The sequence below is a fragment of the Magallana gigas genome, chromosome 3 (assembly GCF_963853765.1).
Source record: "Magallana gigas chromosome 3, xbMagGiga1.1, whole genome shotgun sequence".
Classification (NCBI taxonomy): Eukaryota; Metazoa; Mollusca; class Bivalvia; order Ostreida; family Ostreidae; genus Magallana; species Magallana gigas.
The window spans coordinates 18820841-18875620 of record NC_088855.1 but is presented as its reverse complement, the minus strand read 5'-3'; the positions used below and the strand labels follow the sequence as shown (position 1 = coordinate 18875620).

General features: G+C 33.0%; 3 protein-coding genes and 1 non-coding gene across 4 annotated transcripts; 2 read left to right on the top strand and 2 right to left on the bottom strand.

Moving 5' to 3' along the window:
- Positions 1-7518: 7518 nt before the first annotated feature.
- LOC117692558 (ras-related protein Rap1) lies at positions 7519-9156 on the bottom strand. The gene is made up of 4 exons (XM_034480831.2): positions 8663-9156; positions 8461-8549; positions 8082-8265; positions 7519-7864 (listed from the first exon to the last, which is right to left on the bottom strand). Exons 1-4 carry the CDS (start codon positions 9096-9098, stop codon positions 7587-7589), a joined length of 987 nt encoding a protein of 328 aa, XP_034336722.1. The 5' UTR covers positions 9099-9156; the 3' UTR covers positions 7519-7586.
- Positions 9157-21652: 12496 nt separating this feature from the next.
- On the bottom strand, positions 21653-23182 carry LOC105346681 (uncharacterized). Its single transcript, XM_011455381.4, has 4 exons — positions 22710-23182; positions 22497-22585; positions 22197-22380; positions 21653-22018 (listed from the first exon to the last, which is right to left on the bottom strand). The coding sequence occupies exons 1-4, from the start codon at positions 23149-23151 to the stop codon at positions 21765-21767; spliced, it is 969 nt and encodes a 322-aa protein (XP_011453683.3). The 5' UTR covers positions 23152-23182; the 3' UTR covers positions 21653-21764.
- Positions 23183-27715: 4533 nt separating this feature from the next.
- On the top strand, positions 27716-30540 carry LOC117692557 (uncharacterized). Its single transcript, XR_010711911.1, has 3 exons — positions 27716-29322; positions 29410-29587; positions 29837-30540. It is a non-coding gene; the product is annotated as an uncharacterized protein (transcript).
- Positions 30541-39649: 9109 nt separating this feature from the next.
- LOC105346683 (uncharacterized) lies at positions 39650-40810 on the top strand. The gene is made up of 3 exons (XM_066078796.1): positions 39650-39886; positions 40206-40451; positions 40557-40810. The coding sequence occupies exons 1-3, from the start codon at positions 39653-39655 to the stop codon at positions 40797-40799; spliced, it is 723 nt and encodes a 240-aa protein (XP_065934868.1). The 5' UTR covers positions 39650-39652; the 3' UTR covers positions 40800-40810.
- The last annotated feature ends 13970 nt before the right edge of the window (positions 40811-54780 follow it).

Genomic DNA, 54780 nt, shown 5'->3' with positions numbered 1-54780 from the left:
AGTTAGATTTAATCCAGTGGTCTTGAGTGGTTTTGAATGGTAACATCTTATGTACATTGTAAGATGAAGACGTTTGTTTAAATATAAAAGAATTATATCAGTAATAATTAAACTGTAGTTATATGTATTCTTCATAGAAATGGGATTAGAAAATACCTGCAGACGTCCATTTACATGTATGCAGTGATAGACAGGAAATAAATATCACAACTGTGTTACAGGCCAAATGCAGGCACGTAGCATCGTTTTTGAAAGTGTGGGGGGGGGGGGGAAGGCCAGGCTCATCCAAAAAATCTTGACACAAAAAGAGAAGAGAAAATGTTACTTTCCAGAATCCTGATAATCCTAAACCGTGGGGGGTTGGCGCGGGAGGGGGGGGGGGGTGGGGAGTACACTTTTAACTTCAATTTCACTGTTTATTTTCTTATTTTCAATTCATTTTTTACATGGTCCCATAAAACAGGGAGGGGGGGGGGGGGGCAACTCCTTGTTAAATCAATTTTTTGTATGTAAATTTAAGAAAAATCTTTGCTGCGCAAAATTATTGCCCCCCCCCCCTCCCCGATGCTACGTGCTTGAAATGTTGTAGTAATTTTATAGTAAAATGTAAGAATTGGGAGAATAGTGGAAATACGAATAGAACAAAAAAGGTCATGCATTAGAGAGGTTAAAATTTCACCAAGCAAAAGTTGTTTATGCACTTAAGTGCTTCATAATAAATAAAAGGAAAGCGGTACGTAAGATGGTTCAGAAATACGATTCCACGTACAAGTTCACAGTAATAACCTTGTTACCCCATGCATACGTGATTGAAAGCAAATAGCGAATTCTGAATGGAGTTATTCTCCGGAAAGCAATAACACTAACATTATTGTTTCGGAAATGACTATTTTTCCCAGATAAATTGCTCTTCGCCATTATCTCTTTCTTATATTCAAATACATTTCAACATCTAGACATTAAAGATGTAAATATCTTCTATTGTTCTAAAAGGGTTATTCTTGCTGCACACATTAGGATTTAAGTAGAGTTGATGAACACAGATTTTTCGCACTATGGAGGAAATGATTGACATGGTTTTATAATTCGTACTGCGAAATTATGCGTATTGATACCTGGAACCCTTTCCAGAACGACCACATATATAATTCACATCTGTTGACATAAAAACTAAGCACTGCTCTGTAATTCAAACTTGTTCACGCAAACCAAACAGCCAACACTAAATATTTATAAAAGCCATTAAACGCAAAATGTTGCATAAAAACAGCTTAAAATATTCATATTACATAATGCATGGAATATTACATAGATGCCATGAAACATTCAAGAATCCCCACCCCTCCCTTTTTACTCACAAATATCAGTCGGTTTGATTTGCTGCATTACCTCGTATTAGGAGACGCTGACAGTGAGGCTTACTAGATCGTATAAAAATCTGCTGTATTTGATATCGAGAAGCTGCAAAAGCATAACCCTCTCCAAGTTAACTACAAATATTTAATTGTACTGAAATGTTCGGATTGAATTTAATTTTAATTTGCTAAAAAAAATCATTTTCGTAATTGTGATTGAGGTTTAAAATTCATTGCGCTCATCCTAACCATGCAGTTGGTCTGCATGCAAGATGCCCGGCATTTTTATTATTTAGTGATGATTAGTTCCTATATGACCACTAAAACCCTATACCGTGACTCTAGAACCCCTGACGTTAAATGAAAAGCCAGAGAAAGAGGTATGGCTAGAGACGTAAATAACAGAGATTGGCAACTGATCGAAATCTCGCAGTCCCTATTGTAAAGTGTTCCCAGTTTAAACCAGTATGTATCTCTAATAAACAATTATATCAAAATATAAACAGCTGAAACTTATCACCAAAACATTCAAAATATTATATTTTCATGAGTTTATGTCATATAAATAATATTTGAAAAGGAGTTTTAGGTGGCAGTTGGCAACCCGTCGTTTGAGATTTCGCCGATGTTTTATAGCTGGCAAATATATTTTCTATTAATCTTATTTTTCAATTTTTTGTTAAAAAAATGTCTAAAACCTATGCACACTTTTCAATGAAACAATATACTTTTGGTTTAAAATCATTATCTCAGTTTACTAAAATGTAGTTCTCAAAGTAAGGTTGGTCCCTTACCATTTTTCAACAACTAAACACGCTAATGGCGGAGTAGCCAATCTCTGTTATTTATGTCTCTGGTATGACCAAGAGGCATTTAAATTTCTAATATTAAAACATAATTGCTAAAAAAAGACATCAATTTTTTCATCATGATTCTTTCCTAAAATTAAGAGTCCCAGTAGCGCGTTTTACAAAAGTCATAAATATTTTCATTCACAAGGAATTGTCTTTGGCAAACAGAATATACATAACACCTTTCATTTGATTGAATTTTGATTTCAATAATGATATTTTACTGGCATCAGTTTGAATTAATTAACATTTATTAACTGGTCGTAAGTCGTAAATTCTTTAATTTTGTTAAACATGCCCAATTTCTCTAAAAGTGAAATTATACATTCTAATCTAATTCAGCAAAACATAACAAATGTTTCTGAACATGGGTTTTAGAATTTTCCCTTTAGCCCATGATATATTAAAAGAAATCTCGGAGCTGAAATATAAAACAAATTGAGATCATAAATACATAAGAAAAGCTTTTCATTATGATTTAAAACTATATTGAGTAATTTCCTTTCACGGAAAGTTTCCGTGCATGTAATTTTATGCTTTGTTTTGCTGCAACAAATTAAATTTTGGAAAATGTCACGTCGATATCAGTATTGGTACATGTCTACCAATAATAATTAAGGTGCATACTCTAACCATTTGCTACGCAAAAAAACTTCCTGTTTACTAATTGATTTGTGATTTTGCAATTAACAACGCCTTGCAACATTTCCTTCGTTCATTAACACTAAATGAAATTCAACAGCCAATTGGTAATTTTATTATCTCCTGGAGATATTCTTTTTCATGTTGGAAAATATAATTATGAAACCATTAAGAGCAACGAAAGGTTTTTGAACCAATAAAAAGTATATATAGACCAAAACAACAAAACGTAGGTCGTTGCTAATTGACTACACTGTTGATAGCCAGTATAGTGCAGTACAGTTCATGAATTACTGTGGTTTCATCAATTTTCGTTTAATATCAATTTTCGTGGATTTCGTTTTTAAGTTTATCCATGAAATTAAATGTCCATTGAAGTGAAATTTCTACTAACAATTTGTATTTGTAGGGTCATTGGCCACGAATTTACGTATCCTTGAAACTGTGATTTTCACTTTATCCACAAATATTGATACCTTTGAATATTAATGAAACCACAGTAAATATGATATGCATTGTGTTGATTTGTATGTAGCCTTTGAGAAGTCGTGATTTTCCACTTATTTTTGTTCAGAGTAGTTAACAACACGTATATATATTTTATTCCCCTACCGCTGAAACCGGGAGGTGGGGTAATTTACATGTAGCATTATAAGCAGTTTATCAGTTATAATATCCCTTCTTGTAATACTTTTTTCTAACTTCCTGTGCAACTTTACATATAATGTTGCCCCACAGATAAAGTTCGAATATTTTTCAATGAACAGGACTTTTATTTACATTATCAATTTTTAAATGTGATTTTTTAATGATCGAATTAGATCGGGTTATATTAATGTTTCAAAATGTGAACGTGAGAAGAGAAGACGGAATTTTTTGAAGCTGCAGAACTGTTACTGTAGTTCTACAGGATATTCCGGTCTACGGACCGTAGAGCCACAATTCTACGATTGATGGACCGTAGAGCTACAGTTCTACGATTGACGGACCGTAGAGCTACAGTTCTACGATTGACGGACCGTAAAGCTACAGTTCTACGATTGACGGACCGAAGAGCTACATTGTACAGTTCTACGATTGATGGACCGTAGAGCTACAGTTCTACAATTGACGGACCGAAGAGCTACAGTTCTACAATTGATGGACCGAAGAGCTACAGTTCTATAATTGATGGACTGTAGAACTACAGTTCCTTCCGTACAAAAAACTGTTCATTTACTGCGCACAAAAAGTTGCACAAGGTTTTGGAGTTGGACGAACCTAAAACGTTTTCTTAACACAATAACCGACCTCGGAAAGTAAAGTACAAGCATATTTGACTATATCCTTATACAAAGTTCTTTTAACAAGTATGGCCATCGCTGAATACCTGAAGTGTATTCTTAGTGATATTTTAATAAAATAAACTTGAATTCACAGCGTAGACGATTTCGGACATAAACTAAATAAAAAACCTGAAATATACACTTAATCTTGGAAAAGAACACAAAACGATTCCTTTTTCTATTCCCAATCTAACGTACGATCCATCAAGACATCTTTTTTAACATGAATATGATTAGTCCAATAAAGATCAAACATTGAAATTCCATCACGGAAGAAGTTTCTGGAATGGTCCTTGATTTTCTTTCCTTGACACGTATAAGACATCAACATGGTTTCCAATTAATTTCAGGCAGATGGGTTTGATAAATTCCCTGTTTCATTAAGGCATTCATTTCATTCAGTTCATCTACTGTAAACTGAGCAAAGTAAACAGGTGCAATATGCACTGCTGTCATCAACGCTCCTCGACTCATATTTTGTCGAGCGTTTTAAATACAAAATATTGTTCTTTACTTCAAATGATTTTACTTTCCTCACGAAGTTTTCATGGTCTGTTATTTTACGCCTTCAGAATACCCCCGAAATTTATATGTTTATAGACGCCATTTCTTTGGGAGTTTTTCAATGACAATGTGACAATTTAAATGAACGAAACTTCAGCAATTTATTTATTGTGGTGATCCATAAAATGCCAAGGACATTCGCGGATCTACAGAGTTTTATCGGGGGGGGGGGGGGTGTCTGAGGGATATTTCAGTTTGTCGGGGAGGGGGAAGGTCCGAGGTATATTTTCGGTTACTACATAGTAATCAGTCTGTCCGTCCGTCCTTCCATTCGTCCGAGATCGCTTGTCTGGAACATATCTTCTCTCCTCTTTGCCCAATCTGGCGCATACTAGTACTTGACCCACAGAATGCCTTTGTGTGAAGGGAGTGCAATGACTTTAAACGGTGTTTCTAGATCTAAGGTTAAGTTCATAGCAGAATTATATATAAAATCCATGTCCAGGGCTGATCTTTTCTCCCTTTGGTCCAATCTGGCTCATAATTTTCTACAGAGTGGTCAAAGGATGTGCAGTGACCTTAAAGTCATATCGGACCACGCAAAAAAACCCTTTTTTCAAAGCACATTTACTTTTTACTAAGCCTAATTTAGCTTTAACTTCGCATAAATAGAGCTTTTGGTGTGTAGTGACCTTGAACCAATTTTCAAGGTCAGATGTGAAGGTCATACCAGAATTATATGAAAAACCCTTGTCCGGAGCATATCTTCTCTCCCTTTGCTCCAACCTGGCTCAAACCCACATGGTGCATTTGATCATATAATATGCAGTGACCTTGAATGATCTTTTAGGTCAAATGTCAAGGTCATAATGGATCACACAAAAATCCTTTTTCAGAGCATATACATACCATCCATGTAACCCTCTTTTTTCATACTTTACTTTAACAAAGGTTTTGGTTAATGGTGTGCAGTGACATAAAACCAATTCAATGTAAAGGTCATAACGGATCTCTTTATAATCAGTTTTAGACCATTGATTATTTCCCATTTGTTTCATCTTACTCCGATTGAACAAAACTGCCTTTATGTAATAGGCAATGAGAATGGATTAGAAGATTAAGTTATAGAACAAGGTAAAAGTAAAATTCTCTGAATTTCTTTTCATCCGATTGTCTATTATTTAAGCGGGGCCATTTGACATGGTCACCATTAAAATGTTGTCGAGTTAAACTATGTATTTAAGAAATTTGAAATAGTTCCAGGGGAGGGGAGATCTAGACATCCACTACCCGGACCTCTCTCCAGATCCGCGCATGATGAAGGTTAGTGGTAGGTTTTTCGAAAAGAGCATGGAAAGATGTATCTCCTGCTGTATCAAAGGGACGTTCCAGATTTTAAAAAAATATTACAGTAAATTCGGATAATTTAATGTGTATGTGAAGGTTGTATCGTGATATAATCCGTATTAAAGAACTTAATTCATCAATCACATCATACTGCTGATCTGATCTCGATCTCGGGTGATATCAGTCCGCGCTCTTTTGACTTGACACCTGTATCCGTCATATGCATAATGCACAACTAGGTAAGTTAATAGAAAGAAACGTATAAACGATGAACCTCTCCCTTTAGTCTTTTTTCAAGACCTTTCAGTTAACTTACCATTTCTACTCAGTAACCAGTCCAGCCTTTCAGTTACCATTGCCATTAAGTCACAATTCTTGATATTTTAGTTACCATTGCCATTTAGTTACCATTCCAGGCCTTTCAGTTATCATTTCTATTCAGTCACCACTCCAGGACTTTCGGTTACCGTTGCCATTAAGTCACCATTCTTGATCTTTCATTTACCTTTTCCATTAAGTCACCATTCCAGACCTTTTAGTTACCATTGCCATTAAGTCACCATTCCAGGCCTTTCAGTTACCATAGCCACTGAGTAACCATTCTTGATCTTTTATTTACCATTGCCATTAAATTACCGTTTTAGACTTTTCATTTACCAATGCCATTAACCACCATTCCAAGCCGTTCAGTTACCATTGCCATTAAGTCACCATTCTTGATCATTCTTGATCTTGCATTTACCATTGCCATTAAGTCACCATTTTAGACATTTCAGTTACCATTGCCATTTCACCATTCCAGACTTTTACTCACTATCGGTATTTAGTCACCTTCCTAGAGCATTGAATGCACATTGGTACAACAGGTATGTCATTAAATCACCTTTCAGTTAACATTAAATTGACTACATGACAGACGTTCATCTTTAAAGTTTGAGATATATCTTATTTTGAATTAATGTGTCTGGCTCACGGTAACTATTTTAGTGTGTTAACAGCATTGCATAACGTGCTAACTCATTCAATATATTGATATTCTGTATGCATTTGCCAATAAGTCACTGCATTAAGTCTACAAACAAGTCTACAAACAACATTTAATGTCAGCTATGTTTAATAGTCAATTAACAATGTGTTATTGAAAGAAAATAGTGTTTTCTCAGGTTACTTTCCGGTCACTGCGAATTTGTTACAAGATTCCTCGTCCCAGTTTCTTTGAGCACTGTTCCATCAACCAATATCTTTTTTACATACTTTTTTACATTTTTACCTAACACATTTTGATTTACTATAAATGCGCTTTTGTAACGAACGCATGAAAATCTACGGTAATATAAGTTGTTGTTGTTTCAAAAAACTAAAATAAAAAGTAAAGAATCCAAATCATGTCTCTGTGAAATAATTTAATTAAACACGGTAAAAATTTTATTATGTCGTACAAGCAAAACACACCATTTTATAAATGAAAGCATGCTTTATTTCCATGAATATATAAAAATAAATAAGCAAGTTAAGTAAGTACAATAGGATGATACAAAAAAAAATACGCAATACAAATGATATCATGACTCGGGAAACAATTTCAATTTCTTTTTTAAGAAGAATTTTCGTAATCTTGAAAATAGTGAAAACCTCGATTTTTTACGCAAATTCTCTTCTTCCTGTTTCCCCGACTGATCGTATTTAATAGGAGGTTTCTGCAAAGTTTTCATACTGTTTGTCTTATAACCACTCTGCAGCTGATCCGTAATATCCACCAGTACCTTATCCACATTCAATTGCAAAGGCACCGACACTTCACCGTAATAACAGTTGTTGTTCTTTGCCAACTCCAATCCGACTAAAATGAAAAATTGATAAAAATGAAAATAAATATCGGTAGTATTTAACTGCATTTCTTCAAGGTATTTAAATTTTCTGTATTCAAGTTCATTTTAACTGATATCATGATATCATGTATCATAATGTATTATTTTTTAAAGAACTTTGTATGACTTTGATCGTTTTATACATAAACATAAAATAAATATTATTGATTGGCTTTGTAAGTTTGTCACCTTGAGAAGAAACTTCCCGAAATCTTATGAGATCTGTTTTGTTGGCAACTATGTAGATGGGCTTGGTGTCGCCAACCTCTTTCCTAATCTGCTCTACTCTGTTTGCGATATAATGAAACGATCTTTTATCTGTGACAGAGAACATCATTACAAAGGCGTCGTAAGGGTGATTCCATCCATGATTCTAAAAGAGAAGACAGCTTTATCTGACTTTTTAACAACTAAGCTAACCAACCTGACCAAACAATTCGTTACTTGATTCAATGTTTCTATTCACAATTGAAAGTCATGAAACAAATGAAAAGAACCTGATCATATATATAGCTACAATTTTTTTCCCTGAATTTGATTATTCAATTTTGAAATATATTCAGCATACCTGAATGTACATATCGGCTTCAACAAAATCAAGGATGGATTCTTGACCGTCTAGTACTACAGGAACCGTGATACAAGACGAATCTGGACCTGCAAGGCAAATGAATGTAATTGATTATAGTACTACTGAGTATTTAAAATGCCATTAATTTTGTGAGTGAATTGCAAGTAAGGAGAAAGTTTAAAAAAAGAAAATGGTTTACCTTCAGGACATGTTCCCAGGAACTCGGAGGTTCTTATTTGTTTCAGGAAAAAAGATTTCCCTACTCCTGGGATGCCAAACAATACAATTTTGAACCGTTGCCGTTCAGCTGGATTTTCTTCAAAGCAATCTTCGCTTGTGTACGACAATGTAGATATTGCAGACATCCTTCTTTCTTTTCCTTCGGTATCCATATTTGAAAAAGAACTTGATGAAGAGTTTCGAAGAAAGTCTCCACGATTCTTGATCCCCCGTTTTGTTTTGGTGAAATTTCGAACTCGTTCGGTTGAATGTTTTTCAGAAAATGTCTGAAACCGTTTAAGTTCCCTTGGGTATAATGTTCGATCAAATTTTCCAAAGTCGGAAAAAGAATTGATTTGTTGACGAAAACTTCCGTCGTAAGAATTGGCATTTGGTCTTTTGATTGTTTCTTCCATGTCTGTATTTTAAACGAATGTGATAACAAGAACGTCTTCGTGTCTTATATACAGCGTTTGTCCTAAGCCTGTTAATAATTGGCTAGATTATTAACACTTCGAGAGCATATCAAATACAAAGCATTTAATGGAAGTTTCTAAAATATGCAAGCATTTAATATACCTTCATAATATACCTTAATATGCATTTCCAAAGTTGTTTGGCTTTTTGAAATTGACAAATGAAATAAACAAATAACCTGAAAGTGATTATGATAGAATTGAAATGAATACAACTAATGATGGAACATTCGAATTAAATTGTTAAATATTCTGACTTTAAAAAAACGTCATTTCATATTTTTGACAGATCTTGTAAAAGCTGTCAATAAAAATTACATGTAAGCTCCTATCGCTTAATAGTTTTTTAAACTAACCCCCTAAAGAGAAGAAAAAACCCAGACTTTTTAAAACCTAAAACAGTTTTGACGTTATATCGATACCTCACCCCCGCAAAAAAAGTTAAAAAGATCTATAGATACTTGCTATATTTATGTACAGAACATATAGCAAAGTACATTGAAGCGTTTAATAGGAGTTAACACCAGAAAAGTTTCTACGTAATGTTTTGACTGACCTTTGTCCACTCAGATCGTAGCTGGGTGGAGTCAAGACATTGCCGCTCGTTACTTGAATGAGAGAGAGAGAGAGAGAGAGAGAGAGAGAAAGTGAATTGAGTAAATTATAAGTGATGCCGGTGAAGAAATAATCATAAGACAGTTATAAACTTGCCAACAAATTAATTTAGGTCTGTATATAAAAATTACATGTATATCTTATATTGGTCTAACTTTAAAGCGTTTTAAAGAACGATTGGGAAAATTTCTTTGGCCGCGCGCCATCGACAACATGTACATGTATAAGAATGACGTAGCTAACCAACTAAATTTCCTAGTATTCCATAGTCGTCCGAGAATACGGGCATTAAATATTTTGAAATGCGAACGAATGATCACTAATGAATTTAGATGTAGTGAAAAGGAAATTTTAGGCAACGCAGGCGCGGATGCTAAGTGGAAAAATAAAACAATGGCGGACAAATTCGCACTAAGGTAAAGAATTTTTCACACTGAGTAACCATGAAGAAAGTTTTTATACAAAGTAAATTTACAACCTATGTTTAATTCAAAGAAGATTCGGCAAACTTTGACTATGATTATAATACTAACTGTAACACTTGTAATAAAAACAGTTCTTCAATATTACAAATTGACAGTACTATCTGGTTAAAGAATTTCAAAACACTTCAAAAGTTTCATTTTATAAGATATACTAGACCTTGATTTGTCAGTTTATAACTACTGTTGATAGATAGTTCGTTGTTCACCGGTTAAAGAATTTCAAAACACTTCAAAAGTTTCATAAATTTATAAGATATACTAGACCTTGATTTGTCACTTTATAACTACTGTTGGTAGATAGTTCGCTCATCTGGGTCATCTATAATTTACACCATTAACCAGTAATACTCTCTCTCTCTCTCTCTCTCTCTCTCTCTCTCTCTCTCTCTCTCTCTCTCTCTCTCTCATTAAGTCACGAGCGGTAATGTCTCAACTCCGCCTTCTACGATCTGATTGGACAGAGGTCAGTCAATTTAAAAACATTACGTAACAACATTTCTGTAGTAAATGCCTATTAAACGCTTCTATGTACTTCGCTGTAACCGTGCCTTTAAAATTTTATAGCTAGAGAAAAAAAAATGCTATGGCTAAAAATTGAAACCAAATTCAGTCATAACTTTACATATCTAAATACTTGCTGAACAATTTGAAAGGAACAAGATATAAATACGAGACCACGGAAAGGGATTAAAAATTATTTGTAACTTTAAAAAAAAAATATTTTGTGATACATTTCCCGCAGAGAAAATGTTTAACGAAGAACAAGTACATGTATTCTGATCTATACTAAGATTTCTTCGTATTATATTCGTACAGAGGTGCGAGATTGGCGGATTGTTTTTATCTTTTTATACTTGAAAAGGCGAATAAAACAGGAATTTTGAACAAAACCTTGTAGATGTGACCTTTTTTTGTTCCCGTTACCGAAAAATAATAAATGTAAAGCCTGGTATTTCAATGTACAAGGTTTTTTTTATCAATAGCTGTCTAGCTTCATGTTAGAAATATTTTTAAATAATTGTTTATAATAACATTTACTGATTTAATCACAAACACGAATCGGATCAATGAAAACTCGAGTAATTAAAAAAAACCCATAAAGAATTCGCTGTGAGCAAAACTTAATTTTGTTAACTAATGTCACTAAAATTTGTCGTTTGTAAGAAAGAAAGGTTTTGGGTGTCATAACAGTATTTCACTGAAGGTTCACGTCAAACCATGGCTGAGGCATAATACTTTCCGAATTTCCCTTTGAATTTGGGGCGTTTCCGCACGCAACAGGAGCTGATTTCTTTATGAGATGAAAAACAATGTGTAAGAGGTCTATTATCCCAGTTTTGTAATAATGCGAGGTCATTTGAAATTTTGATGCTTGTTGTTTCCGGAGGGGGAAGGGGGTGTAAAGGCCCGGGCTTGATTTTCAAGCACATGTGTCTCACGCCTTGCTGGATGCACGTGTGTAATTTGCTAGAAAATTGTAAATGAAGCGTTGTTTAAAAAGATGCCAAGAAGACTTTTTCCAGAAGTTTGTTTTGAATTTTTAATCTGTATCTTAAATTGTGCAATTTTGATAAAAATATATAGTAAAATTTAATACAGTAACTGTAGTACAACCTGCAAATGGCTTTTCGGACACACCGGAAGCTCGAAGATGCCTAAATGCTGAACCGAGACTGATGGACGAGAAATATTTAATGAGTAACAAGGGCACTGCTATGGCGAGCAACCTCTCGCGGCATGAAATGTATTGTTCAGAAAATTATATGGAATTCTATTTTAAATTTAATTGTAGATCCACTCGTAGTAATCCAGATATCAATGCCCGAAATTCGGCAGCTTGTTTCGGTGAAAATTGAATGAATTTTTTTATCTTCTGTCCTTCCGCTTCAGTTTTTCATTTTGGACATCTTCATTACTATAAAACGTTTGTTTAATACATGTACCTTCACAAGATCTTAATCTAAAGTATATTATTGTAAATAACACATATAAAATATCAGCTTAATATATGAATCCCTTCAAAAGATATAGGGCAAAAATTAAGTATAACTCATTTTTTTCCAAGTTCAAGAGGCACAACTCTGTCAAAAATAGGACCGGAACCAAATTCAAACTCAACCTGTATACATATACGATACATCAATATATAAAATTTGAGTTAAATATGTGCAACGGTTGTTGAGATTAAAATCTTACTATTTTCAGCGTATTTATAAATAAAATTCCTTAAAAAACTTTCTGAATATATACCATCGAATTTATAGATTATTTTCAAGTACTACCTGTTAGTCTTGTCAGTGGTGATTTTTGCATAGGTCCAAATATTGTTTCACTTTCATTTGAGTAACTGCATAGTAGAGTTGATTAAAATCAACTACCAAAACCGACGTTGGGACAGGAGGACTGATAGACAGGCAAAAACAAAGAAAGACAGAAAGAAAAAATACATGTATTCTCTCTCCCACCCCCCTTTCCCCCAGTTTCACCGGATTGGGACTAATAAAGAAACTCCACAGGATGAATGTCTGCCATTCAGTCAACTGAATGATAACTGAATGGTCTAGAAAGGTGACTGAATGGCCAAATATTTCATTGAGTCACATTTCAGTTACCTTTAAGTCACCTTTCAATTGACTGAATGGCAGAGATTCATCCTGTGAGCTCATCGTGAACTTTATACTTCTACTTCGCTGCAGAATTTTCATTTTTCATTAATAAAAAAAATGAACAATACAATGTTATATTATAAAATACAACAAATTTTTGATTCAATCTTTTTAAAGTATTGTGTCCATGTAAGAGGTTGCTTGACTTTTTTTTATTTTAAAATAGAACACTGTCGATAAAGTGAGAGACGCGTTAATTTAGTTTTCAATAAAGATTGAAGAAGTCTGATAGTTTGTGATATATTTATTTATTGCAAAGAATCCAGCTTATTACTCACTTAGAGGTTCTTAGTTGGTGTCTAGATTATTAGATACCGGCCAATGAAAGAGATTAGATTTACTGAATCGAATTGATTCATTAATTATGAATACATATTTAAACAACCCGAGTGCTATAAGTAGACTATAATGTTATTTGTTTTCCCTCGGATTGTAATGGCACACTCATCGGTTTTTACATGACACGTAACTGCTGAATACATGTATATCTGTTTGTCCGTCTGGTAAAAATTAATATTCGACAATCTGACCGACGCTTCGCCTACTCATCTCGATATTTCATAATATTTAATAAAAACACCACGTTCCGTAAGTTGTTAAAATATTTGGAGTAGTTGCCCGTTTAACGAGATTCGTTTCTCTCTTTTGGGGTAACTATTTGATGTCACCGCTTGTCTAAAAATCCTGCGTTATATATTAAATCTCTTTGTATATTTATATTTTACAATGGCAAATAAACCATATTGAAAAAAATTGTCAAAAGAAAATTATATATTTAAAGAGTTTATTAAGGGACTATATTATGTGGCGGAAGGTTATCAAGAAGAAAAAGAACAGTTTTCATAACTGAATAGTTTCAGAGTTTTTTTACTTTAATTAACTTCCTAATTTTCAGTGCAGATCAAACTTCCAGATACTTGTAGTTTGTGTATTGCGTTATATTCATTTTGCTCTGAAAAACATATTTGATCAATATTGATCAATATTTTGATATTTCTATTGATATATTTTGGCATATTTAGCTTACATTTCATAAGAGTCAAGAAAAAATCAAAACCAATTTTTGCCAAAAATAAGCTTATTTCGTGTCATATCTCAATGTTTTGAGATATGACCCCTATTTTTTTTATGAATGTCTATTTGCATGCAAAGTTTTGGAAAAATGGCATTACTAATACTTTTTTTTAATTTGCGTTATAATTTCTTTACTCCAAAATTTTCTAACAATCCTAACATCTGATATTGTGTTCATTATGTACTGGCATTTGGAGCCATCCGAAAATGCAAGTGTTTTAAAACTTTGACTTATGTAATACTTTAAAAGTCACTACATGTGTTCAACTTTATACTGTATTGAAATCATAATTAAATTATACGTAGAGTTCAAACTATAAATATTTATTTCATTTATTTAAATATTCAATTTCCATGCCAAATTTGAGCCAAAATTTCAGAAAAATTATCATTTCGATTCTGTTTGGGGCCCCATATTTCCAAAAAAATGGCATTTACCATAGGTCACAATTAAAATAAATGAACATTTTAGGCCCCCGTCTTAATATTTAAGTGTTTTTCAGATGATTGACATTGCTAGTATTTCAGGCCCCAACCTCTTTACATTACCTTTATATTACAGTAGTTACCCGTTGAATTCTGAATAGAGAGGATAAAACATATATAATTAAACAGCAATAAAACACTGTAAAAGAACAAGGGTGCAGCGAAGATTGTCAAAAATATACAGATCAAGTTCATATTTAGTTCTGGTACGATGGTTTTTCGAATTCGTTCGAACTTTGTTCCGGACCAATGGTTTTTAACAGAGCTATGCCTCGTGAACTTTGGAGAAAAAGGGAAATTCGCTTTCTGATCATCATCTCAAAAATCGTTGCACACATTCAATTCATATTTAATGTATAGATACATGTATATTTTATGAATATACAGGCTAATTTCGAATTTGGTCCGATGTTTTTCGGGAGAGTCGTGCCTCTCGTGCCTTTTGAATGAATGCATATACATGTAATAAGATGATATTTCACAGATATGTTCGTTACAAGAATATACAGATTAAGTTTAAATGAAGTTCTGCTCCGATGACAGAGTTATGCCTCTTGAACTTGAATTTTTTTTAGAAATATTCAGTTTTTGCTCTTTAACTTTTGAAGAGATGCATATGTAAGATGTATATTTCATATAAGGTCAATTTTATGAGAAATTACAAGTCAAGTTTGACCATGGTTCCAGTCCGATAATTTTTGACAGAGTTATGCCTCTTGATCTTTAAAGAAAATGAGTAATTTTCAGGGATTTGTATCTTACTCTGCAATCAAACAAATGTTATACTAAATTTTGCATTTGAAATTTTAGTCACCTGCGGGGGCATTCGTGGCGTTACAACACATCTAGTTTTTATTCAGATCTAAGTGTACATTTTTGTTCAACACAGCAATGACTAAATACTACCATAAATAATATTTATTATAAGTCAGTCCGTCAGTCCTGTAATATTGTAATCTCAAACGCTGCACAGAATTTCGAGAAACTTTGTAGGTATTTAAGACCCAACATTACCAGGAAATTTGGATTGCGTTTTTTCAAGGAATATCAACCCTTTTGAGCTAAGATTTACCTGTTGTTAAACAAAAAGGAATATATATGCATATTTGCAGGAATTTTTTATCTGATGAATTATAATTATTAATGTCCTGTACCAATTTTTTTTATGTTTTTAACGCCTTTACAATTCATTATGTGCAGCAATGCCAAAAATATGGGGAGCGTGGGGTATTAGAGGTTGCTCACCTTTTCTTTTTTAAATAAATTGATATCAATGATTAGAACTTTGTCCTTTATTTGTTGACATTTTGTCTGGGAAAACTCATATGAAATGTTTAATTAACTATTGCTTACTACATGTAGCAACATTATTACGCAAAACTTTACAAAATCACGTTGCTAAGAAGGTGAATGTTTTGACTAATGCAGAACCCTACTGAAAATGATATCATACATGTATTCCTGGTAGGTATTAATGATATAAATAATAGTAAAAACATTATGCTTCATACCAAGCTAAAGAAAACAACATGATCTTATTAAGAGGGCTCGATGATCGTGTCCATTTGTTGACTGTCTTGATCTCCGTTAGAAGAAGAGCTGTAAATAAAAGTATAAAAAGTACCCGGATTTTTTTCTACTAAAAAGTAGTTTATACCCAAACAAATATCTTAAATTTTGACGAATATTGGATTGTTTAATTTGGTGACAACCAAGCCTCTGTAATACAAGTAACATTTTGATATCTTTATTTACACTACTGGCTCTGAAAATTTCTGTCTTTCCATACACATCAATTGTACACAACCCCAGCGCATCTTGTTATTAATGCACATTGCAAAAAAGTTAAGTTATACCTGTTGATGCACACATTTATGTTCGAGTACATGAATCGTGGAAACCATATAGTTATGACAGTTTACTAATAGAGCAAGTCTTTTAGACTAGATGTAAATGTATCAGTATACTTTTCCTTTGAAATTTTGGTATTGTTTTTCTCATTTCCTTCTTCAAAGTCTTCATAAATGGAGCGCAAGTAAGACTGACTCGACGGTGGCTTTTAACTTTACGTTTTACACTCAGAAGTTGTATCATCCATCTCCAGTCTTTACCCTCGTTTCACTTACAAATTGCATTGTTCTAACTTTAGCTCTCGATCCAGACTTGTTTGATTTCCAAGGATGTGTCAAGGTCTTTAAATTTTTCACAATTTCAAACATTCGTACAATTAGAGTGTGTGATATCAGTTATCATCTGTAACATTCCATAAGAAACATTGCTCTCATTGTTTTTTTTGTAAGCTACAGCGATGAGCTGCATAGCCAAAGAATAGGTTAATGTTACGGTCCTCTTAATGTTGTTTATGACTTTAATGTATATAATGCAAATTTAAAACTAAAAAAATGAAAGTAAAGGTAATGGACAATATACATTTACTGCACGAATGTTCGGGAAATATGAAGATTTATTCCCCCAAGAAAAATCATATTTCCCGAGGGCTTTGCCCGAGGAAAATATGATTTTTCTGGGGTAATCCCCAAAGGAAAAGTTTTATTAAACCGAACAACAAATGATTATACAACATACGTCGATTTATAATAATTTTTCGACTTGTCGAAAGCAATAACGTCGTGATCTTTGGTTTTTTTTTTCGGATTGTTTTCATAAATTCAAATCAAATATAGTAAAATTGATTTTTGTAGCATATAGAGAATTTAAATGATTAAATATTTTTAGTTTCATCATATTTGTCAACATCGCATGCTCATATTGGCTTTTTTAAAATATCTTTGGGATGAAAAAACCCGAGATTATCGAAGTGGTGAGACATAATTTTTATTCCCCGGGAGACACGACGTTTTGTCGCCCGGTCACGTGATTGTCTAGAACCAATCAGATGTCGCGTTATATAGAACAATCATATATCAATATATTAGTACAAAAAAACTCTTTCAAGCTAAGTTGTCTATTTTTTTTATTCATTTTAAGCATAAATTAATAGTTCCTACTGTTAAACGCAATTCATTTTAGGTTAAAAACAGAAATCTCAATTCTACATTCAAAATGTAAACCAACGCTTTGTTTACATAGCAAAAATAGTAAGCTCTGTTATTCGCTTATTACAATTCAACGAATGACACTCGAATTTTGGTTGCCCATTAAAAAAGGCATTACTAAAGCATTGTTAACATTTAAATCGATGAAATAGTTTTTGACCAAAATCGTGACCATGCCCCTTTAAGCGTCCCTGCATAGAATGACGATTTCTCGAATCATGCATGTAGAAGTGATCAAGTAAACAGAATGAACAATTTGAAACAAAGATATTATAACCGAACACTTTAGGAAAAGATCAATAAAATCATAATCAACAGCATGTACGAGTATATATTAAGGTTTCAAAACTCGCCACTGAAAAACTTTAGCTGACCTTTACTAGGTGTGATTTTTAACTACTTTACGAAGGAGTTCTAAAAGAGCGCTTGATTCGAATAGAATAAATCTTTGCATTTATTAAAAACCTGAAAACTAATTTAAGACCCCTTTTTTTTAAACAACCCAAAATAATTTTTTTTTTAATTCATTATGAAAGCTAAAGTCTAAAACTTATTTCACCAATGAATTTTAAATGTAAAGTTCCTATCGCGAATTTTCCGTGAAGTTGCGGTTAGCCCGGTAGCATGCCAATCGGCTTTCTACTAAAAATACTACCCAACTTTCACGAACGTATCTTGTATTTGATTTGTATTCTAGACTGTAAATTGTAATGTAAAAGTTCTTAAAATCCATATGGTGAATTCAGGGGAAAGCTCAATTCGTTACACTCGCTCAAGTTTACGCTGAATAAAAAAACTCCAAAACGAAATAAAAGTTCAACAAGTTGTATTTAAGTTGATGAATAAACGGTACATGGTATTCCAATGAAAACCGATTCTCGGAGTTCCGAGATAACAACTTAAGAACGTGCGGAGATTCCAGCACGGACAGTCTGATATAATTCTGTAGACAAAATCGACACTAACGTGCGGAAATCCAGCACAGCTAGTCCGATATCACACACTCTATGCTAACGTGCGGGGTTCCAGCACAGTTAGCCCAACATAACACTCTATGCTAACGTGCGGGGTTCCAGCACAGTTAGCCCAACCGTTCTCTTCCAGATCTTAAAACATTCTCTCTTACAATTATTCTTTTTTACAGGCATTGCTTTTTTTTCGATGACAAAGAGATGGTAATGACATGCCAGAAAAATAAACATTCACACATCTAGCTGTTACGATAATTTCACACTTCTATTGTCCAACAATTATTTAATTTGCCTGGAGATTAAGTAAAGAAGATATCAAAGACTAGTGTCAAGAGGATTAACATTTTTGTCAAATGAAAGCATCTCCGTTTGTATGTTTGGTTATTTCCTTTTTGTTACAAACTAGGCCTAAATTGCGTAGTTAATTTGAGAGAAAAAAAATTAAACTTAAGTTCTCATAGCAGCTTGTAAATTTTAAATTGATAACCTGTTACATTAAAAGTTTAAAATCAAAGATTTCTAAACTTATCTATAACACTTAGATAAAGTATGAAGCTCAAATCTAGAACATAAAAGTAAACTAATATCAATTGTTATTTACCTACATGTACAACCAAAAATATAAAAGACTTATATAAATAACAGGTTAACTACTTTATTCGCTTGCGTCTCTGCATAGAATGACCCAGAGTTGGGCGCAAACCCAAACAGAGACCAACGCAACGGGTTGTAAATAATGACCAATCAATGGATGAATTTGAGATTAACCAAAATTTAAAGTGTGAAAATTACCCGTAAAAGTAAAAATTCTTAAGGCAAACCCTGCGCATAAATAGGTGTACCGAAGGTTTCTTTGTTGTACCTGAAAAAATAACCCTACATGCCTGATTCTTACAAAAGTCAGCTTGAGGAATCAACATAAAGACTTTATATCTATAAACAGTCTGACAAATTCGGTTTTATAAAAGGTCGAAAAGCTGCATCCTCCTTTTACTTAGGGATTATATTATTTATCTGCCGACAAATGTCAACGCGGACCAAGCATCAGTTTTGCCTAAAGAATTCTTATGTACCTATCAGTTTAACAATAAATAATACAAGTAACATTTTGTTAACAAAGTGCAATTAACAGTGCATGTCAATAAGCTCCATAAAAATTGCAATTTTATTTACACTACTGGCTCTGAAAATTTCTGTCTTTCCATACACATCAATTGTACACAACCCCAGCGCATCTTGTTATAAATGCACATTGCAAAAAAGTTAAGTTATACCTGTTGATGCACACATTTATGTTCGAGTACATGAATCGTGGAAACCATATAGTTATGACAGTTTACTAATAGAGCAAGTCTTTTAGACTTGATGTAAATGTATCAGTATACTTTTCCTTTGAAATTTTGGTATTGTTTTTCTCATTTCCTTCTTCAAAGTCTTCATAAATGGAGCGCAAGTAAGACTGACTCGACGGTGGCTTTTAACTTTACGTTTTACACTCAGAAGTTGTATCATCCATCTCCAGTCTTTACCCTTGTTTCACTTACAAATTGCATTGTTCTAACTTTAGCTCTCAATCCAGACTTGTTTGATTTCCAAGGATGTGTCAAGGTCTTTAAATTTTTCACAATTTCAAACATTCGTACAATTAGAGTGTGTGATATCAGTTATCATCTGTAACATTCCATCAGAAACATTGCTCCAACAATTATTTAATTTGCCTGGAGATTAAGTAAAGAAGATATCAAAGACTAGCTAGTGTCAAGAGGATTAACATTTTTGTCAAATGAAAGCATCTCCGTTTGTATGTTTGGTTATTTCCTTTTTGTTACAAACTAGGCCTAAATTGCGTAGTTAATTTGAGAGAAAAAAAATTAAACTTAAGTTCTCATAGCAGCTTGTAAATTTTAAATTGATAACCTGTTACATTAAAAGTTTAAAATCAAAGATTTCTAAACTTATCTATAACACTTAGATAAAGTATGAAGCTCAAATCTAGAACATAAAAGTAAACTAATATCAATTGTTATTTACCTACATGTACAACCAAAAATATAAAAGACTTATATAAATAACAGGTTAACTACTTTATTCGCTTGCGTCTCTGCATAGAATGACCCAGAGTTGGGCGCAAACCCAAACAGAGACCAACGCAACGGGTTGTAAATAATGACCAATCAATGGATGAATTTGAGATTAACCAAAATTTAAAGTGTGAAAATTACCCGTAAAAGTAAAAATTCTTAAGGCAAACCCTGCGCATAAATAGGTGTACCGAAGGTTTCTTTGTTGTACCTGAAAAAATAACCCTACATGCCTGATTCTTACAAAAGTCAGCTTGAGGAATCAACATAAAGACTTTATATCTATAAACAGTCTGACAAATTCGGTTTTATAAAAGGTCGAAAAGCTGCATCCTCCTTTTACTTAGGGATTATATTATTTATCTGCCGACAAATGTCAACGCGGACCAAGCATCAGTTTTGCCTAAAGAATTCTTATGTACCTATCAGTTTAACAATAAGAATTATTTTTATACGTCAATTTTTTTTTTACATGTACATAACTTTTTATACAATTTTACTATGTTTTAACGCATGATTGATTCTTATAAACTCTATTTTTTTCTAATAAATATGATCAAGTAGTCTTAATGCAATTTTTTATTGCTAAAATTAAAATGTGTCAGAAGGACATTATGTTTATACCAACTCCTCAGTCATGGGTTTTCACCATTGGTGACGTCATTCATCTACACAGTCAACGTCTCAGCTCAAACTCTTTAATGAGACTGAGACAATTTGATATTTATTTTGATTTTAAATGCATGCCATCATGATATCCGCTACCATTATCCTATCCCTGTTCACTTGATATTCATATTTATCTGTAAACATCATTCAGTGTATTTAAAATGAAATCACATGTATATTTAAAAGTGATTTTAGAACAAACGTACCCTAACGTTGTCATAATATTTTGTTCCCTATTTTTAATCGAATTTTGATTTTATTTTTTTTGAAAAAGGGTTCGTTACCCGAAAAATGAAATGTGTAATTAAATCATACGGTTAGAGTGTTTAGCAGTTCAATAAAACAACATTAGAGTTTGGTAAAGAAGCATATTTTATTTCCATTAGCTTATCAGAATGAATACATATTTACATGTAAAACATACGAGTTTGGTACTAATGATTATTAGTAATGATCAAACTTTAAAATACGAAATAGACACATCATGATTCAGGGAACAACTTCTAAGTATTTTTAAAAAAGAGTTTTCGTAATCTTGAAAATAGTGAGAATCTCGATTTTTTGAATGATCTCCCTCCTTGGTGTTTCCCTGATTGGGTATTCATAGAAGGTTTAACTGTTGTTTCTGTGTTGTTTGTCTTATAACAGCGCTCAAGCTGATCTGTGATGTCCACCAGTAGTTTATCAACATTCAATTGCAGGGGCACCGAAACTTCAGCGTAATAGCAATTGTTGTTCTTTGCAAACTTCATTCCAACTATAATGAAAAAAAATATATGTTACTACATTAAAAAAAAATAAAATGTCGTTTCCAATCAAAGATCATTATGACAGTATGGATGTGGATTGAAAAAAATTGAAGAATTAGAATCCATTTAAACGATTTTTATATATATATGTGCAAATATGACTTTTTAGATTTGCAAATGTGTCACCTTGAGAAGAAACTTCCCGAAATCTTATGAGATCTGTTTTGTTGGCAACTATGTAGATGGGCTTGGTGTCGCCAACCTCTTTCCTAATCTGCTCTACTATGTTTGCGATATAATGAAACGATCTTTTATCTGTGACAGAGAACATCATTACAAAAGCGTCGTAAGTGCGATTCCATCCATAATTCTAAAAGAGAAGACAGATTTGTACGAGACTGGGAACAGAATTAATCAGCCTGCACAAATATGCAGTATTCTATATTCTTAATTTGTTTACCTATTCAAAATTGAAAGTCAACATACTTGAATATACATATGAGCTTCAACGAAATCAAGGATGGATTCTTTGCCGTCTAATATTACAGGGACGGTGATACAAGAAGAATCAGGACCTGTAATAAATAAATGAATTCGCTTTAAAGACAACTAGAGCGCTACCGATAACTAAAATAATAATATAGCAATCTTTACGTTAATCCCATAAGAACAAGGTGGTGTTACATTTAAAAAGTTTACCATCAGGACATGCTCCTAGGTACTCGGAAGTTCTCAATTGTTTAAGAAAACACGATTTCCCAACTCGCGGGATTCCATGCAATACAATTCTGAACCGTTGCCCGCGAGCTGAATTCTCTTCGAAGCAATCTTCACTTGTGTATGAAAATATAGATAATGCAGAAACTTTTCTTCCTTGTCCATCAGTTTCCACATTAGACAAAGAACTTGATGAGGAGAGTCGAAGAAAGTCTCCACGATTTTTGATGCCCCTTTTTGTTTTGGTGAAATTTCGAACTCGTTCACATGTATTTCTTTCAGAAAAAGTGAGAAACCGTTTTCGTTCCGCTGGGTATAATGTTCGATCCAATTTTCCATAGTCAGAGAAAGAATTAAGTCGCTTGTGAGAATTGGCATTCGTTGTTCCGATTGTTTCTTCCATACTTGCGTTCAAGCGAAACATATTCGCCTGTGCCTTATTTATAGCGTACCAAAGGTGGTTATTGGTTAGTTTGTACTTTGAAAATATCACGTAGACAATCCTTTTCATGAGTAATTTATATATGTTTGCCTTTTTCAATAGGGATCCTTTAATTTTTGTGAATATTTTTTACCACCAGGTGAATAATTAAAAATGTTTATGTTGCTTTTAGGCACGTAGCAAAGTGGAAGAAAGGGCACACTCTTTGGTTTGTTAACCTATTTGTAACCTTCTTATCATAGAAAAGAAAACAAATAAAAGCAAACTGTCTACTTTAAGCTAATGGTTCGGTGAAAAATAATATATTGAGAGTTAATATAAAAATTAGGTTTAAATACGGTTAAAATTTTGGGGTTGGGCTATCTCTCTCCTTAAAAAGAAGATTAGTGCTTGAATGATTGGCATTTTTAAAATAAAACAAATGTTTTGTAAGTTAAAAGTTTACCAGTTTGATTCTTAACAAACATATGCATGAAAAAAAAAAATAGGGTCTACTGACTGTTCAGGCATTAAATAATTGTTTTATTACCTAATTCTGTTTTTAGTATTTTGTGTTCACAATTATAAATTACAGAAGGTTTTTATACCATTATGCATTCAGGTCATTGTTAATCAATACCAAGATGACCTAAAAGATAAATTTTAAGAACAATAGTAGAATAAACAATATAAAGTTATCTTTTAATCTTGTATCAATTGAACATTTTTTTAAAATACGTTGCCGGTACAATAGATAGCAGTCTATTGACAGGCGGTCCAATAGATCACAGTCTATTGACCGGCGGTCAATAGATCGCAGTCTGTTGACCTGCAGTTCAATATAGCTCTTTTTTAAACCCGAATACTCATACAAAATAGACGAAAATATTTAATTTGCAATAAAACAAAATCCCTATGATTAGGTAATAAAAACATTTACATGAAATGGCTTTATGATAGATTATATAGACACATTCGATCAGTATATAGTGAATTGAGTGAGTTTTTTAAGCATACTTATAATATTTATATTGATACTGTAAATATAATGAATCGTGGAAGTGTAAGAAGTTTTAAAACGCCCACTAATTAGGTTTTAAAGTATCTGTACGTGTCACGTTCTAAAAACAGTTCCTGCAACAATATGTACGATCAGCTTGATAACGTAATCTACATCGTTGTGTAAAGAATGTTCTCTGACGCTCATGATCAGCAACTTTACATTGCAAACTCGAGTTTTAAGAATGTTAAAAAGAACAAAATGACCGTGTAATCTTAAAATATATCAGATGTCAATATACATTAATCAACTCATATGAAATCATACATGCATTCCTCGTTCTTATTAAGTTGGAACTACAACTCTGTGCAGAGAATGATTAAAATATTTCAACTGTTGTTCCGTCATCATACGGTAAACGTGCACTAAAACGCGATGTTATATAAATGTTACGGAATTTCCAAGAAAAGAAAGAGTGTTTTTCAGTTAATTTTATTTATCATTAACTCATGTGTTTCTGAATAAAGCAGGTACTTTTGTGATTTTAAAGTAAACGTCACAAAATGATTAATTAGTAGAACGCTATTTCAAAATGCTTCATTTTCTCATTAACATATTGAAATATTGACAAAGTTAGGAACTTCGCAAAAGTATTACCGGATTCAATGATCATGAGCGACTTGTTCGGATCGGTAAAAAAAAATATACACTTTATTTAGAAGGAATAGTTAAGAAGATAATTTAAACAGAAAGAAAAATCCGGTACAAACAGTGGTATGTGTAATTTTTATGTATGTTATTTACTTTAAGAAAATACTTCATTAATATTCTTACTAGTTCATATGAAATATAGGGCAAAGTGTTGTCATTACAAGTAGCAGAGATGTATATGGTACTCAATCATAACATAGATCTAGATTATAATAATTGTCTATAATTAGCTATCCATTTAGAAATAATATTGGTAAACAAAGGTACCATTGGTAAGCCAGTACATTGTCAACTCCCGACAACGAATTATAGACTTCAGAAGGCACCGATTAGTGATTTACATGTAATTTGTTAGTGGTCGCAAAACAAATGTTCGAATCTTTAAATCCCCTGCTCGAATTCTGCTCTCATCTTTTTCAACAAAGTCTTTGACAGAAGAAGAAAGATAACTGTAACAAATCTCTGCATGCGGTTTTTCATTTAAACAATGCCTGGCCCTTTGTACAATCGCTATGGCCAAGAAGGTAGTTTATATCACATATTGAGAACAGCAGTTCTACGATTTTGATGTAATTTTAATTTCATACTGCTGAAAGTTACCATAAAACAAAGTTATAACATCAAATTCTTATAGAATGCATCACTTTGTCAATTAAAAGTCTCCTAATCATTAATAAATTGATTAAACTCGTCCGAACTCACCGTGTTAATTATGCATCGGAAGTTTTTCCGACGTCTACCGAAGCTAAGTTTCACATACCCGGATGCAGCGTATTGGATGACGAGGTAAGCACATGACAGCAATCTTATGTGATAATAAAATTAGTCATATATAGTGAAAGGTGTATTGCAGGCCTATCCCTTCCAGAAAGTATTATTTAATCCATTTCTATTAATAATTTGTAATAAATCAATGTCAATTGTTTCCGTTCGATGTTTTGTACATTGAAACATGAATGGGGTACCCAAAGGAGTATTTTTTTTTATTTCAGTAAAATTGTAACATAAAGCATCATACATGTAATAAATTGTGAGCGTTTCATACTTATAAAACAAACTTGATTATTATATAAGGAAAGAGATGGGTATGAAAAATTGATAAATATGAGATTCGATGTGTAATGTCTCTATTTCATCAGTCCACATATAGACGTTCTATTGTTATTATCACGGACACCTGATTTTTTTTTATCAAGAAGTCGTTTAATAAACAGCCAAAATTGAAATATTTTACCTCCTTTATAAAAGTGTGTTGGGAAAATCCTACCCTTAACACTTTATTTCTAGAGGGGATTGAATTGTTTTGGCTATATTGAGCCATCTTTGCAAGTTTTTAATAAAATTTCAGGTGACTGTGTTATGTTAGAGTTTTCGTAAATATATTTAGATTTTACCTCTTGTACATGTAAATATGCACATTCCAGTTTATCTGTAAAGCAGAAATTATAGTTCTCTGCTGCAAAATTCAGGGAAAAAAAATAAAATAAACATACAAATACACACTGTAATAACAAACCAAAAATTAAAAAAAAAATCGGAAAAATCGATCTATCAGATACAAGTTACATAATTTTTGATAGTCTTCATTTGAAATTTGCAACACCCCTCTTACTTTTTTTAAATATATAAGAAGACAAACATGTATTTGTGGTTATTTCAGAACTCTAGAAGCTCAATGTATCCACATGATACTGGTAGTTCTTACAGCAGCGAGTCAGCTGATCCTGACCAGACAATTGGTAATTGTAGGGGTCGGGGCCGGGGCCGTGACACCCTCAGGGGTGTAAGAGGGAGGGGCAGAGGACCAAGGAGAGTTTCAAGAGGAAGAGGTCAACCACGCAGGGGAGCTGCGGATGGACCCGACAGGGCTCAGGTAGCAGCAGCTAATTTAGAGCAGAGAATTCGTCAGTTGCAGGTATGAATATTAATATTTTAAGTTATCCAAACATATGTATTGAATTTGAATTTGAAAAAGAAAATTCATGGATATAAGAATATTATTTTTCAACAATTTGTGACCGAATATGTGCAATTCTGGACAAGATGTGCAGACATACAAAAACTGTTTTTAATTATTTCAGGATAGAATTTCTCGCCTATCGGATTGCGACCTAAGGAAACTTGTTGTCGATATAGCATCACATCACCCTGAATTTGTGTTCGATGTTTTGGACAGGAACGACAGACAGCATGGCGGACATCATCTAGGTGGTCCTACCCCGGCCTGGTGTACCTACACATATTGCCGGGAAATGCCAACGGAAGCAGACGATGTTGTGGCAGAACTAGACCAAACTGCTACTCAAGACTGCCTGTATGTAACCAACAGTTGACAAATCAGATTCACTTTAAGTTTCAGTATTATACCTTCAATTAATCACTTTTAAACTAACGAGTAGTTATATAATTTAGATAACAAAATAGCTCAAGGAATATGTCATATGGATTCATTTTCTTATTTTTGCAGGACTTCTACTTGATCGTCCTTGACAGGCAGTTCTTGCAGTGGACAGAAGGCTGAGGGAGGAGTTGCTCGTCATGCCCCCTGGTGAAGACCTTAAAAGGGCATACATATTTGCGACTTGGGACAGGGATTAGACCCAGCTGTTGTGTTTGGCGCATCCGGGACAAGTATCCCAATCCATTTGGACAATATAAAGGTTTCGTGGGGGGGGGGGGGGGGGGGGGTAATTGAAATTAAATTACATTTGCAGAACAGTTTTTGTTCTGGTTTTAATCAGGACAAAGTAGTTGTTAGTTGTCAATTTTTCCATGTGTTGCTAAAATTCTCTTCTAAGCATTTTGTATAAGACAAGGAAAGCTCACATTTTTATTAATTTGGAATCTAAAATCTCAGATATAAAAAACGTGATTTATTTATTTCAATTGATGACTAATGACATACAATTATCAAAGAGAAAAACCTGTAACCATTGCTGATTACAGAATCATCCATATACAAGTGAAGCAAACCACTATGTTTAGCTCCCTGTAATAAAATTCATGATAAATATCACAGAACATGGCAATATGAAAATCTCTAGGCAATACCCAGCCCTATCAATGGCATAATATTGTCACAAATGAAAGCCTTACTGCCCCTCAGCTGTCTATTGCTCGATTGTTTTATTTAGATTTTTAAATCTAGAGATTTGAGTAGCCACAATGTCTCTCGTTGATGGTGGTGGAACTGGTGCCAAATGTGCAGATATCCGCCGTGGATCGTCTGCCGCCAACTCCATGGGTCTGTTCATTCCAATGTCATCCTCTATTCTATCCTGCTGGTGATGATATGCCGGATTATGTCTTGAACATAACTGTAATTTTTCTCCACTTTTACAGGGTGGACAGACCATCTCGATGTTTTCGCTGATCGAAATATTTAGTTTTATAAAAAGGATTTTATGGACTAAATAATGTAACTTACTCCATAGCCGAGTGGATAAAGTGTTGGACTTGTGATCTGTACATCCCGAGTTCGAATCCCACAGGGGCTTTTGTTGTTACTTACTGAAATAATTATTTTAGATATTCATTTTTTATCCCCAAACTGCAAATTTTTCCCTTATTTGACATATGTACAGTTTATTTATCATTTTATCTTTTATCATCAACAAATATCCTGTTAATTTGAGTGACTTTTTCCAGGTGTGTTATTCCACCTTAAATGAACTTCTAACTCAGAAACAAGTGTCACTTCTTGTCAGGTTCATAGCATCACTTGTTGTTAACGCTTCTTAAGTGCATTTGCCTATTGTCGATACCATTGGATGATTGCCTTTACTGTTGACATATATAAATAGAGAAACGATGCTTTATTCAAACATACAACTTTTCGCAATGTTTCAATATACGACACCGCGAAGAGTTTTGAAGCTTGAACACAAGAAGTCGGTAAAAGATGCAGAGCCCAGTGCTTCAGACAAGTTGACGTTCAGAAAGACATCCCGAACATTCTCCAGCTATGGTAAAATATTTACTCCCAAACAAATGCGAGAATCTCGATCTATGACAGTTTCCGAACCATCATATCATCTCAGGAAGAAAGTTCAATACTTTAAGAACTCGGCTACAGGATACCAAAAAGGTGGATATTCCAAGTTTTTTTGGAAAGACGGTCTTGCGTTTTGCGAGCGTAACCTTAGCCAGCAATGTCGTGTTTCCAATACGTCTGCTATTCGTGCAACCTCTAAAATATGCGTCGTTGGGTCGCCAAATGTTGGGAAAACAAGTCTAATACAACGACTTATAAATGCAGGCGATATTTCCGAAATAAAGAGATACGAAGGTATATGAAATTATAATTTTACTTGCTTACTTTCTTTCTTGAATAAGTTTTAATTAATATGAACTGAGATTCTAATTTTTGAAATTCAGATTTGGAAGTTTCCAAAAATGTCATCGTGCAGCTAGACGATGAAAAGTTGAACCTTGAATTCCAAGAAACCGATATGCGGATGCAGGTAGGGTAAAATTTTACTGAATCCCTCCTATATTAGTTTGTCACTTATTAAATAAATCCAAAACCTTACAAAACTTTTTTATTACAGAGATATATACCACGAGATTGTGATGCTTACATCCTGGTGTATTCTTTTGCGGACAGACGGTCACTCTCTCATGTAGCTCAGATAATTCGTCAATTGCGGAACAAATACAGGGTAAACAAGCCAGTATTTCTCATTGCCAACAAACTGGATCTTGGGAACCTGCATATTCCAAGAGAGGGTAAGACCTTGTTTTCATTTTCTCTTTGTATCGCACTGTTTATCGGTTTAAAAAAACACTTCTGTTGAAATTGTTTGCACCTTGCATTATAGCAATCTGTAAAACATTTGTAGCTATTTAATCCATTTTTATGATATAAATGTGAAAATATATAGGTAAAATCGCAAAAGTACACGTATTAATATAAAAGTTTACCAGCATATGAATGTGTTTTAATTCGAAATTAATATTTTTCATTATTTTGTGCAGATGGGAAGATCTTGGCAAGACTACACAACTGCAAATACATTGAAATCTCGCTCCTATGCCAACCTAATATTGATATGCTTCTTCTTGGTATTGCGAAACAGGTTCTATTTAAGGTGGACACATGTATAGATGCTGAAAAAGCGGAGAAAATATGTAATGAACAACTCATACCAAGATCCATTTCAAAATCTAAAAAGCCAATTTTTGGCTTATTTTCAAAATTCTTTAAAAGAAAACAATACTAGGGCTCTGAAGAAAAAGTCTTTTAAAAATATGATTAAGATGTAAATTAATTATATTGCAATTTACACATGATAATGTTGTCTAGTTTCTGTGTCATATTATGTATATTTAAGAGTTACATTGACATGTAAATGTAGCTTTGGTCAGTTTTCTGCATTTTTTTCTTGTTATGTCCTGCAGAGAATATTGCATTTGAAAAGTTTCCACAAGTTTGGGTTTTTTTTATGTGTAACCGAAAACAATAGTTTTATTATGAAAATAAAAATTGTGACTACAATTCCTTTTGTTTTACATTAGCCTGTCCAAAGTTAATTTTACGTAAACCACTATTTGACTTTGATTTTTACCAGTTTTATTATGCTAAAATACTGCAATCTGTAGAAATTCGAAATGTTTAGAGCACATTTTGGACTATACTTAATCGGATACTCAATGTTATTATCAGAAAAAAATCTCTTAAAGCGATAACCTGTATTTGTAGTTTGAATTCTCACTGTATTTGTATTCATTTAAATAAATAAAAATCTGCTTGGAAAATTCTGTTTTAATTTCATCGCCCTTCCTCATAGGTTTGGTAATTTGAAGTGACGTAAGACTGACGTTAACTTACTTAGCAGCCGTACATAACAAACTTAAATTTCCCCTGGTTTATGATACACACCCTATAACTGCAATAGGAATGTGTTTCCATTGTTTTTGGATTTCAAAGCATGAACGTGTTTTTATCCTGGTTTCATGGCCTGGAAATAAATTTTTATTGATTTAATTAAATTCAGATATGCAATGATTTTTTTTTTCAATGCAATTGTATTGACAGGTCAAGTTAAAAGCAAATGTGCTTAAATATGTTTCTGCTGATATAATCCTCATATGGATATGAATTTTCTTATATGGACCTTGGCCATTCTTATTTCCAATCAAACGGCACTAGATCAAATTCAAATTTTTAATATACTTAATACATCACCAGAACCTAATACTATTACTCCTTTTATTTATTATGCCCCCTTAAGTCGAACTTCTTACAGAATTTGTTAAAAATACCTACACAAAATAAAAATTCCTCACCTTTAAACAAATTGAAACAAGTGAAGCGCACACCAAGTCAAAGACTGCTTCGATAATTATAATATGTAGTCTTAAGAAAACTTGTCTCATAACAAATGACAAATACTATCTAGACCAGCTGCAGAACTGTAGTTCCACGGGATGATGGACTGAGGGGCCCCGTCCATACAAAAAAATAATAAAAAACTCGGTTGCGCACGGTTTTGGACTTACGTTCTGTTAACATAAAACTATAAGAGGAATATGCTTATGTCCGTGCATAATAATACATTTTTTAAAGAGACAGTTGAAACAGTGTTATTGATTTATTACATTATACTGTTGGCTTGATATTATTTTCTTTGATGACTTGCCTTCATGCATTTTATAATTATTTTTCTGTGGCAGATGACAAAAGTAGAGAGCTTGGCTTAAATTTAATTGTTAAATTTGTACTTAAATCACTGACTATATTCTACTTCATAAAGTGAAGGTTTAAATTTCCAAATAATCTTCAAAGTTTGTTTTAAATCAGTAATCGAAAACCTTTATCCTTTAAAAGTAACATATCAATTGTTAATTCATTGAAGTTACAAAATACTGAAATAGGTCATACATGTTGCACTTTGCATCTTCATTTTCGTTGTAAATATACAATAACTAATAAAACATCAACAATTGTCCATTATTAAGGTCTTCCGTTTCCAACGGAAGACCTTGTTGTTATTCTTCGGATTCTTTTTCTTCTTTTTTAGTCCCCTACCGGTTTCATCGGAGGGGACTATAGCTTTCCTCTGCGTCCGTCAGTCCGTCTGTCCGTCCGTCCGTCTGTCCGTCCGTCTGTCTGTCCCACTTCAGTTTTCCACGCTTTTTTTCTTTATGCAATTGAGGAATAATATGAAACTTGCTGAACAGCTTCAAAATGTCAAACTACAGATCAAGTTTACACTTTTGTAGCGTCTGATTAACATATTTTCGAGAAAATTAATTTTTTATATTCCAATTTTTTAATGTTCGGGTTCGTTGTGTATTGAATAAACGAGGCCAGTATGTAGTCAGTAATAATATCGTGCGTTATTTGTACCATTCCTTTTCCTGTACCATTTCTCTTATCATTTCAAACAAACAAATAAATTCTGTAAAATAGTGTCAAGCATTGTGTTGTAAATTTAATCGGCATGGTTTTTTTGTATTATTATTACAATCGGGTTCGTTGTCGGGTTGGGCTGTTTAACTGTTTGGTTTGATTCGGGATACAGAAGACAGTAAGAAATGATATTGTGCATAACAGTGCATTGTTTTCACAAATTTTTACCAGCGAATACAGAATAGACTTGGCGAAATTACAGGAGATGAAATAAAGAGTATTATTTTACCTATTTCCTATTTAATTTCTATATCAACTATATAGTTTTAATTTCCTCTGTTCTTTTATCTCTGATTAAAGCATGACATCTCGTTTACAATAGCTCTGAAATAGTTGTGTGCTTGGGAGCTTTCATAGAATAATACAAACCGGTAGGGGACGTGTATTGCTTATGCAATACTCTCAGAATGCTTGTTTTTTCTTAACACTTTTTGTGCATGCGATATCTCAGAAATGGTTTGACCGATTTGCACGAAATTTTCAGATCTTACTACGTATGTTCTGAACCTTATCGGATGTTTTTTTTTGGTTGATGACGTCATTTCCGTTCTTGAGATATTGGTATTTAAAGGATTTTTAGGGGGTTGGTTTGTCCAAGAGTGTTCTCATAAACCACAAATGATGTCGATTTCAAACTTTCAGGAATGATAGACAAAAGAGTGTTTGTATGCACAAAAGCATTAATGTTTGCCTAGTACAAGAAACGCCGGGACTCGATAGGGCTCGAAAATTGAGATAAAAAAGCGTTGTAATTTTGCTTGGTTTTCTTAGTTTATCTCTTTTCTCGCAAATATTTTGTTAAGACATGTAGAAAAAAATATTTTAAGTTACAAGATCTTTTGTTTGACATCAAGAAAAAGGAACTGGCCCCTCAAATTAGGGACCAAGAACCCTTGAAAGTTTTTACTTTATAACTCAAAAGATTTTGATATGGCTGTCGCTGCAAAAGTTGTTCATTATGATCTTATCAATGTCGTAACAATATTATTTTGTTAGGGTATTGCGTAATATGAGTGTAAAAAGCTAGACTTGTTACCATGTATTTGTGTTTTATTTGGCAAATAAACAGGGTATTTGTGCGTAAAACTGACATAAATGGTACCAGATTACATACGGGAAGTGTTTAAACATTTAGTTATTTTCTGGTGAAACACATTATGGACAAAAGAACTGCTTCTATGCAATGCATTTGAGTCGCATTTAAAATCTAGCTGGATTCCGAGGTGTGTATGTGAACAATTACGTATCCGATCCCTTGCCCGCGGCCGCATGACTATTTAAAAGAACAAAATTAGAGCAGTGTACATTTGTTCAGAAATAGTTTTGAAGTTTACACATTTAATTTGTTATAATAGATCATATGAAAAGGACAGATGTCAAAGTCGTAATACAACCATACTAGCTACGACGTATGGGGTCAGTTTAAACACGAGGCGAAATAATTTTGTAAATATCTTGTCTAATCCCGTGGTTCTAAAAACATTGGCCGGATTAGGCAACATCCGGTTTAGAGGACAATGTTGCAAATTAATTATAGTATTTAATGAAATAGGTCTTGATCGTGTATTCTTGCAAATTTTTCAATTCTTCTGATATATATTAGATTTCATTGACTTATTTACGGGACCAATTTTCGGTTGTTGTTTTTTTTTTGGAAAACAATAAGTTCATAATGGATCTTCTAACAATAGCTCTTTACTGAGAGATATTTTGTGAAAGGTCATAAAAGCAGATATGTTAATGATTTTATGATGTGTTACGTTATAAATTAGAGATTTTTAGAGGTCAAATGTCCAACATTTTAATCACCCATAATCAGAAATGAAATATCTTTGGAAATGTAGTATAGCAGAAAAGATGCTCATAATTATGTACTAAACAATATTAAACCTTCAAAATGTCATTAAACGGCCCCTATAAAGTGATAAGGAATCGGTCCCTAAAACTTTCTTTCCAATATATTTTAGGAACGGTAAAGAATTTCTAAGCACTTGTTGAACAAAATGTGTTTAAAATTAAAAGACCTTTCATTTGATATTAAGAAAAAAGGGGCTGACCCCTCAACTTAAGGGACCAGAGGGCTCTAAAGACTTTTTTTTAGTCCTTTACCGAGAGATATTTTGTGAAATGTCATTAAAGCAGGTATGTTATGTTACAGTTATGTATCCAAGCAATGTAATGATTTTATCGTGTGTTACCTAATTTAGTGTTTTTAGAGGTCAAATGTCTGTAAAATTAATCACCCATATATCAGAAAGTAAAAATCTTTTGAAATGCAGTATAGAAGAAAATTTTCGTTAAACAGCCCCTATAAGGGGATAATGGATCAGCCCCTAAAACATTTTTTTTCACGTTTATTTTATAAACAGTAAGGAATTTCCAAAGACTTGTTGAACAAAATATGTTTAAAATTTAAAGACCTTTCATTTGATTTCTAGAAAAAGGGAGGAGTGACTCTTCTAATTAGGGATCAAGATGATCCTAAAGTCTTTTATCTATATAGTCGTTTACTGAAAGATGTTTTGTAATAGGATATAAAAGGAAAATTAAGTATAATATGTTAATATATCCTGATTTTCTCATGCGTTACCTAACAAGGGTTTTTAGGGGCCAGAGGTAAAAAAAAGTTCAATCTTTTTTATCTTAATTGGAAGAAATGCAAGTATTTAAAAAAGCAACGTAAGAGAACTTATAAAAAGCACTACAGGAAAGCATTAGTACTCAACTTCTATTTCCAAATCATGTTTTGTTGTCGAAAGTTAAAGTAGATGGCGTCATATCACCTTCTAAAAATCGGACGGAAGACCTCCTCGTTGCTCGCAACGAGATCGTGTCTAGTTAAGATGATAATTAAAATGCTGTCAAATATTTAAAACGAAGATGTCAATTGAACTGATAAAATTAATATAATAAAAAATATTAGCTATATAAAAACTATGCATGAATTCAATACTTGTGAATGGACGAGGTTAACCAATTTCATTTAAATTACTATTTAAACTTTCAAAAACAAGATTTTTACAATGATTCCAATTGGTTCCAGCTCCAAAGTCCCTAAGCCATATAATCATTACAGAAATCTTCTCCTCTTCAGCCAAAGAAAACGCCTGGCATAACTAAATGTACCAGGTTCTGCAACCTTAGAAAGCTGTGACCAGTTATGGCCGAAGAAACACACTTCTTGTGCACCACAGTTTTACAATAGGTCTAATGAAGATTCTGAGTCGTTAGGAACGCCATAAAACAAGACTTGAGCTAAAATCTTTACTAAGTTGTGTTCACAATGTTTACACGTCAATCAATTTGATCGTTATTGCCGACTTCATCGTCGCTTCTTCGGCTATATCATCGTTTTTTATCCGTACTGGTGGCTCAAACATGTACGACTGAATAATAAGATTCTTTTAATTTAGTCTGCATGTAAAAAACCCAACGTACATGGTGAATAAATGTCAAAGATTCAAAGAAGATAATGCTAATCCTACAATTTGTTCACAACCAGCTGTTCGACGGTCGCATGTGACGTCACTGTACCACATGACACGCTATCTAAATAACGAGTTTTTAAACGATCGTGGCTATAGTGTAAATTGATATTATGGCTAATTACTGCTTTTCTACCGTTAACAAACTGTTAAAGTAATTATTAGATACACAAGGAAACCAAAAAATGTAAAATGTCCAATACTTTAGCAACATGCGATGTGTCCTTTAATAATTGTTGAAATATCTAAAATAATCAAAAACCACCAGCTTTCTGATTATATTTTACTTTAAAAAGCCGAGAAAATCATATGCAAACCTCAATGTCAATTACCAGCAAATGTAATACTGCAGGTGGCAAGGTTTTGCATTGCAGGCTTTTGCAAGGTTCTGAAATCCGATGAGAGATAACATTGCTTGCATTGCAGGCTATGTGCCTTTTCGGTGCAAAAGGAACTTGTGTTCACTATCTGACATTGAGCAATGCCTAGATAAGCAACAGAGAGAGAGAGAGATGGTACAACTACATTGATATCTATAGAGGTACTCTGACGCAGCCTTGGAGGTAGTTTTGAGAAAGTTGTGTACTTCAATATCTGTTCCTACACTTCGTCAGTTTACTGATTTCATTTGTCTGAAAAATGATGCTGTAACAAAATTTAAGGTTCCTCGACACACCAAAATCTTATTTTATGGATCGATAGAGAATCTTTTTTGAAACATGATTCCACAAAACAGAGATCAATATCGGCTTTCAGTTATTTTATACGAATTTTTTTGTATTTTATCAGTGAAATAGGAAAAACTGTTTTGCAGACAAACAGAATATATTAGAGCTTAAAACTTGTTGTCAATTAATGTGTAATATAATTATAAATAAATTCATGCCAAAGATCGTTTGGTCAAGTGTTTAATTTTTTAATTAAAAAAATATTTATGAAAATCAAAATTGTAATTCTTTAATATCTTTTTAATCTATGGATAAAATTTTAAAAATAACATATAGTCACATAAACTATTCACTAAACAATGATATTTTACAAAGAAATTGAAATGAAATTGCGAAATTTTGGAAAAATTGCTATTTATCAAATTTGAACCGATCCCGATAAAAAAAAACTGATCCCGATCAGAATTATTTAAAAATTGAAATTTTTCAAAAAAACTGCAGTTTTTTTCTAAGTAATTGATATGAATTATAAAGTTAGTAAATGACGAAACCATTTTACAGCTAAACAACCTGAAATTTTTGCAAAATTCTGATTCATTCTAACTTTATGTGATTTCGTTCGGGATCAGTTTAATTACAATCGGGATCGGTTCGACTTTAAAATTTTCCATTTATACTTTAATTTCACTATTTGGTTTCAATTTTTTGTTGAAATATGATTGTACAGCAATTGTTAAATGCGTGTAACAGTTTATCTGCAGTTTTAATCCATAGATTTAAAAAATATCTACAATCCTTTTTTTTCATTTTCATAAATATTTTTTTACAAAAATATTTCAAAGTTTATCTGGCCGTTTTTGATATGTATTTATAGATAATTGTATTGTGCATTAATTGATAACAAATTTTTAGCTCTAATATATCTTGTTCGCAGCTAAAACGATGTTTCCGGTTTCTATCAAAAAATACAAAAAAATTCATATAAAATAATCAGAGGCCGATATAGGTGTCATTTTTTAATAATCATTTCTCAAAGAGAATTCTTCATCGATCCATCAAATAATGCATTGGTGTGTCGAGCCACCTTAATGACTGTTCATAATACATCGAGTCAAAAACTGATGTGCATGAAGAGTTGTTTTTTAACAATATTGTCCCTTTTTCACAAATTAGGTGTCAAAGCTCTTTGTAAGTCTATCAAACGGTTTTATTTCTTGAAAGTTGTCTTAGGATTAAAGTATTTAAAAGGTCGTGCACTTTTTATATCTGTATTAGTCAGTTACCCACTATAAATTATGAATTTTATGGTTTTAAACCCCAAATTTTGTGATGAAATTCTCAAAACAATTCCAAATGTTAGCTCAAGGTGTTTTTTTTTAAAAATCAACACTAAATATTAAAGACTTTATCCATGTGCATTATTAGTCCCCTACCGGTTTCACCGGAAGGGGACTATAGCTTTCCTCTGCGTCCGTCTGTGTGTCCCACTTCAGTTTTCTTTATGCATTTGAGGAATAATATGAAATTTGCTGAACAACTTCAAAATGTCAAACTACAGATCAAGTTTACACTTTTGTAACGTCTGGTTGACATATTTTCGAGAAAATTAATTTTTATATGTTTGGGTTCGTTATCAGGTTAGGTGTGTATTGAATAAAGGAGGAAAGTATGTAGTCAGTAATAATATCGTGCATTAATTGTACCATTCCTTTTAATGTTTCTAACAAACAAATAAGTTCTGTAAAATAGTGCGAAGCATTGTGTTGTAAATTTGATCGACAGGTTTTTTTGTATTATTACAATCGGGTTCGTTATCGGGTTGGTCACAGAAGACGGTAAGAAATGATATGCTGCATAACAGTGCATTGTTTTCACAAATTTCTACCAGCAAATACTTGGCGAAATTACAGGAGGTAAAATAAAGAGTATTATTTTACCCACTTTTAATTTATTTTCTATATCAAATACGTAGTTTGAATTTCCTCTGTTCTTTTATCTCTGATTAAAGCATAACATCTCGTTTGTAATAGTTTTGAAATAGCTGTATGCTTCGAAGCCTTCATAGAATAATACAAATCGGTAGGGGACATGTATTGCTTAATACGCAATACTATCAGAATGCTTGTTGTATTATAAAGGCTTACCTACTGTTCTTATAATTTAACAAATATATCTACAATGTTGATCAATAACAAAATCTCTCGATTACTTCATTGGATTTATTTGATCTCATTGTTGATTTTTTTTTTTAATCTGGACTATTGGAAACTGTTGGCTGCCTCTTCTCCCCTGTCCTGCCTGCTGTGTTGGTCTTTAGCTAGTGTCTTTTGTAGTCTCAGCTTGTTTTCTTGGAAGCTGAAATATTAATATTTAAATAAACACGAGTTTGTTTGTTGCATTTATGATAATAAATATTGTTTAATTTTGTGGCTATGACATTGCAATAAAAAATTTCAAAAACCTTTAATTTCTGTTAGTTTAATAACTGATAAATGACTGATCATTAAAAACTCACTATTTGTTAAGCTTCATTCCTCTCGACAATTGATATTTAGGAAAATTCACTAACCTGATCATGAACTGGTGCACAGTGGGTTTGTCATGTCGATCCACCAATCCCCTGTGTCCCCAGAAATGCTCCTTAAGAGGGTCTTTACAGAACACCTTGCTTAATATGTATGGTAAACCATGTCTTAGAAGATATACCTTACCGTCTTTCACAGATTTTTGAGCGGAATACTAATATATTTGGTTAAAATTTATATTTACTTTAAAGAGACATGGTGACTCAAACTTATATATTTTTTTCGTAAATATTTTTCATAAAATTCAAAGATTGTGAAGAAAGATGACAATAGCCAAGTTTTTGTGCATTCATCTGCACCGAAATGCAGACGAAACATGCAATTTGCATGCACCGGGAAAACGGAGATTGCATGATCCGGAACGGTTTTTAGTTTACGTTTAGCGTCACGTGACATTAATTGACAAGCGACAGAAAAGGATGGAATCAGAATACAACGAGGTAAGACTTTCAGGTACAATCGCATATAGCGTATATATCTGTTTAAATGGTTTAAATGTATATATGTTTTAACATTATAACGTTTTTGTCTGGATAATCAACTTAAAATAACCATAAATGGTAGATTTCATTGTGTGGGGCCCCATGAAGGGACAGGATATACCGACATTTCGGCGGGGGAATTAGACTGAAATTGCTTAAATGTGTCAATTGATGCAAAACTGTTTCCCGTTTAGAGTACAGACGACGAATCGACCGAGGAGGGGGCGTGGGAGACCACGAAAGGTGTCGGGAAGGAGGAGAGGGCGACCTCGATCGGTCCGGGCTGAGTCACAACGGCCGCGGGATACCAGGCCTGGTAGCAGAGCCAGCAAAAGAAAACAACCCGCTGACGAAGCACTCGCAGCACTGGAAGAGCGTAGGCGAGACATTGGGGTATATACTAAATAAAATTATTTTTTTATTTCCATTTTATTTTAAGTCGGAAATGTAATTTCAACAGACTGAACAAAGGCTCACTAGCTAGGAGCATGTACAGTACAGAATAATATACAGAAACAATGACACTACTGGTATTTATAAGTTTGAAAAAAATGAAATTGCATACTGCATGATTCCTTTTGCATATATAAATTTTGAAGAAATGTATTTATTATGCACTAAACCCTTATTATGGGCTTATATGTAATAATGTAAATTCACATACTTAATTTATAAATTTGCATTTATATTCTCTCATTTAATATTTTTATAGAGAAAAGTTGATGCACTCTCCCCTACAGAAATGAGGGAAACTCTCATAAGAGTTGCCGAGGAGAATCCAGAGTACTTGTTTGCTATGCTGGGCTCCAGCAACAAGGAACCACAGCAACCTAAAGGTCCTATGCCCTCGCAGTCACAACCGTCTTGGTGTGTCTGCACTTTTTGTAATGAAATGCTAACTCAAAGGGAACGACTGTGTTGTCAAAAAGATCCGGAGAGTTGCATTTCTAGACTATCTGTAAGTGGATTATTTTGTCACCAAAATTAAAAAGAAACTTTTTACAAGTTGTTACAATCATAAATCATTCACATGTACCAGTATAATGTTTTATGTAATCAACAGGATTTCAGAGTTCTTTTGCTCGATGAGGCTGTCCTGGCTGTAGCCAGACTCTACCGGCAGGATATCCTGGCCATGCCAGAAGACGAGGACAGGGACCGAGCGAACAGACATACAGCCTACCGTCAGTTTGTTCTTTGGCACTATGGTAGGCTCGGGGCAGGAGACGGACGTGTCATTCCAAATTGTTGTCTGACGCATCAGAGAAAAATTTCCCGACCGAACTGGTCATTATGTTGGGTTTAAAAATGATCCATTGCAATAAAAATGTAAAAATTCATTTTGCTGTTGTTTTGCATAACCCGATAGTGTTCACCAAAATAAGTGACAATTCAGATTTTAAATTATTTAAATGAATTTATTGAAAACTTAGATACCATGTCTTGACTAGCATATTAATTTGAATAATTTTCTACATTGTATATTAGTGTGACTAAAAAGTCTATCAGTAACTTAAGCAAAGGATGGAATGGATAATTATATGAAACTGTTAATTTTCAGGTGGCATTTAATAATATAATATCAATAGTTTTATTTCCAAATTTATAACAATTTTCCAACATGTACAGATATACATGCATATGGACAAACTGTATGTTCCGGTAGAATGATATGCATATCTTAGACATATTATTAGAAGTTCTGTGATCATTTTTATACATCAAAAATGTAAATTGGTACGTAAGCCAACCTATTTAATCCTCCAACACTCTAATTACATGTACTTAGCTACCGGTATATATTTAGTCCCCATATAAATTGATTGATAGACAACTGTTAACCAAAACGATTACAATATTGATTTCAGATTAACCCAGGAGATTCTTGTTTACTGGTTGTTGGTTGAGGTGATGGTTGAATGGATAATCTTAAGACTGCTGGACCTACATCTGTATCTGTGTTCTCACTTAAAATATAACAAAAAAAATCAAATAAAAGTGTTCTAAAGTAAAAACGAGAATAACATCATTTACAATAAATTAATCATATCATAATGAGAATTATCTTATACATGTATATAAAATCCCCTGGAAGGCAATCTTACTAGAATTAGATTTGTCCTTCAGTGCAAGGAAAGACAATGAAATGCTTTGTTGCCCTCTGCCTTTGACAAAGTGAGACAACATTACATATTAGCTTTCCTACCATTTTTGCCCAATAAGTTTCATGGTTTGATGCCAAGCCTTATTATCCCTAAATAGGAATTTTCATAAGGTTTCAAAATAAGCAATCAATTTGAAAATGAAAAAATACTTTTATCATATATTGCCCATGTTCTTGTGTGTATTACTTTTCAGTGTTTATTTTTTTTTCAATTGTCTGTTTAAATTTACCTCAGGGCTGAGGAGACAAAGGTGACGTTTCCTGAATTTTGTGACAGGAGTTGATGCCTTTCCTTGCTGAGGATAGGGGGCTCCTTGGGCTGAACTTGATTCTGTCTCACTGCCTGTAGAAAACCTATTAAATGAAATACATCATTGCGTTGAAAGCCTTAGAGGTGTGGACTTTTTTGTATATAGAATTCTTTTCTACTGTGTCATTACCAGCAACTTTTGCTATTAAATGTACATATGATTATTCCAGAAATAAAAAAGTCAATTTCTTAACATATATTATGTATCAATTATTAAAATGTTTGGGCGCATTCGTTGTGTTTAACGACTTTGTTTATGTTTTCCACGTTTATTCAATAAATACCCCGTGGGGCCCCCCCAGAGATGAACATTTTACAGCACTAAGTTCCTCTTTCTTCAACATCCATCTCTGATACTGGTCTCCAAGGTACACCTTTGTTCTGAACACGGCTGCCCTGTTCCTTTCTCTGGCAATTCTTTTCTTTACAGAATCCGTCAAAAACTTCGGTCAACCTACTTTTCGTTTCTCGTGGCTAGACTCCATTTTTGTTTATGTCGTTTCTGTGCATGCGTACAATTGTAGAAGGAGAAGCGAACAATATTGAAGTGTTGGGCCAACGAGTAATTATATTTTTATCCGTAACAATTGAATTTTTACTTTATAAAACTTGTTATTTTGTGAAACTTCATATTTTCAAGAACTGAACAAAATTTACAAAAGCCACCAAAAATTCTATTTTATCCAATTCACTAGTTTTTGCGTCACCGTGTCTCTTGAAGACAAAGAATAAGAAGATATTTTTACATTGTTTTTACATATTTAATATAGTTTGAATCGATACATCGTCTTTAAAGTAGTTTTCCTAATACGTGGACTGGTAAGGTCTACCACTGGTCATGTAGTCTACTGCCACTTGGCCTAAACAAGAAGTGCTGGTAAGGTCCTCATTAAGACAATGTTCTACACTGGCCACTTAGCCTACACAAGACTTCACCAATATTCGTTAATGAGCACCACCATCGATGAAAGTGGGTTTACACACTGGCTGGAAAAGGTACCTCAGAAAAAGCCGGTACCAGGTTCACACCAGAGTCGGCACACAGCTATTTAAATTGACAACAATCATCGGTACTAGATGGTTTGTCACGAGAAAGTATTAGTACGTCCTTCCCTCTGGACTGCCGCGTCCAAACTGACACTGCACGGACTGGCGGGTTTAAGGCACAGTGAACTAAGGTTCAATAAGGGTATTTACAAATACGTAAAACTAAAACACTAAGGGGCTCACCACGGGATATGTGGTTAAATTAAAATATACAATGATTAATTTTAATGTGACACCGTCAACGAAGGCACCCACTACAAGTTCAAAATTTATTTTCGAATTTTGCTTGTTTATAAAATATTCACACTAGATGATTCATTTTGCCATTTGAATTGACACACCTCAAAATATATAATAGTATATGTTCTGTTTTGATCAAAAAGTAATTTACTGCTGTCATGACAATTCCTTCGATTGTCTGATGTCAGAAGATCTCCTGCTCTGTAAACCCTGGCCTTGCTGTCACTGAGGCCTGCCAGTTACTTAAATAATCTAGGAACTTGCCTAAAAAAAAAAAAAATTAACAAAATTATGGCGTGTGTACTATGTACTTGTATTATTCCGTCTTGGCAAAATTTGGAATAATATCATCTTATCTGAGAACTCATCAATCTGATAGTGTTGGAGTGTCTATTTGAAGTATGACTGCTGTTCGTCTCTAAAGAAATTTTGTACAAAGAAAATAAAAACAAGTCTGAATTTGCCTTCTCGTTCGTTGGCTCTTTAGTTGATTAAACTGAATTTAAATTTTAAACAATGCATTTTAAGCAAATTCTATAATAGATTATACATTTTCGAAGACTTATACATCATATACGAAATATATACAATCTAATCGATTGAAGAACCAAGTTAAATGTTCCGGCTTAGTTGGAATCAGGCTTGGGGTGAATTACATTGTAAAATAATGCATTACATTACCATTACTTCATGAATTAGGGCATTAAATTACCATTACCATTACTTAATTTTCTTGAAGTAATGCATTACATTACCATTACATGAGTAAAGTAATACATTACCATTACTTTGTGAAAAGTCAATAAGTTTTAAAAAAGTAATTTAAAAACTAAATAAAGAGTTTTTGTAAATATTTCATAAATAAAACATGCTTAAAATATTTACAGGTTCATGTTCATGTTTACTATCAAGTTCAAATTTAATGACTTATACATGATTGCTGTTGCACTTGTAGTTCTCAAAGTAAGGTTGGTCCCGTAACATTTACACGCTAATGGCGGAGTTGACAATATCTGTTATTTATGTCTCTGATTTTCGGAGTATGATTTTTAATGAAAGGAACGGTTGTATCGTAATTCGTGTAGGTGATGCACGAGTTTACACAAAAAGTAGTAAGTGGAGAACGGATTTATTTTTACCTATTAATTTTGCATGAATCGCAAATGAAGAAAATCGTGTCAGATAAGTCGGTCTTAAAAATCAAAATGGCGACCGTGACAAATCTTTTTATTGACAAAGTTCTTGGAATCTTATTGTAAAAAAAATATTTCTAACGTCAGGTGCCTGTGTTTGTTATCGGTATACAAATGTTCACTTTGTTTGTTAATTCAGCAGTTTTAGAGTTTTCGGGGTTTTCATAAAACTTTTATTACGGATACCGTCCGACTTGTGGATTTTCCCTTGGATCGCAAAATTGAATAAATCTAATGATTAAAATTTTCTACTTTGATATAGTTGTTTGATTTTCCCGGTTAGTAGTAATTTTTAAAATTTTTCCTTCGGGTCTTATTTTACATAATATATCGTTGTGTCAATTTTCTACAATTATGAAAGCCGGGATATAGTCAAATTTAGACAAAGTATCAGACAATTGCAAAAAAGCCGAATTAACATAGATTGTAACAAATAATTCAAACTCATAAATTTTGGAAGCTTATTCGAGGAAATCCAGCACCCCTGCGAATGTGTTCGGAATGTTTTCTTTATCGTTGCTAAGTATGTAATAAATCCAGAGATGCTCGAATAAAAGTTCACGAGACTTCACCAAGGTTTGTTCAGTTCCTGTGAAATTTTGAGCGGAAGTATAAGTGTTCGGATAATATTCTCAAAATATGTAAACATTGGTTGCCTAATAAAATCATAGCCATGTTTGAGGCTTTTGGCATGCAATACCATGCTTTTTAAAAAAGAATGGGTGTTTGGATTGCATAAAAACTTAGTATACTGAGCTATTTTCAAGGAATATTCTGCATAAAATATTATAGTCTGTTTTACAATTGATGCTATTACTAGGTCAGTCGCGGATCAAACATTAATCCTAAAAGGGGGGCCGTTACTAAGCATGTTTATTGTTGCAATAGCAGAAAAAATTTATAATTTCTATTGACTTATTTATTTCTAGAACTCGATTTATCCTTTAATTAATGAAGATAATGTTTAAAATCAATAAACGCCTGGATTTTACATTTGACTCTTGTACCTTTAGATTCTAGGAAATATACTATTATCACGAGGCACGATTTTTACTGCGAAACTGAAAGGGTCAAATAAAACCACGTGGTCTAAATTTAAATGACAATAACATTCGCAGGGGTGTTTATTAATACCTCAAATCTACGATCAAAAAACCTGTCCATCATTTGAAAGAGTTCAGAGGTTTCTGCCATCACTGGGCCATAATAGGCAGATACCACTCTGCCAAAAGACACATACACATGTAATATATTTAGATATCTGTAACTATTAAAGGTCAATTATCAGTTTTTGAAATGAAGCCAATATTAATATATTTATGCCCCCCCCCCCCCCTTCGAAGAAGGGAGGGCATATTGCTTTGCTGCTGTCCGTCGGTCAGTCGGTCCACCAACAGTTTCCGTTCATTTTCTTCGCGTAGGATACACATATTGAAATGAAATTTGGTATACAGATTTATAATAATATCTAGAACAAGTTTTATTTTCGTACGGTCAAACATTTTTTGACAGAGTTATGTGCCTGGGACATAGAAAAATTCCAATTATTTTCCGTTTCCGTTCATTTTTAGTCGGGTTTTCCAACGGAAAAATCCGGTTATTAAAATGATGAAATGGCGGGCGGGCGGGCGGCTGCCAAAAGGGTACCCTCATTGTACTGATAACTCCTCCTACAGTTTTCAAGTTAGGAAGTTGTTCTTTTGCAGATCAATTGTACATATATCAGAGGTGTGCATATTGCTAGGATTTTGATTTCAAATAATTTGTCGAAAAAATACCAGCTTTTGAACTTAGTCATTTTTTGGCAAAATGTTGCATATAGGGTACCCTCATTGTACGGATAACTCCTCCTACAGTTCTCAAGATAGGAAGTTGTTCTTTTTCAGATCAATTTTACATATATCAGAGGTTGGCATATTGCTAGGATTTAGATTTCCGTTAATATATAAAAAAATACCAGCTTTTAAACTTAGTCTTTTTTGGCAAAATATTGCATATAGGGTACCCTCATTGTACGGATAACTCCTCCTACAGTTCTCAAGATAGGAAGTTGTTCTTTTGCAGATCAATTGTACATATATCAGAGGTTGGCATATTGCTAGGATTTAGATTTCCGTTAATATATAAAAAAAAAAATACCAGCTTTTAAACTTAGTCTTTTTTGGCAAAATATTGCATATAGGGTACCCTCATTGTACTGATAACTTCTCCTACAGTTCTCAAGATAGGAAGTTGTTCTTTTGCATATTAATTGTAAATATATCAGAGGTGTGCATATTGATAGGATTTGGATTTCTGATTATTTATGAAAAAAATACCAGCTTTTAAACTTAGTCATTTTTTGGCAAAATGTTGTATATAGGGTACTCCATTTCACTGGATACGGGTTGACATGGATAATGGATACAGTTAACATAAAAGAAAACCCGGTTTTCTGTCACATTGACAGCTTTTCACTTGTCTTCGTGTAGGATGCACATATTGAAATGAAATTTGGTTTACAGGTTTATCATAACGATATTTAGATCAAGTTCGATTTTGGGTGTCTCATAATAATATTAGCTTTCTCATAATAATATTTAGGTCAATTTGTTTTGGTACGATCGTGCAATAGCCCTTTAAAATTAGAATAATACCAATTATTTGCAGTTTCCGTTCATTTTCTTCGTGTTGGATGCAGATCTTGAAATGAAATTTTGTATACAGGTTTATCATAATAAAAATTTTTTTTACAAGTTTTATTTTGCGTACGGACAATCATTTTTTTGACAGAGTTATGTGCCTTGGACTTAGAAAAATTTCAATTATTTGTAGTTTCTGTTCATTTTCTTCGCAGATGTTTCCAAGGGAGGGGGTCTTAAGTGTTTTACAAACATCTTTTGTTTCTTTTTTGAGATGCTGCTAGAGCATGTCGGGTAAATGGGTACCAGTGCTGCCAGAGGGAGATCCATGGTCGATGAAGGAGTTAAGTGAACATAGTCGTAATATTTATTGGTCCTGAACAACCGTCCTTGCATGTCATCATTATAAACTGTCTCAAAATATGACCATGAAAGATTTGAATTAGAAGTATGAATAAACACAGGAGGGTCATGGTTATATAGTTAATTGTTTATTATTGGACTACACCCATTTATTTAAATGACTCGCCCACATATATTTATTTGGTGCACCCTGGACGAGACTTGTGAATATTACTTCTAATGGTTGTGATGAGGTGTGGGACGTCCTAAAAGAAATAAATATTTCTTTTTATGCCTCCCTTCGAAGAAGGGAGGGCATATCGCGTTGCTGCTGTCTATCGGTCAACAAACAGTTTCCGTTCATTTTCTTCGCAGAGGATAAACATATTGAAATGAAATTTGATATGCAGCTTTATCATGATAATATCTAGGTCATGTTTGGTATTTGGTACGATCGAGCAATTTTCGACAGAGTTATGGCCCTTGGACGTAGAAAAATTGCAGTTATTTACAAGTTCCGCTCATTATTTTTCGCAGAGGATAACTATATTGCAATGACATTTGGTTTACAGGTTAATCATGATAATATCTAGGTCATGTTCGATATTGGGTGCGATCGAGCCATTTTCGACAGAATTATGGCCCTTTAACGAAGAAAAATCCTAGTAATTTGCAGTTTCCGCTCATTTTCATCGCAGAGGATGAACATATTGAAATGAAATTTGGTATACAGGTTTATCATGATAATATCTAGGTCAATTTGATTTTGGGTATGATAGAGCAGTTTTCGACAGAGTTATGCCCCTTGGACTTAGAAAAATTCCAAATATTTGCTGTTTACGTTCATTTTCTTTGTAGATGTTTCCAAGGGAGGGGGGGGGGGCATAAGTGTTTCACAAACATCTCTTGTTTATTCTGAGAAAGGGTTGTCCGCAAAGAATGCCACATCTTCGTTCCCTGTTCTGTGCAGCCTGTAAAGCCTCTGATTCGGAGACGCTTTGTCCCTGTGAATAAGATCACTTAAGTGTAAATCTACCAGTCTATGTTACACATCAAAAGTAAGGCATAAATCTGTTTTACGTGATTCTGTTTATAGGACCTTTAATATTCTTTTTAGGAAAATATGATACATCATTTTGCAAGCTCCTTCATCTTAAGTGAATTTTATGAATTGAAAGAATAAGGAACAATTCATCAGTTGTTGAAGGTCTTGTTGGGAAATGCCCAACGCTCATTTTAATGTTGGAATATCGATCACCATGGAAACCAAGACATGGGTGCCGATTGTTTTTTGCTTCATCCTAAATATAAGATTAAATAACGTGAAAATAAAAAGATTTAGGAAGGTAATGAACAGAGTAAAATATATGCAGGCAATCATGATTATTATATTTAAAAACTTTTAGGCATATAAACCTCATCAAAAGTCCAGGTCTCCGGGTTGGTGAACCCTATTACTTGTTCGCTTCTGACATATACAAGATCCGACTTGACCTTTATTTCATCGTGTAGGAGACACATATACTTTTTCTATGATGTCAAGTCCATAGCAACTTTTTAAAACTCGGTTATCCAAATAATTTATTGCAAGATAAATCTAAATAATACTGTGCATTTTCTCTGTGAAAAAAATCACTAAACCAGTTTCTCTCTTATTAAAGGGTCAATGTATTTACTTTTCTGTCGGTTTATATCTTTATATAAAGTATACATAATACATGTATGTAAAAACCAGAAATATCTTAATACTGGAAGCATAACAAATAATCAAAACATCTTCAAAATTTCAGAAAATTAGAGGAAATGCGGGCTAAGCAATATCAATTTTAGTTTAAATATTGATTCAAATTTAGTAATATAAGCCGATAGACATTCTGATGTTTTATCATTTCATTGAAGAATAGAAACTTCATATCTTATACAGATGTCTACTTACATGTAACTGCAAAAAACTACATTTCTTTTTATCATCCTTAAAGTTTAGCAAAAAGGTAGTGACCTTGACCTGACCTTTATGCGGAAACATGATGGTCGAATCTGATTAATCTTATAGAATCATTTGTTAATATGATCTGTTTGACTGTCAAAATTTCTTGAATTTCTTAATATAAGAAGTATGTCTGATAACGAGAAGATTCCTTCCTTAAGACTGGGCGATTTCCAACGTCACAAATTATCTCTGCTTAAACACAACTGTATCTGGGCGAATTTAAGTCGGAACGAAAAAGTTGCAAGTGGAGAAGGGCGAAAATTACACGGGGCAAAACACCCCTGTATACACTACATGTATATTATTTAATGGCTTTTATATGTCACATTCGTATCAAATTTACTTTTGATTATAGTTGTAAGTCCTTCACTTCCAACATTTTAAACCGCAATATCATATTTGCACACATTGCATGTCTCTGCAGTTCTTTCTGCTAAAACACAACTGTATCTGGGCGAATTAAAGACAGGCCGAACATGTTGCAAGTGGAGAAGGGCGAAAATTACACGGATCGAAAATAACCCTGTATACAGTTTAAGATTAAATATATGTAATTCATAAAATATGTCATACTCGTGTCAAATTTAATTTTGATTATAGTTAGAAGTCCTTCAGTTCAATTTTTTCAACCCCTATGCAATATCATATTACCACACATTGTAAGTCACTGAGATGACAAAAGCACAATTTTAAACTATTGATGCTAGATTGGGGTTTAAAAATTGTTCCAGTGGCGTGATTTTTATCATACAACTTATTTCTGACATTCGATCGACATTGCAGAATAGAAAAAGGAACCATTGGAAAATTGTAAAAATCCGACCCCTCATGGAGGCCGCACACCCTACCCCGGGGATCGAACAAGCAGGTGTATAACGTGCTAATCGATGTGTTGGCCAAAAGAAATGTCAAGACAGTCTGTTTTAATTGAATATTAAAATCTCTTTCCTTGAGGTGTCACATGAATCCAAACATTAAGTTCTTTAAAGCACTGATTTTTATCGAGCAACTTATTCATGACCTTCACGTCCAGTATTCCAGACAAAGTAACAATAATATTGGAAGAGTCGTCTAGATACTCTTACGAATTAGGGAGCTTATGTAGCGAAGCAGGTACAAAAAAAACTTATTTCCTTGTATGTATAATTTAAAGAATGTCTCCATTTTTGAATTTGTGAATTACATGTAGATGACTTATCCAAAGATATGGACAATTAAACATTGAAAAAATATCAATTGCATTACATGTATATTTAACAAACTAGTCATTCCAAAAAAATGGGCAACTATTAAATTATTTTTCGCTTAACTTTTAACTCTATTTTACAAATTTAAAGAATAATTGATATTTCCAATATAAATGTAAATCTGATAGTATTCTTTTGAATTTGCGAATATTGGTTTTAACAATGTCTTAATTTTCACTGGTTATTAGCTTTTCAGTTTTGTAAATGTCACGTACACCACTATTTACTGCATAATAAAAGACATAAGTTTGTTGTTAATACTGTAGTACCTTTTCACCAGTTTTTTATTCATATTAAAACTAAATGTAGAGATACTTATAAATAAAAATGATGAAAACCTCTTCTAGAACTTGTGTTTTAAATGATAGTTTAATTCTATTTTCTTGCACAATGTCGTCATTGTACTATTTAAGTGTTCGTTTGTACATGTAACAATGGTTAACTTTTATTTTTACAGAGAATTTATCAAAAGTTCATTACATGTCAACCTTGTCATGAACGATGTTTTAGTTTTCTTATCACTTACAAAGTTGTTAGTAGTTACAAATTTAGTTTTTATAAAAAATCTCATTGTTTTTTTATCCAAGCAATAATCATATTAAAATACCCACTGGGAAAAAGTCTGATGGATATTTAAAATTATGTTTTTCCATTGAATTTCTGTCTCACAATATGGAGTAAAATGACAAAAGTCGACCTTTATAACTCATTTTAGGAAGTGGTTAACAAAAAAAGTTATGGTTACTTAATGTTAACGACATTATTTGAACATATTTTGTTCAATACTGCCTTTCAAAATTTTTCTCATTTTGATATATTGAAGATCAAAAGGTCGGAATTCTGGCCCCTTGAAATCCCTAATTAAGTAACATAGGAGTAAACAATCAACATATTTAGGTACATAATGTTACGATTAACATAATTGCTTCTAAAATGTATTACAAAATATTTCACAATTTAAAGTTATGATTAAAAGAGTTTAGAACTCTATTGGTCCCTAATTTGAAGGGCCAGCCCCTTATTCTTGATGTGAAAAGAAAGCTATTCTCATTTTAAACACATTTTGTTCAACAAGTGTGTAGAAATTATGTACCGTTCTCAAGATATCTGGAAGAGATCGTTTTAGGGGCAGACCCTATAACGTTAGGATGAACATAATTGCTTCGATAAAGTATTACAAAATATTTCACAGTAAAAAGATATTATTAGAATATTTTAGAGCCCTTTCGGCCCTTAATTCAAAGGGCCAGCCCCTTTTCCCTGATATTATATGAAAGCTCTTGACTTTTTAAAGTTTTTTTGTTCTACAAGTCTTAACAAAATACTTTTGAGAAAAAAGATATTCAAAGAAAACAGACAAAAATTATGACGCATTTTATCTCAATTTTTAAGCTCAGGCGAGCTTCGGTGTTTTTTGTTGCAGAACAATGAAAATACTTCTGTCATATCAACAATGATAGGTCTACAAACCGTGGAAAATTAAGTCGTCCTCATGGGGTAGATGTATCGACGCATTGGAAGTTTTATACCACTTAATCGAACAAGCAGGTGTATAACGTGCTAATCGATGCGTTGGCCATAAGAAATGTCAAGACAGTCTGTTTTAATTGAATATTAAAATCTCTTTCCTTGAGGTGTCTCATGAATCCAAACATTAAGTTCTTTAAAGCACTGATTTTTGTCACGCAACTTATTCATGACCTTTAAGTACAGTATTCCAGACAAAGTAATAATATTATTGGAAGAGTCGTCTAGATACTCTTACAAATAAGGGAGCTTATGAAGCGAAGCAGGTACAAAAAAAAATTATTGCCTTGTATATTAAATTTAAAGAATGTCTCCATTTTTGAATTTGTGAATTACATGTAAATGACTTAATCCAAAGATATGGACAATTAAACATTGTAAAAATATCAATTGCATTACATGTATATTTAACAAACTAGTCATTCCAAGAAAATGGGCACCTATTAAATTATTTTTCGCTTAACTCTCAACTCCATTGTACACATTTAAAGAATAATTGATACTTCCGATATATTTGTATATCAGATACTATGCTTTTTAATTTGCGAATATTGATTTTAACAATGTCTTAATTTTCACTGGTTATTAGCTTTTCAGTTTTGTTAATGTCACACCACTATTTACTGCACAATAAAAGACAAAAGTTTGTTGTTAATACTGTAGTACCTTTTCACCAGTTTTTTATAATTCATATTAAAACTAAATGTAGAGATACTTATAAATAGAAATGATAAAAACCTCTTCTAGACCTTGTGTAATAAATGATTAAATAAATAAATAAATGAATAAATGAATTTTAATCTATTTTCTATTTATTCTATTTTCTTGTACAATGTCGTCATTGTACTATTTAAGTGTTCGTTTGTACATGTAACAATGGTTAACTTTCATTTTTACAGAGAATTTATCAAAAGTTCATTACATGTCAACCTTGTCATGAACGATGTTTTAGTTTTCTTATCACTTATAAAGTTGTTAGTAATTACAAATTTAGTTTTAATAAAAAATCTCATTGTTTTTTATCCAAGCAATCATCACATCAAAATACCCACGGGGAAAAAGTATGATGAATATATAAAATTATGTTTTTCCATTGAATTTTTTCTCCCAATATGGAGTAAAATGACAAAAGTCGTTTGAAAATGAGTTCGGGATTAAATGTCACATGAAATGTATTTTTTTTAAAGTTATTATTACTGACAGGATAATTAACACTGTCGACTGCCGAGTTCTAAATTAATTTGTTTTGCAAATGACACACATTTGTCTTGATACATTACTTCCGAATATAGTTGATTGACATTAACTTTTATGGAAATAATGATGAAAATTCAGTGTTTTCGATGCATAATTCGAAATTTTAAAAGTATATAACACAACACAATCTAGATCCAACATTATACAAATATTGACTGGGTTTGAGATCAACATTGGTTATATTAGCCCCCGTGGGGGGTAATATTGCAATACGTGAAAAGGAGCCTCAAGATAATTTATTCGTCCCAAGTAGGCTAATATGGTATCTTTTATTTTAGGTTCACTTGGATATAAGAGTCGATGTAAGTATGGAAGTAACGATACGTCATCGATATAACCTGAATGTTGAGTTGAAGTTGAAGGCCACAGTGAAAGATTTATATTTCACGTACACTTTTTCAAACAAATTCTGCTTCATATGAATACAAAAATACATTTAGGCCTACTGACAATGGGACGCAATTGGTATCCATGGAAATTCCAAAAATTAAATAGAAGTTGTCAATCAGAAACTCGGGCATCCTTTTAATACCCACTTCAGAGTAATTGTGAACACAATCCGCATGGTTTTTAACAAAACAGTTTTTCAAATGACCGTTGACAAGGTAAGTTAATCTACCTGATCCATTTTTATTCAAAAAACAGTTGTCAATGATGTCAAAAAGCCCGGACTTTAATTAATCGTGGGGGTTGGTTGTATAAGGTGTAGAAAAGTCGTAAGTTTTGATCCTATTGATGGTTTTCGTTGATTGTTAACGATGCGTACTTAATTGTTTTCTCGTTTTTAGTATAAATGATGTGTGAAATGTGTTGACGTGATAATAACGTGTTGAGTAAAGGTTCATTTTACACATGCATACTTACCTCTTATCCATTGTTACGGCATATATTTGCTTTATTGTTAGGACATCATGGTCTCTTGTTTTAGCAATGGCTACAATGTAAGTCCCATGGTTTTTATTATATTCTTTTTTGTTGATTAAAGATGTAAGATGGTCTACAAATTAACAATCAGGTCTACCTCAGAGTATAGTGTATGATTTCTTTGACTGTAAATTAATACATATATTTAGAAAAGGAAGATTCCAAATATTTAACCTTTCAAGTTTTTACGTAGAACTCTTCCTCTGAATGAGATCAAAACAATCTAATAATGGCCAAGACCATCGAATCCTCTTAAGAGTTACAGAAAAAAAGCGTTATTTCTGTTCTTTTTAATAGTAGTAGTTTATTGGCGTATACTTTACATGCATTGCTATAGCATAAATTTAACAGTAGTTTACAATAATTGTGGGTATAGGAGGGAGGCAGGTCATAGAAATAATATTAAGTGGATAAAAAAATATCAG

Bases quoted from the DNA above. Each gene is read 5' to 3' on its own strand.
- LOC117692558 (XM_034480831.2), bottom strand. From the start codon at position 9,098: ATGGAAGAAACAATCAAAAGACCAAATGCCAATTCTTACGACGGAAGT. The intron at 8,266-8,460 runs GTATGCTGAATA...CTTCTCTTTTAG, and splicing joins AAGCCGATATGTACATTCAG to AATCATGGATGGAATCACCC. The intron at 7,865-8,081 runs GTGACAAACTTA...TTTTCATTTTAG, and splicing joins TCGGGAAGTTTCTTCTCAAG to TCGGATTGGAGTTGGCAAAG.
- LOC105346681 (XM_011455381.4), bottom strand. From the start codon at position 23,151: ATGTTTCGCTTGAACGCAAGTATGGAAGAAACAATCGGAACAACGAAT. The intron at 22,586-22,709 runs GTAAACTTTTTA...TATTTATTACAG, and splicing joins CCTAGGAGCATGTCCTGATG to GTCCTGATTCTTCTTGTATC. The intron at 22,381-22,496 runs GTATGTTGACTT...CTTCTCTTTTAG, and splicing joins AAGCTCATATGTATATTCAA to AATTATGGATGGAATCGCAC.
- LOC105346683 (XM_066078796.1), top strand. From the start codon at position 39,653: ATGTGTCAATTGATGCAAAACTGTTTCCCGTTTAGAGTACAGACGACG. The intron at 39,887-40,205 runs GTATATACTAAA...ATATTTTTATAG, and splicing joins AGCGTAGGCGAGACATTGGG to AGAAAAGTTGATGCACTCTC. The intron at 40,452-40,556 runs GTAAGTGGATTA...TGTAATCAACAG, and splicing joins GTTGCATTTCTAGACTATCT to GATTTCAGAGTTCTTTTGCT.